Here is a 72,089-nt window from a genome sequence, read left to right on the forward strand (position 1 = left end):
AACAGAGATGATGGCAGACACTGGAGCAGGTTTTTCCTGCATAAAGCAAAAATACGCCGCTCACTTACCCCAGTCTGGACAGTATGTTCGGACGGTCGGATTCTCGGGAAAAACACAATTAATACCCACATCAGATCCAATCTCTATGACGTATAACAACAAGACCATAACAATACCTGTATTAATTTCGGACAGCACCCCGCGCAATCTCTTGGGACGAGATGCAATGTGTAAACTAGGCTGTAAAATCCTATGTACGCCTGATGGGATTCAAATTGAACAAGACTTACCATTATACTAACGAGGATCGGGTTGTGGGGGTAGATAGGAGGGTTGAGCCTGTCCCGAACCAAGCACAGGGGACAGGGGTGAGGGGAAAAAGGGAGGTCAAGGACGCTGAGTCGGAAGAGGTGGGGGGACAGGATATGTTCCAGAGGACAGCCGGAACGTTGAGGGACTCAGTGGGCTCACTCTGGGCCAGGTTGAGGGGTTTGCTTCCTTCCGGGGAACAAGATGGGGGCGACTATGACTATGACGAGGAAGACCCGGAGGCTGACCCGATGTATAGGGCGGCTTTAGGGAATGAGTGGTTTAAGTGGGTCCAGTACACGAGCGCGCAGAATCAGATAGAGGATTGTTATGTCTGCTCCAAGGCACGTCCGGATAGGCTGCTGGTGAAGGGCACGAAGTTCAGTTGGGCTCAGTGTGACAGGGACGCAGAGGCATGGGAGGGGCCCCATAATAGTCGCCCTTGGTGCGAGGCAGAGTGTTTGGGGTTTCTCGGCTCTAGTCGTTTTAAGGCGGCAGGAAACGTCACGGATTTCAAGGATGTCACTATGCGGGAACGTTGTAGGAAATTGGATGTACTTGTGCAGGGGGTAGCGACGGGGTTGCCAATACCCAGAGGTGTCAAATTATGGCTGACCAAGGATTTCGAGTGCTTGCAAAAGGAGGGGACCCGGGACGTAGGGGAGGTGGCAGAGGGGCGGTGCACTACTATTTGGAGCATCACGACTAACTGCACGAAAGAAGGAAAGTGTGGACACGGGGTCGTGTTAAAGGGAGTGGATACCAACCCACGGCCTGTAGCTTGCCCTTTTCATGTCCAGGATATAGCACTGGCGGACCAATACTGGCTCTGCGGCGGTAGGAGGTTGAGGAATACACTTCCTTTAGATTGGTCAGGTAGATGTGCCCGGGTTCAGGCGATCATGCCAATGGTGGTCCTACCATTATCAGTGACGGAAGGACCTTCTGAGTCTCCTATCTCTCAAACGAAGCGTAGCTACAAGGCAGACCCAAGGGTGTATCTGGACAGCATAGGACAGCCAAGGGGCATTCCAGCCTAGTTCATGGCTAAGAATGAGATTGCGGCAGGGTTTGAGTCTATTCTGCCATGGATATCGGTCAATAAGAACACCGGGTGGATCAACTATTTGTTTTACAATCAGCAGCGGTATCTCAACTACACCGAGGAGGCGTTGGATGCAATGGGGGACCAGATGCACGCGACCAGTACGGTGGCGTGGCAGAATAGACAGGCTCTGAACTGGTTAATGGCGGAGAAGGGTGGAGTCTGTTCCATGTTTGGACAGTACTGCTGCACATTCATTCCGACGAATGTGGGGCCAGGGGGAAAGTTCTCCGAGGCCATGGCTAAGCTGAAGGATTTGAGGGAGGAGTTGAGGGGGAATTCTGGCCGGAATGAAGAATGGTGGGGGAGTGGGGTGTTGGAAAGATTGGGACAGTGAGGAAGCATTGAGAAGTGTTCTGGGGATCGGTTCTGGGGACTGAAGGGACAAAGGGGGGGGCTAACGCAGTGGGCAAGATGGGCACCTCCCGTCGAAGATGGGGGGACACGTGGTGAGGTCGGGACCAGCGCCTCCCGTCCAGGCATGGGGACATGCTTCTACGGGACTGGAGGTGTGGCGTGGTGGTTGCTGTATTGGCAAAATGTGACTTTTGGCAATACGGTGAGGAGACTATGGCGTGGGCATGGAAGGGGGGCTGAGCGATGGACACTAGGATTCAATGTTATGGAAGAGACAATGTCATTTTTTTTGGGGGAGGGATGTTCTATGTTTAGTTCTGACGGTCAACTTCTCCTTTCCCTGATGAGAGTCGCGGTTTCCGGCCGGAACTGTGGCTCATTTGGTAAGCGGTGGAGGTTGGGGGGATTTGTCTGTCAGGTTAGGATTATAAATTGGGGTATTTTTTTTTTTTTTTATGTTTTGTTATTACTCTTGTTTTGAGCGGTTTTGTGTTTATTGTGAGAACGGTAGTCAGCCTTTGTTGGTCCGTTAGGGGTCCAGTGAATGAAGTAAGCGTTCTTGTTTATTTAGACATTTAAAATGTATTAGGTTTCTTGTTTAGATTAGGCATTTAAACTTTTATTATGTAAATATGGTTTCTCGTTTAGTTAGACGTTCACATTTTCTTGGTTATATGATTTGGGTGGGACTAGGGATAGCCCCAAATGGGGGAATGTTGGGGAAAATGTGTATATGAGGTGAACTAGTTTAATATGGGTCAACTAAGCAGTACTGAAAGACGGTCTGGCTGATGTTCTTAAAACAACTTGGAGATAGGCAGATGGACATTTCAGTACATCATATCGTGTGCTCTAATCTTGTGTACATCATATCTTGTTCTTTTCTCTCTTTCATACATACACATATACACACACACATTTAATCTTTTCTCTCTTTAATCTTTTCTCTCTTTTACACACATACATATACACACACACATTTAATCTTTTCTCTCTTTAATCTTTTCTCTCTTTTACACACATACATATACACACACACACATCTAATCTTTTCTCTCTTTAATCTTTTCTCTCTTTCATACATACACATATACACACACACATCTCACTAATCTTGCATCTCTCTTCGATGTTAAATCTATGTTCTTCTTAATGTCTTTATCTCTCTTCGATGTTCTTAATGTTTTTATCTCTCTTCGATGTTAAATCTATGTTCTTCTTAATGTCTTTATCTCTCTTCGATGTTCTTAATGTTTTTATCTCTCTTCGATGTTAAATCTACGTGTCATCTTAATGTACGTCATGTCATATCTGATATGATATGACACGTCATCATATCTGTCATGTGGGGGCAGGACTGAGAGGGGATTTATGGGACAAGCAGAGGGATTGAGAAGTTAGAGTGTTTTTCTTCAACTGTGGTGACCGTCTGATGATCCATAGCTTCTGCTGTTAAAACTTTCTTTCATTAAACAAATTGCCTGTTGAAATTGGAAATATCGTCTCCTGCTGTGTTAAACAACCATCAGCCACAACAATAGGGCTTCACCTGTCCCATTCTTTGTCTTTTTTTAGGGGCCGTGAGACTCAATGCGGGCACTAAAAGTGCATCTGATGCAGATGTAGAGCGCTATACTAAAAGGTGGCTTCAGCTCTCGGCAGATAGAGATGGAGGAAGGAGAGATCGGGCCTTGAGACAATTAGCAGTTCCTTCTTAGTAAGTTGTGGTCTGTCTTAACCACTCCACAGATTTCATGTTGGCAAACTAGTGTTTGCAAGTCAGGACATCTATACTTTGTGCATGACACAAATAATCTTTCCAATAATTGTTGATTTATCACAGTGAAGACTGTATTGAAAACTCCACCCTGGTGACACCAGTGTACCGCTCTGTAGAAACATCAAACTCTCAAGCATGAGGTACAGAAGCCAACCTAGACATAACCAAGAAGCAGATGGAGAAATGACACCACGTGCACCTTCATTCTCAAAATCGACTTGAGAGCGAAATAGTCCATTAGTCCAACTGCAGCCCTTCGCAGTAGGCAAGACTAGAGGAGGCGGTTACAGGTGTTGCACAATCTGGTTGCAAAGAAGAAAAGATAAGGTCCTACCGTTAGTGTTTGAGCCAGGATGACTTGGGAGGGGTCCGATGACCCTAGGGTGACCAGGTGTCCCCCTTTTGGTTGTACTGTCCCACCATTTGACCAAATGTCCCGCGTCCCTCATATTGAGAGGATGTCCCTCTTTTCGAAGCCAAAAAAAAACATGCGTCTAAAAGCCCCTCCCTACAGACAGTAAACGTAGCAACCCGCCTCTTGTCCACACACATTGCTCTGATTGGTTATAGTACTTTAGCGCGCTGCTTGCCTGCTTGTGACGTGACTGAGTCGTGACGCTACCTCATATAGCAGATCTGATTGGTTATAGTAATTTAGCGCACTGCTCTGCTCGTGAGAGTTGAACTTGTGACGCTACCTCATTTCGCAAATCTGATTGGTCAAAAAAAACACAACAACATTACAAGCGAACTAGTTCAAGATGGAAAGCAGTAAAAAGAAACGGACCTGCAGTTACAACCAAGACTGGCAAACGACACATGACTGGGTGAGGCAGATGGCAGGCAATCCGCAGCAGGCTTTCTGTGTTTTGTGTCATAGTTCGTTTTCAATTGCGCATGGAGGAGAATACGACTTGAAGCGCCACAGTGGACGTGAGTCTCACTTGAAAGTGGTTCACCAAAAAGAAACATCCAGATCTATGGATACGTTTCTTTTTAAACCAAGCAATGATAGCCAGACGGACAAGGTCACTGCAGCTGAGATAACAAGTGTCTATCACACAGTACAACACTCCCATTCATACAGGTCAGCCGACTGTGGTATGAAACTAGCTCCTGTCATTTTGCCAGACTCAGTTATTCTAATAAAAAATTTTACATTATCTATCTGTCCCACTTTGTCCCACTTTGTCCCACCAAAATCTTACTGTTGTCCCACTTTGTCCCACCAAAATCTTACTGTTGTCCCACTTTTGGACTTTTTGCATCTGGTCACCCTAGATGACCCCCTTCAAATTGTTTAGGGGGACACTGAGATATTTGATGCATTTTCTTTGTCCCTTTCCTCTCCCACCTTCCTCTTCCCTGGGAACAGTTCAATCTATACAAATAAAATGTGTTCATTCATTCAAATGGAGTGTTTATAATATATAAATAAAATAATATCATTTCGAAGATTTTCATGTTTTTTTCTTAAGGCACATCCCTGAACTAACTATCTGTCCCCTCCCCCTACTTTTCTCTATCTATCTTTCTATCTATCCAGGAGCGGGAAATCAAACCGGGAACCTCCGGATAAAGACGACTGCTCTACCGACCAAACCACTGTCGTATACACATGCAAACACACAGTAAATCCCCCAGCCATCCCTAAGTAAAGGATCTGAAAGACAAAATTGTTTCCTCTACACCATAGGTAGACAACATTTTGAACTGATCATATTCATGCTTACAGTCTTCTCCAGAGAGAGACAATTAAGAAGATGTATACCAGTCTCGTATCTGTGCATTGAGTAGAAATCTATCTGGCTTAGCACAATGAATGGAAGCGGACATGACTGTGTATAGCCTTCGGGAGAGGTGTTAGTTGGACAATGCCTAGGCTAACCAGTCATGCCTGCTTCCATTCATTGTACTAAGCTAGGCTAACATGCAGCCAGATAGCTTTCTACTCGACGCACAGAGAGGAGACTGGTATCTATCTTCTTGTCTCTCTCTGGAGAAGACTGCTAATTTCACAAAATGTTGGGAGTTTTAAGTGAAAGTATGGGTACCGTCTCAAAATTGTACTCAAGTAAAACACATGAGTAAAAGTCTCTACTAAAGTTTCTACTTTTAAATGTACTTAGTTAAAAGTACAAAAAAAAATTCTGACTGTCTATTCTTCTGATAGCAGTGTTTAATCAAAGATCCCCGCCTTCTATAGTCTTGCACAAGGACCAATCCGCACTACTCAAGTAAAGTACAAATGTACTTTTGACTAATTGCACTTCATTCTTTACACCCATGTTGCGTGTATGGACTATTTTATTTTGTTACATGTTTTGTTAATTATCTCTCAAGGCCTGTTTTATGGTACACATGTTGGGTATGGACTCTGGGAGAAGACTGTTATTGAGTTGTAACAATGATTATATATCTATAGTCTTGCACAAGGACCAATCCGCAAACCTAATACTACTCAAGTAAAGTACAAATGTACTTTTGACTAATTGCACTTCGTTCTTTACACCCCTGCACACACATGTTGGGTATGGACTCTGGGAGAAGACTGTTACAGGGGTACAATTGAGTTGTAACAATGATTATATATCTATAGTCTTGCACAAGGACCAATCCGCAAACCTAATACTACTCAAGTAAAGTACAAATGTAATGTAATTACATGTAACTAATTGCACTTCGTTCTTTACACCCATGTTGCGTGTATGGACTATTTTATTTTGTTACATGTAATTATCTCTCAAGGCCTGTTTTATGGTAATAAATGTTTACTAATGTTCACAGAGAGAGAGAGAGAGAGAGAGAGAGAGAGAGAGAGAGAGAGAGAGAGAGAGAGAGAGAGAGAGAGAATACATTATTCTATATGTATGTTGGTGTAGGTATATTTACATATTGAGCAATAATGGATATTCAAATGTTTATTTTAAATTTTTTTGAAGGTAGTAATTACCACCATAGGTAGAAAAAAATTGAAACTGATCATTCATGCTTATGTGCATTTGAGTAATCTATCTGTACATGATGTATTGTGATGTTGATTTTGATTAAACCTCATTTTGGGTGTAATGGCCCAGTAAAGTCAAATGTGATATTTCATTTGCTAATAAATGTTTAAATATCTATTCAAGTTGTCATTTTTAACTGGAAAAAGTAGCATTGTTACTTTACTTGATATTTGAGCTTCACTGCAGAATGATGTATATTGTGTACAATATGCACATACATTGAGAATATATTTCAGTGAGGTAGGAGACGGCATGTAAACTTCTGAATTTTTCAATGAGGGACATGCCAATACTGAATTGGTAAAGGGAAGATATGTGGCATTGTATTACTAATCAACCATTTCCTACTGTATTTCCGGTAATGTACGGTCATAGGCAGATAGTGGAGTAGCTCTGGCAGATGGGTACACAGTAAATTCCGCTGACTCAAACTGAGTACATTTCACTCAAACTGAGTAAAATTTCTTTACTCAGTTTGAGTCAAATCTACTCTGCGTAATTTACTGTGTAGTACCAGTATTGCATTGGCAGTGTCGGCTAGGCTTCGGGCAACCAAACCTGGCCCAGCGTGTGTCGGTCGCATCTGGGCTGCTTTAGGCAACCGGACGTTCACCGCTTCCGGCAACCCCGGACATGGCCCAGTGTACTCGGGCCGGAATCGGCCAGTCAGTCATTGCCGCCTACTCGGCCGATCCGGACGTTCACCGCTTCCGGCAACCCCGGACCTGGCCCAGTGTACTCGGGCCGGAATCGGCCAGTCAGTCATTGCCGCCTACTTGGCCGACTCTGGCAGCCGGACTTGGGCCGACTAATTTCTTCCGGCCTGCCGGATACAGGCCATTAATGGGCCGGAACTTTTTGGCCACCTGGGTAAGGTTAGTATAATCATTTGAGATGTGTAATTGACCTAATAACTCTTGAATAAATAACTAAATTAATGAATAAATCAAATGTAACCAGACAACTCTTATGTAGTTCCAATAATGAAGGTCACATGTAGTTATTAAAACTATCTTCCATTCAGTCTCATTTTCATATCAAAGAAAAAATTATAGACTTATAGAATTATAAGACTGCACACTTCTCTCTTGCACTTAAAAAAAACATGTTGTTGAGGGGAGCTCCAGTAGCTCACCACGTACCGCGAGTGCTATTTCAGCGCCGTGGACAACCGTGCTCGTCACGGATCTGGGGCTGAGCGTGTTCGAATCCCGGACGGCAGCCGTGCCTTTCCCAGAGTGTCTTCCGCCCCATCTGAACCCTTTCAGCCTGCTTCTGTCGGTCGAACTTGACCAAGTATGAATGCGATGAAAAAGCGATAAACGCTAAAAGAACCAGCTGACTGGTCAAAGTAAAAAAAAAAAAAAAAAAACATGTTGTGCCTTCATCAGGGTGTAAACTGTCAAGACAGCATAGATAAGATTCACAGACACCTTAACAGATGTGCAATCAACATTCAGCAGTTCTCCAATCAGGACCCGCAGACAGGGGCGGACCTAGCACATTTGGCGCCCTAGGCGAGATTCACCACTATGCCTTTTCATAGTTCTCTAACGTTAGTCTTTCTTTCCTCAACGCTCAATTCTATAAACACTTGACCGATACCCATCAATGCACAGCGCTCTAGCATGTTCTGACTGTGAACACCTAAAGCTGAGGCTCAGACCGACCGACCGTTTTAGATTTTTGGCTCATTTTCCCTTATGTTAGAATTTTTTGTATGTAAAAATAATGGTTGCAGATATAGAGGGGGGCGCCAAAACTGCACAGAGAAAAAAAAATGTAAAAACAAATTAAAAAAAAAAGTTTTAATTTTTTTTTTTTGGCGCCCCCCTCTGGGAGGCGCTCTAGGCGACCGCCTATATCGCCTGTAGGAAGGTCCGCCCCTGGCCGCAGAAGACATTCCACAATGTCAACAATGTGTCATATCTGAATGTTGTTTTTTGTTTTTACTGTTTTGCATTATTCATTAAGTTACTTACCTTGCCTTACCTATTGTAATGGTTTACTGTGGTCATGTACCCAATTCACACAATGTGTTAGTTGCTTTGGATAAGAGTGTGAGCTAAATGACTAAATATATAATAAATATAAATGTGGTTTATATGACGCATTGTCATCATTGACTGCACAGGTGTCTGTGAACCGTATCTGTCCTGACAGTCTGCATTTACATCCTGATGAAGGAAACATGTTGGTGGTGATACTAACATAGTCCAAGAAATATAACTGCAAGTGGGCTGTCTTCACATTATTATTTCTAGTCTTACAGATCCAGATCGGGAACCCCAGTCTCACTTTTACAGGCACAGCCTGTTGGTCTGAAAATATACACTCTCCATGGAAATTTTTGCCCTAAATATCTTAGCGTATTCTTTTTGTGTGTTGATAATGTGATTTTCTTTTTCTTTTTTTTAATTAAGGGATGCATTTATATATATTAAAATATTATTATTTTACATCTATCGTATTTACATTATAGAACAATAATGCATTTAATTAGTATATTTCCAAAGGTAAATTGTTTTCACAACAGTGCAAATGCTCAATGGTGGTCAGTATTGGGAAGTAATTGCGTGTCTGAACTTGATGCACAACAAAACAATCAATGTAAGCATCCCTTTGTCCCGCTATACAGGCCAAATACAATAGCAATCTATAGGAATGGCGTATGTTTTCCACCAAAAGTAGGCATGACTGTGAAATCCAAAGTATGCGGATGTGGCGGTTTGATGTATACTTTATGAAAGTATACTTTATATACTTTTTATGTATTCTGAATTTTCTTTCTTCTTACACGTACAGCAAAACACTTAAGTACAAAGCACATATGGGTAGAAATATACTTTTAACACACTAAATATAGTAATTTCAGTATGTAAAAAGACACTCACTGTACTGTAACATTTCAGTCTATCTCTCCTCACCTCTTCAAGTTTGGGCCCCGTTCCCCGTACCTGGCTAACTGAGTTAGCCGGATAATTTCCAGGATAGCCTGACTTAAGCCGGACCTTCCTGTTCCCCGACGCTCGATTGTCTAAATCACCATGACAACAGATCAAAAAGTTTGAGCCTGGTCGAGAGCAGGGTTAACTTCAGTTAGCCGGATGAACCATGGCCACGCCCCCGCAAATAAATGACAGCTCGCTTCCTGAAATGATTCTCACAGTCTAGAGATCCCATTTATACCATTCTGAATTATGTTTCTGTGCTTCGTTTTCCTAGAGGGGGCTTTTGAAATGAAGGAAACATGTTGGTGGTGATACTAACATAGTCCAAGAAATATAACTGCAAGTGGGCTGTCTTCACATTATTATTTCTAGTCTTACAGATCCAGATCCAGATCGGGAACCCTAGTCTCACAACGGCATTGAAGCCGTTGACGTCACATTAATGCATTTGAGAATAAAGAGATAAAACTTCATTCAAAAGAAAAATATTCTAAACACGGGTTTCTCGTCCATTAATGGATAAACAATGAATATATCCCGTCTGGCACAGTGGCGCAGCGGCTAGTGCACAATCCTGTCAACTGGGCGACCGGAGTTCGAAACCCCGCGTTGCCAATATAATTTTTTTGGAATATAATATTAATGATTATACGCAAAAGTAGCTTAGTTTTAAGTTAAAATATTATAAATCTACATGCATTGAGGATGTCATTCTTTATATAGCTCTCAACGTGCACCAAATTGAATTATTCCTACATTGCAAAAAGAAGAAAAAGACTAGAAGAAGTGGGATTCGAACCCGGGCCGTCTGCGTGAAAGTCAAAACCATAAACCGTCACACCACACTGCAGATAAGAAAAATATCCACCATACATCAATCAATGGGTAAGAGAGCCGTATCCTTATTCTGTATAACAGTTGAACTAATTATTTTCGCTAGCAAGATCTCATTTGATTATCCATTCCATAAACCTACCGCCAGCAGGCAAGTTTAAAGAAATATAATCTGATTGATTGGGGTAATGAGGGACTTAAAATTTGCCTATAGATTATGCATTTAACTTGTCGGCGAGGCTATTGAGCCGTACTGCAATCTGTTAATAAAGTTTTAAATCAATTAATCAATCAATGCCGTTAGAGAATCAGGATTTCTGCTCTCGATACTTGCTGGCTTTTCAACTGAAGCGGCCGCGCGCACTTATCCTGGGTCTCAAGTCTGGTTCGAGTTAACGAGACTGAATCCACCTTCGAGGAACAGGAAAATCCCGGCTTCAAACATCGGGTTAATTGAATCTGGATAATGGGACTCTTGATCGACTTAGTTGAACCAGGTACGGGGAATAGGGCCCAGAACCTCTTTTCATTGATGCCATCTTTGATATTTTTTTATACTGATGGTTACCATGTCCATCTTGCTGGCCTCCAGACGCTACCTCTGAACATTGTTACGAACACCGTAGCCCAAATAATCTTTTGACGTGCAAACCACTGGTGCAATTAGGGGGAACACCAAAGCATGTGTGCCAATTTCTTTGTTGTCCACATAAAATACTATATCCACAATGCTAATTAATTTACAGAAGATAGATAATAAAGCCACAGATCTCTGTCTCTCTTAACACGACAATACAAACCCATGTATGTTTCTCTCACATTCACAATGACTAATGTGTGCATGTAAACGCCTTCTCATATCTATGTTGGCGTGTTTCTGGCATGTATAGCTTGATCAATAAAGTACTTATATTCTATTCTATCTATTTCAGCACCGTAGAGGAGGTCTAATTGAGTTGTGCTTGACACATTGTAAAACGTCTTTTTCTTTTTATAACTGCAGTCTTTCTTTGATGCTAGTGATCATAGGGTGTGGTTGTATCATGTCTTCTTAATTAACCGTTGGAAGATCTCTTACAGTTCAAAGACATTCAGAATCGTTAAATACGCTGCTTGGTTGTTTGTCTGGCACTTACAATAGCTGTGTGTGTGCCAATGTGCCTGTCATTATGGAGATGCTTTTTTATTTTGTTGTATCTTTGAACACTTTCTGCACCAATCACGAGTATACTCGTTATTGCCCGCCAGCGGTTAACCGCCAATAACGAGTACACTCGTTATTTGGTTCGTTTTTCTTTTTTTCGACTTTAATATTCTATACACTCTCACGGACCTCTGTGTTATCATTGGAACTCATCCTGAGACCCCTAGAGTGCAATGTCGGCCAAATCCTGCTAGGTGGCAGTATCGCCTACCCTTTGAAAACTTATTTCACACTGTGTCTTACATTTTATATGGTCCGGGTGGAGAATATGTACCCAGGCAAGTGAAACGCTTCATCCAAGCACCTTGGAACGCGTCCAGCACACTTGATGCATATTTTGTGCCATTTCATGTCAGGGACCCGATGGACATCAATACTGGAAATCGCGATCAGACAATTGGAATATTCTTTTTGCAATACCTCCTATCAAAGGTAAGGACAATATGGCATCAATACTTTGATCATAGAATGATTTCACATCGATCGCAACGATCAACGTATGTAGTATTCAAAACATATGCTGTTGCTGACGATCAGAGCATCACAAAACGACCCCCCCCCCCCTGTGATGCCTTCATGATGAAACATAATACCTATTATATACCTTTGATTTGGAAATAATATTGTGTCCAGGCGAGCAACGTGAACAAGAGATTGATTTATGATGTGATGTCATCTGTGGCGAACCGCACGGGCTAGGGTGACCAGGTCCCAATAAACCAAATGTGGGACAAAGGGTATGTTTGTGAGGGACAATGTGGGACACCCTCCCCCCCTGCGTGCAGCCCCCCCGCCCTTTTGGTGGACTGTCCGTCCCCTCCTTCAAGGCTCATCCACCACTGTCATTAAAATGACCACAAGCCTAATATGTTTTGCCCTTATTCATTTCATTTTTATTTTCCTTTAGTCTCTAATGGGTGTCAAAATAATAATAATAATAAATAATACTCAAAATGAATTAATAAATTAAATGACCACCCAGACTTACAATCACTTATCAAACAGAGCAGGAACAGTAACAAAAGTCTCAACTCACTAGTCCAGGGATTCAGGGAATGAGCAGGGGGAGGAAGGATGAGGGGGGACTTGCAGTGATGATTGGAAAGCTCAACAGAGCAGGAACAGTAACAAAAGTCTCAACTCACAAGTCCAGGGATTCAGGGAATGAGCACTCTGACTGCAGGAAGTTGAGCATGTGATTATCAAAAATATGTGTGCGAAATATATGGCAATATCCATTCCCACCATATCTGGAAATAGAATAATATACACACCAATATAATTACCATGTGTATATTTGTAAATATATTGTGGATATATCCTTTGATAATATATTGTTATTGTAATAAATTGAATAATATATTGGCAATACTCCCACAATATTCCTAATATATTTGCAATATATTTAATTTCCCTTAGGGAATCTACACCCTCATACACACATGAATTTAACACACCTTTGGTTGTTTCCTCCCGTGGCTTAAACGCTGGCGTTTTGAGTTCTCTGAGACAACTCTCCACCGAAGCAGGGGCTAGCACGTCGGTTACGATGGCTGCTGCCTTGGTCCGACCACAGGCCATTGTCTTGGCTATGTCAGAGTCAGGGAAAATGGTAGGGGCTAGCTTGGTACCACAGTCTGCTGATCTGTATGACTGGGCATCAGGGACGTGCACAGGACTTTAGAAAGGCAGGTGCCGAAAAAGGAGAATAGGGCATCAATTATTAAATGCAATGCGAGCGCGCATAGCGCGCAAGCCCAATTTTTTTGGTTAATACAAGTCTATGGTACATTCAGTTTCACCGATAGATGTCACCAAAACTACATAGTGTCCCTTTAATAACACAATATGTGCTCCAGACCAACAGCTGCGGGCGCTGTGTTGAGAGAGCAAGAGAGAGAGCGAGAGCGAGAGCGAGAGAGAGAGAGAGACCGCATTAACTCACTTGTTAGTTGAAACGTGGTCCAGGTCAGGAGGGCTTGATGAAGTATTATGTCCACTGTCCCACAGTCACAGACTGTTGTCTTGATGTATATCCACTGTCCAGACTGCATCCAGCCAAATAGCTTATTGTTAGCAGTTAGCACAACACAAGTACTGATGAGCTGTGTCTACTGTCTGTCTTTGCCCATTTCCACGTCGAACAGCCTGCAAACTACCTGGCGTTCTATCGCCATGCTCTAAGACAAACTCTAACCTTAACCAACTTTGAAAGAGTGCCTAAGCTTAACCGTTGAAAGAACTTGCCGTCACGCTCTAAGACAAACTCTAACCTGAACCTACTTCGAAGAGTGGCTAGGCTAACCAGTGTAGAAACTGGCGTCGGCCAATCAGAGAGCGTCTGCCAGAAATGCGGCTACGGAAAGTATACAGGCGTCTGGCAGCGCGCGTAAATAATAGGTCCTTCCAGTTCCAGGAGAGGGGTAGGGGCATTTATCTCTCTTTCTTTACCTAATATTTAGATTCTATCATGACATCTTTCATTTGGAAGGGCAGGGCAGTCTATCTATATGTGCAACAGTAAAAATAAATTAAAAAAGGGGCATAAAAAGGGCACTTTCTAATGAAAAATGAAAAAGGCAGGTGCCCGAGCACCCCTTGACGTCTATGTGTGCACGTGCCTGCTGGGCATGTTGGACAGTGTGGTAAACAGTTGTTACCTCTGCAGCAGTTATTTTGTCTGCTTGTCCAACGTTTTTTGGTCGAAGAAATGCGAACATGGATTTTGACGTCTCTTTTTGTGTAACCCGTTTCTTGTGGGACTCAGCTTGTCTCAGTGGCGGCCGGTGGGTACTTCGCCACTAGGGGCGCTATACCAAACATTTTGCAAACATGTACAGTACAGTACCACGCAACAGACTCATGGCAAGACGTGAGCGATTCGACTCACGCTCACGGCAATGAATCGGCTCTTATGAACGAGTCGCTCAGCTGTTACTACAACAACACACAACCAGTCAAATAAAGTATAGTCTAGACTCTAATTCACAACTTGAAACACAATATATAAATAGAAAAGTCAGAAACAAAACCCGCCCCGTCTCCAAACACAGGCAGATCTCTCCCTCTCTCCTTCTCTCTCTCACACACAGCGCGACGTGGAATCGATTCGTTACACAATCAGACCTATTATATACCAAGAATAACTTCAGTATGAGTACAGGGCTGTACACATATTTTGCATATTGTTAAACGAGCCAAGGCTAGCTATTAAACTATCGATATGAATCGAAAATCTGGGACCCTGATGTAAACAAGACAAACGTCTTTCTCTGGTCTGCATCCCCTTAACAATTGTGTGTATTGAGCCGTACTGTATTGTACCCATTCTGCAATCTGTAAAATAAGTTCTCATTCATTCATTCATTCAAACATAGACGATATTGAACAAGCCATAATCCACGTATTTTCAATCCGAGAGAGCTGCAGTAGTTAAATCAATGAGCCATCGACATAGTAAGTGTGGTAACGTTATTATTGCATCCAAGATTGATACACGGCTGGCTAGGCAGTTGGTAGTCATAGTCTTGTGTTATAAAATAAATAAACAATCAGCAATGTCTCGCTTCATGAATGGCCAGCAGTAGCCTAACAGTACTGCTCCTAAAAAAAACTATTTACAAACGTTAACGTTAACCACAGAGAGAGAGAGAGAGAGAGAGAGAGAGAGAGAGAGAGAGAGAGAGAGAGAGAGAGAGAGAGAGAGACTCACTGTTTAGTTGAAACGTCCAGGGCAGGAGAGCTTGATAAACGTGTATAATCCACTGATGATGTATTCCAGACCACTGTCCACTGTAGTCTGTCTCCAGACTGCATCCGCCATATAGCTTGTTAGCCAAGTGTTAGCTCGTTAGCACAACACAAGTACATTCCTTTGTCCATTTCCGCTCGAACAGACTGCAAACTACCTGGCGTTCTATCGCCATGCTCTAAGACAAACTCTAACCTTAACCAACTTTGAAAGAGTGCCTAAGCTTAACAGTCTAAAGAACTTGCAGTCACGGCACGCTCGTCTAAGACAAACAGCTGCCTGCATCATTCTCACAACAACACAACTATCTCCACCGACCAACCTAGGAATAACCTAGAATTGGAACATTAGAAATTGGATTCGGCCAATCAGAGATCGTCTCTGTGAAATTCTGCTACGGAAAAAAATACTGGCGTCGGCCAATCAGAGAGCGTCTCCGCGAAATGCGGCTACAGATATTCTTGACGCTACTGGCTAGACCACTTCAAATCGCGCCCGGATTCCAACATAATAGTCATATTTCAACGCACAACGCGTTAAGCACTGATTGGCTGTGACGGATACAGCGATCAAACTGTGACGCGCACTCAGAGCGCTATCGCGTATAGCCCGGGCCGAGAAATACGAAAAAAAATAAAAAATAAAAAAAACTTGATGTCACTTCCTGCTCTGGAAAACGAGTGTTTTTTAATTGCGATAATAACGTTATATTGTGCATTGGAAATACAAACATACTTAAAATGAGTAAATATTATTCATTTTAAACATGTTTATATTATTTATAGGGCTATAAAACAAAAAACAAAAAGATACTTTTTCTTGTTCTACTCTCATATAAACAGGCAGGGCCTGAAGGGGGGGGCGGCGCCCTTGCGCCCCTAGTGGCAGAGCCGCCACTGGCTTGTCTATGTCGTTTTATATCAAATTCCCCCCTGTGCCCAATAGAGAACTATTGAAAAGTTCACAATAAACCCTCTCTGCATCCCCCTCGACATTTCTCACCCATGGGTATTCTGTTTTCCATTCGCTACGGTAACTACACCTCCTCTTTTTGTTTGGTGTGTCCTGCATTTTTTAAAGTACGAGTGTATTCTAGCTGTCAGTGTCTTCTTCTTCTTAATGGCGGGTCGCACGAGCTATCAGTGTCACTGTCACTCAGCTTTTTGCTATCCCGGAGATTTCAAATAGGGGCGTGCCCCCCGCTTAAACGTGCGTGCGGTGCTACTATGTCAATAAACAGACAGAGAGCCCACCCGGCCAGCGGCCGCTTCTTCACATTTGCTGGGGGGGGGGGGGGGGGGTCGTTCGCACAGATGACAACCAATAAGAGGGACATGGTCTCAATTTGCGTGACGCGTGAAAAGAGACAGTTTTGTTGTGCAATCACGCACAATGCGTGACATCTGGTCACCCTAGCACGGGCTAAAGAGGCTAACCATAAAATGTGTTGCAGTAGCTTTACTGATATACAATTGACATATTCAAATCTTAATAACATGTTTGGTCAGTCCCAGCGCCATGGGCGGGCATTAGGGGGCCGGGCCCGCCCACTGAGTCAGCTGTGCCCACCCTGGTAATTTTTTTTTCTTTTTTTTTTTTTTTTTCAGTTGGCATTTGAGAAGGACTTAACAAAAAAGTTCAGGAATGAATGGAGGGGCAGTGTTTTAAGAAGATTTCACTCTGTCCCCACTTTTTTATGCACCTTATTTTTGTCAGTTCAGTTCAGTTTGTCAGTGAATTCAGAAGTGTTGAATAAATGGAGACTTTTCAAAGATATAGAATAGAATAGAATAGAAATGTATTATCCTGAGGGAAATTTGACACTGAAAATCACTCAACATTAAACATTTAGACAGAACAAGTCACAAATAATAATAACAAAACAAATGGCCTAAGAATAGAATAAAATGAAATAGAATAAAAATAGAATAAAAGATACAGTAAATAAATACAGTCAAAATATACTGAAGTCTACAGTAGGTGTAATATTGCACAGTGCTGTTTAAAAAGTAAAGTCCAGGAAGATGGTAACTGTCACTCTGTGCTCAGTGATGCAGTGAGGCACAGTGATGCATTGTAAAGTCTGATGGCTGTCGGAATGAAGGACTTCCTGTGCCGTTCAGTGCTGCATTTAGGTAGTGTGAGCCTATAACATGCTCCTCCTGTCAGCCAAGTCTGTGTATAGTGGGTGGGAGGGGTTTTCCCTGATGGCCTGGAGCTTAGCAAGGCTCCTCCTCTCCGCCACCCTCGCTAGAGTCCAGCTCCACCCCAACCACGCTACTGGCCTTCTTGACCATCTTATCCAGCCTGTTTGTGTCCCCTTGAAGGATTTGGGGTGCTTTTCCAATGTATGTGATGTATAGACTGGGGGAGATGATCACAGCTAAAACGGTGAAATCGAAATGTGCATGGAAGATGGTGATAGAAGAAGCGGTTCAGAGGCAGTAGCCAGCAGAATGTTTAGCAGCCAGCCGAATGTTTTGCATTCCTTGCAAGAACAAATTGATAAGAGCGAGTGTACTGTAGGCCCAGAGCAGGAGGGAGAGAGGTTCATCTTAATGAAAGTTTAATGGTGTTAAAGGTTATGCAGTTGTCATGACAGCACGTCGCATGACAACCAGAAGGCGGGCCGTCGTTGCTACGGCGAAGATCTATAAGTCGAACGGTGTTTCCGGGTGTAGGGCAGACTAAAAATCTGACTGAGTCTAAGAGGGAAGAGACCAAGATACTCTCTCCTCTCATCACAGAGAGGGGGGGGGGGGGGGGGGGGGGAGGATGCCACATCATCATTAGCTTCGGCTACCATGAGGATGGTCTCGGCTAACGAACAGGCCTGACCACTATTGGACTGAATAACAGCAAAAGGACGATAGACTGAACACACCGAAAGATCATTAGAATAGACTCTTCAAGGACAATACAATCTGTTAACATCTGAGCTGAGGTTTCTGTTTATCAAATAAAACCACGCTTTTCCTTGTAAGGTATTTCATGTTGTCGAAGTGTCGAATTCTTACGGAGGTGGAGAATTATTATGGTTTGCGGAGTGTACTAACGGGGAGAGATAAGGATCTTATCAGCCAGTGTCAGAGACGTCAGGACCATTAAAATGACACAACGCAGAGGAATTGGATGGAGAGAATAACAGACGAAGACGTGATACTGGCCAGTTTGATCAGGATCTAACACCCTGCTCTCAGTCTGCTGCCCCAGCAGGTCTGTTATATATATCCGTTCAGTCTGTTTTTGTATAAGTGAAAGTTCTTAAGATAGAGAGAAATTAGATTTTTCAATTGCCTCTCTGCTGTTTAGTTCAGCACCGTGGGCAGCGCCAAGCAAGCCACAGCGCCACTGTCCCAGCTGAAACGTATAAAAGGGAACCTGTGTTGAAAAACCATTGTGCCCCCCCGAGAACATTTTATGCCCCGGCCCCACTAATTTGTTTCTGCAGCCTGGTCTGTGTTTGGTGGTTATCCAGTTTTTGTGTTTTTTTCATCTAGTACTGTATATGTCCAATTCGGTTGCTGTTGGAGAAAACAGAGCAGACACAACAAGCAGACTGTGGCGCTCCACACCATGGCACAGCTGGTCCAATTGGTTGTGCAGAAATTAAATGGTCTGTTCTTCCCGGCGCTTCGGTGTCCTGTGTGTTCCTGTCCTAAGTGTCACGTTGTATATTGTACTTTAATTGAAATAATCTATAAAAAATTTTGTACATGGTTACACTAAAAAGCAAGCATTTTGCATGTTTATCACATAAATATACACTCATATATTAAGGACAAATCTCAAGAGTGTGCATTTTTGGACCAACTAATGGGCTTCCTTTCTAACTATTCAGAGCAAAGGGACTTAGGAGCAAACAGGTCAGATCCAGACGCCCCAGAGAACAGTCTGCAAGGTCCTGAGCCCCTGGTCCCTGACAGAAGGTGAGCGCAGTCCATCGAGGTGCAGGAGCGCCTTCTTTCCCTGATCCAGGAACCACCTCCTAGACCACATCTGCCAGAGGCTTCAGAAGGAAAGGTACTACTTTGGCCTCGGTCTAGTACCAACTCTAAATAGTTAAAATTGTAAAAAAAATAAAGTAAGCTAAACCTGCCCCTAACCCCAGAGGTCACTCCAGATAGTGGAATCAGCAGTCACGCCCACCTCATCTCATAGTGAAGTTCACGGATGACACCGCAGTGGTGGGGCTCATCACAAAAGGGAATGAGTCTGCGTACAGGGAGGAGGTAGATGGACTGGGACTGTGGTGCAAGGAGAACAATCTCATCCTAAACGTAAAAAAAATGAAAGAGATGGTTATAGACTTCCACAAGACCAGCACGCCCACCCCCCCCCCCCCCCCCTCTCTACATCGATGGCACAGCTGTAGAGGTGGCTTCCAGTGTCAAATACCTCAGGGTGCACATCTCCAACACCCTCACATGGCGCGACAACAACCGGAGCCTTGTCAAAAAAGCTCATCAACGCCTGTACTTCCTCAGGAAACTGAAAGGGGCGGGGCTTGTCACCAACATCATCAGCTCCTTCTATAGATGTGTGGTGGAGAGTGTACTGACCTCTTGCATCACAGGGGCAGAGAAGCAGGCGCTACAGAGGGTTGTAAGGTCTGCACAGAGGACCATCGGATGCAGCTTACCAGACATATCTGACACCGACAACAACCGATGCACGGACAGAGCAATCGGCATCATGCGTGACCCCACCCACCCTGCCCACGGACTGTTTACCCCCCTCCCTACAGGCAGGAGGCTGCGCAGCATCTGGGCAAGAACCACCAGGCTGAAGAAAAGCTTCTTCCTGGTTGCTGTGCGACTACTGAACAGTTCATCGCAGCTCATCACTGACATGCCTCTGCACACTGCACCGTAGCACTTTATGGCACCTATCTCTTTTAATCAGTGAATCATATTAGTATTATTGAATTAAATACGTTTTTACTGAATTCGACTAGGTTTTTATTGAATTGATTGGTTTTCTATTGAATCAATTTGTTGTTTTTATCAAATGATTCGTTTTGACTGGATTTTTATTTAATCAGTTTGTATGTCTGTCATGAGGATCAGTATTTATTTTAGTATTTATTCTAGTTTTTCTAGTATCAAAATGCTATAACCGAGACCTGAGTGCTGTATCTTGTGCTTCCATGTCAATGGAAAAATGACAATAAACACACAATAGACTTTGACTCCTCATAGCATTCAACCCATTCCCCACCCACCACCTAATGACCCAGGTAGGTGCATGCTGGGTCCAAGTAATGATACACAGTGTTCCCTCTGAAATGGATCCCTATCAGGATTTGTAGTTTGTAGTAATTCCATTTAACCGTATGTGTGGTAGTGAGAGGGTTTTTTTTTTTATTTATCTCTATTGTTTAGTAGCAATTGTGACATATTGTCATTAGAATGCTCAGTTCTCACATTTCTAATCACAAGTGTGATCATACACCTCAAAGGGTTATATTTGAAACCCAATGGCCAATTGTAAATCATTTTAAATGGTCCAGTGGTCTGTGTGTTCTACTTGAATTCAAAGTTCTTTGACCACAAGCTTGGTATTGTAAATAATGTATTCATATTGACAGGCTATTAAAGTGACTTCAATCCGACAGCCAGGCCCTGCTTGGGTTCTATTGCCTCACTGTAGTTGGATGTTTGCCTGATCAGTTCTGTGCCTATGAGGGTCCATCTGCTGTGCAAAAATACTGGCGTCCATCATGCAATTGGAGCTCAGCAACAAGATGGTAATAATCAGTAATAATAATGATTGCCGCGCTCCTTCCTCTGCTAAGGGGGGTGCACCCAGTATCTATTCCTCTTCCTCTGATGTCTTTCAAAGCAGGAGGAAGAGAGTGATTACAGGCACTATGCAAACAGAAATAGATAACGCCATCAGTCAGAAGATGATGTACGGTAATAAATGTATGTGTGAAATTCTGTAACAGAACTATGTGTAGGCTATATTGTGATTAGATAATTTTTTGTATCTATTTTGTTTTAGATCTGTAATCAGTAGGCTATGCAATTTCCGACCTAAATCAAGATAAAATATTTAGGCTTACTATAAAAACATACATGCTATTAACACAATCGCGGCCACTGGGATGAGTCTAATTAATCTCAAGAGGACCAGGAAATGTAAACAGACGTGGGGCTGTTTGTAGAGCTAAATCTATACTTTATAGTATTGCTATCTGTCCATTCGCATTGTCAATTGGGACCATAAACCGTCCCTTCAAAATGGCTTAAAGAAATTTTTTTTCATCAATACATTCTCATTTTATAGCGCCGTGAATATAAGCGTTATACCGGATTTGGTCTAGTATATTTCCTGGAAGCCGAGATAAAGAGCTAATAGCTAATAACGTTAAATCCAATGGCATTTCGGTTATAGATACGCTCCAGTTAAAACTCAAACTGCATATGATCGGCACGATCCTCACGCATGTATGCATGAAAGGGGGGGGGGGGGGGGGGCGGGAGATGTCGTTTCTGATTATGGATTACCAATAACCGTGTTAGCCTCATTAGCCTTATAGGCCGAACGCCTGGTTGAGTATCATAACAATTCCCGATTGGGCTGTACTTTACGTGAAAAAGATCTTACCGTGGTCCGGTGGGATCCCCCTGAGCATTTCCCCGTTATCGATCGTCATCGGGTAGATCGATATGTCCATTGGCTGATGATAAATCCCCTTATTGCATGGTGAAATCTGCGATGCAAAACGTAATCCAAGGTACAGGCTACACATATAGAATCCAGCTACTGGAAACTCCAAAAAAAAATCCAAAAAAAGATTGCTCCCTTCAGCCACAGTGCACACTGCATTATCGCGATAGCGCCCCTAAGAGGATCTGGCCGGTATTGCACCTTCTCGAATTCAAAGAGTAGTAGGGTAAAGCTGCAGTGCCGCTCAGCGACCTTGAATAGGTTATTAAAATGGAATAAAAGCAATAACAACTTGCCACAGAGATATCCGTGCTTCTGTCCACAACGGGTGGAATCGAAACACGGAGATATCCGTTGTTCGCCCCCAATGTGTTAAGTGACGTTTAAGGACTCTACCACAGAGTTGTTTACACACACCTGCAACTGTCACCAAGCCTTTTACCTGTCATTTGACTGTTTGCTTCATGTATTACATACGTTGTACTTTTATTTGGTTGTTTGTTTGATGTGTTTTAATTATTACCCTTACCTGTACCTTTGTGATGTATATTGTCTGTCTCTTTTCCATTTTAATTTATTATGTTAATTAAATATATTCAATTCCATATTCATTTATTTTGTCCCCTTACTCTTCCTTCAAGGGGCCTTTTTGTCCTCTCGCCAGGCCATTGTTGTAAATAAGAATGTGTCTTTAATTTACCTGCTTGTTCGACGGGCCTCATATGGGCCGTCACGCCCGTGCGTGGGACGCGTGCACTTTGCTCTCGTCTGTCGGCTACGGGCTGCGTTTCTCCCGATCATTCAATACATTGTCCTTCAGATGAGGCGCTAAACCGAGGTCCTGATTGAATCTCGGTTGTTAAAGAACGCAGGGTGTCTATTGCAAAGAGTAGGGGGTTCCCCGACATTCCTGGCCAAATTCCCAATCAGGTCTCTGACATCAAGGCCACCTGATCATCCCTTACCCTTAATTGGCTGATATCAATCCTTGTCTCCTGAGCCATTCAGCCATTGTGTAGTGTGATGTGTGCCTGGTGCCAGTGTATGGCAGCCATTGAGCCTGCATAGCCCAAGGTTGGGTGCTACCAGTGGTGGTGAAGAAGGCAATTTCCACCCTACATTGTGGGGAGCGCTTTGAGTGTCTAGAAAAGCTCTATATAAATGTAATGATCATTCATTCATTCATTGTTGGAAAGTTGAATTTGCCGCCTTTTGATCGTCACTGCACTCAACCTATTGCGTGCTTTGGGTCTCGAGTTACAAGACGAAATATCCGGCGTTCTGACGAGTGACCACGTTCAGTTGTAAACGGTCCTGAACTGACCAGTCACCGCTGATGGTGAAAATGATTGACCACCGTTGTAGCATCTGCTCCGAAAGCGATCCCAGATGAGCGCTGATTGCAACGAGAAGGGGGCAGAAGAAGACCAACAAGTTCTTTGATTTGACTCGCATGTCTGAATGAATGGAAGTAGATGGCCATGTTGGATAATCATGCTGAATTATTGTGGTACACACATTACAAAAACCTTTGTAAACCTTTATACACTTTGGACTGTATGACTATAAGACTTCAGGCTATGGAACTGTTATGTTTTCCAGCTCCTATAGATGGGAGGCCGAGTCTGTCTAAAGTGAACTTGATTGATCCATGTTGGCAGACTACACAATTCTTTGTGTGTGATATCTAGTTATTATGTTGAGTCAAAATACGTTTGTTGGCCAGCCGTCTGGTGGTCATCGGTGTTCTTAATCTTACATTTAAATTAAATGTTTGCTCATGCATATCTTTGGACACCTCTAGCTGATAAACCAATCAGGATACAGAAACGGGAAACGGGACCCCAAAATTGTCAACAAGTTAACAACAGAGAATGGATCTGACTGGAACGCTAGTTGATTATACATTGCAACATGAGACAGTAAATACTATTGTAATAAAACGTTCAAAACTATGTTCAATTTGTGTATTGTTTTGTTACTATAAGATTGTATTTCGCACTGTATTAAGCCATTCCGACGTCACGTCACAGATGAGCTTTAGATGGTTAACGTGATATTAACGTTCTCTATCCGACCGAAATACTATTGTAATAAAACGTTCAAAACTATGTTCAACTGTTTCTTACTATAAGATTGTATTTCGCACTGTATTAAGCCATGCCGACATGATGGATAACGTGATATTAACGTTAGATATAACCGACCACAATTTGATTCGAAATGTATTACATACCTCACTTTGTTGGTCTCTCACGAAAGTCTTTCTCTGGTCTGCATCTCTTAACAATTGTGTGTATTGAGCCGTAATGTATTGTACCCATTCTGCAATATGTTAACAGTTTTCAATCAATGTCAGACGTCCTCTCTATAAAAAAACGATTGAATTGCTCAGAATTTAAAATTATGTCCCCAATAGGACATAATAATATTATTATTCCCCAGTATGACACAATAAACACAGAATGAATGCCCCCCCCCCCCCCCCCCCGACCCAACCCAGAGTCCAGGTGACATTGAATAATTTCCTTGCTATAACACTGACGAAGGAATATGTAATTCCGAAACATGTTTGTTTCAGGCTGCCATTAAATACTTGAACCTGAGACTGCTGGTCTAGCTTCACTGCTTCTTTTTTATTCAATATATACATACAATGTACAATGCAGAGTAGAAAAGTAACTGAGTTACAATACAATATACTATACAGTACAATGCAGAAATGGGATGAGGTACAATTTAGGTACAATTTACAGTAAGGTGTAATGAGGTATGGGTTGTAGTGCAAATTCTTTGCCAATAAATATAAAGTGTGTTTAGGTGTTCTAAAGTGGGTGCTGCAGTGAGTTGTTTGTTTAAAGTGAGTGTGTGCGTGTGGATGTGTGGTGAGTGCATTTGATGGTTGTTACATAGTGTTATTGTCATTTGTATGTGTGTAATGTGTAACTAGTACAGTGAGAAGGCATTTGGCGATTTCTTTAAACAACGTCTCCTAACAGATGAGGTGGACTTCCATGCTCCTGTAAAAAAGATGAAACTCAAAACCTTCAAGGACACAGCAACATCAAGTGTTACCAAGGTGAGAGGCAAGGAGATGGCCCTGAAAGCAGACCGAGACCTCTTCGCCAGGCTTATAGTGGTGGGAACAGTCAGGAAGATTGACATCGGGGAAATGTTAGTCTACAGTCTGGGACCCTTCCCTGCAGCCATAGCGAACATGGATGGCTCTATGGTGAAAACTGATAAAGCCAAGTTAATGCACTTTCTCGAGGGATCAGTAAATCCACCCGCCACAGTTGAAGTCCCTGATGGCTCAACCTGGGTGTGTGATGCAATGGCTCTGATACAGGCAATGAAACCTCAGGATACATTTGGAAGATTTGCAAACAGCGTACTATTGAACCTCATCAACCCAGCCAAAGCAAGTAAATCCAAAGTGGTGCATTTTGTCCCCGACACGTACAAAACACTGAGCATAAAGAACGCAGAGAGAAACCGACGAGCAGCAAGAGGATGTCAGCTGACTACAATATATTCAGCTGACCAGAAAACACCAAAACAATGGTCCAAGTTCTTAGCTTGTGGCGAAAACAAAGAAAACCTACAGCAATTTCTATTTGAGACATGGTCAAAATCCAGCAAAGAGGTAATGCAAGACATCACGTTGATAGTTGGACATGGGTCTGAGTGCCATGTCATCAGAGTCAACAGCAGTGGCACAGGGGTGGAGGTGTTACCACTACAAACACTGTTCTCAATACAGGAGGAGGCAGACACCCGACTATTGCTTCACTGTGCTCATGCCTCTCAATACAGTTCCCATGTGGTGATCAGCAGTCCAGAGATTTCTTCGAGATTGACTGGATGTCACTTCCTCCAGCCCCAGTCGCAATCCTGGAACTTGTATACTGCTCCTGCAAAAAAACACAATGCATGAAGGGGCGATGCACATGCAAATCAAACAACCTACCATGTACAGACATGTGTCTGTGTTTGGACTGTCAGAACACTGTATCCTAAGTTTTCACTGGAGTTTTTTTCTTCTTTTTTTCATATATTTTATTTCTTTTTTGGAAGATAGGCACAGGTACAGGCATACAATGCACATTGTTGGTTCCAGCTATCTATTGTTTGATAGTTTGCACCATTTAATCTAGCTGTAGAAAGCTCCATTGTTACAACATCAGCTAATAACTGTTTCCAGTGATTAAAGGGCAGAGAATGTGGAGCTTGCCATCAAAGCGCCAATTTCTTTTCTCAGCAGTACTTCCTGCCAGCCAAAATCGTCTCTGAACAATACTTAAAGCTAAAGAATCATCATCATTAAGGAGCAGTAATTTGGGACAACAGGGAATATGTTTTTGTAATACATGTTACTGTTAAAATAAATAACATGTTATTTTCACACTTGTTATTGTGTTATAAATGTTGATTGATTGATTGATTGAAAACGTTATTAACAGATTGCAGAATGGGTACAGTACAGTACAGCTCAATACACACAATTGTTAAGGGGATGCAGACCAGAGAAAGACGTTTGTCTTGTTTACATCAGGGCCCCCCATTTGTAATTCATAGTGACAACAGCATCTAAAACAATATATTTATATGTATATTTATATATTGGAAGAGTATATTTATGAGACAGTATATTTTGTACATATGTAACGGTTGTGACAACGTCAAATTTCTAACGTCACAGGCAATAACACAGACAGCTATACCATAGTGTAACACACAGCAAGAATGTGAAACAAGTTACTATTATTAGTATTGGGTTAGAGTGAAGTGTATCTTCTTTAATTCATGTATCTCTAAGTTCATTGATCGTATAGTGTTCTATTTCACCCTTCCCTCTGCATGGTTTTAGGTATTTTCAGATGTTCGGTTTCAAGTAAGAGGAGACTGACGATATGGTCAAAATTAACGGGCGGCGGTGTTTATTAATAAAACAGCTTTAGGAATTAAAACAGTACATCGTCTCTTTCATTTGGCTGTTGTCGTCTCTCTGTGCTGTTCGCTGTCTTAGGTTGTCCATGGCCAACACCGAGTCCTCTCTTGTGGTTCGCTGGTCTGGTTGTCAAGACAACCTGGTCTCCTCAGTCTCAGCGCTCAAGCAAGGAGCGCTTGATTTCATCTCTCTCCGTGGCAGGATCTCCTGCTGCGAAGCGATCTTCTGTCATTGGGTGTCAGTGGCTCTGAGTCTCCGGCTCGGCTCTCAAGCTCCGGGTGGTGATCCTCTCTCCGTCGGTGGAGGTTCAGCGCTCAAGTTGCGATGCGATCTCTGTCATCGTCTGTCCCCATGTCTCTGGGTCTTCAGGTCCTTTCTGGTGTGTCAGCGCTTCTCCTGATGCGAAGCGATTTCGTCTGTCATCGGGTCTCAGTCCCTCTGTGTCACGGCTTGGCTCTGCAGGGATCCTTCTCCGTCTCCTCGGAGTGTCACCGGGTGTGTGTCACCGGGTGTGTGTCTGTTTCTGTCCGTCGCCATTCGCCCTTTTTATCAGGGGGAGAGAGAGAGGGGGAGGGGGAGACAGAGAGCGAGAGGGAGGGGGGAGACCCTGCCTATTCCTGTCACATTCCAGCAGAACTTGTCTGAGGGTGTCCTGTGTCCACATGTTACACAATTTCCTGGGTCTTCTGACAACGGTTTTCACAGTTTGAATCTGCTGACACTTTAATCATTACTTAATGAGAGGGTAGTTTTCACTGAGTAATACAACATCATGCTTATGACTAAAAGGTTTACATAGTCTAGATAAGAACCAGACTACTTTTCCAGACAGTGCCCAGATAACAAACCCTATATATCCGTTCTTTAATAGAACACCTTATTTTCCTGATGAACATTTGACCAATACAGTATAGTTTTACCTTCTAGCTTTAAGAGTTTCTTTTCTTTATTGTGACTAAGTTATTCTAATAGTTTCTAAGAGTTTATGCCTACATGTAACCTTATTAGTTTTTTCTATATCCTGGATGCATTTTGAACATTTGGCCTTACTTGAGTGCTGCTGACTCGTCTATCTGAGAGGCTCTTTTTACCACTCCGTTTTTACTCGGTCCCCTAACCATCTGCCATGTCGTAACCTGAAATCCCTTACTTAGGGTAAATATGACCTTTTGATCTCACTGTTATTTTCAGTTTGTTTTAGTTCCTTCCTTCTGTCTGTTATTACCAAATAGGTTCGACCGGTGGGGGCAAATGGGTCATTCTTGAGTAAGCTTTTGTTCCTCTTTTAGCTAGAGTCCTTCCTGCCTTATCTTAATATAGCCTGGAGGGCCCAGTAATTATCTTAAGGTCAGCCATCTGTTGGGGTGATGGGAGAGTCGACTTGGCTCTACCCTCTTTCTACCAACATGGTGTTTTTCCGGCTCTTTCTTATAACTCAATATTTTGGTACATTTATAGTTTGCTTTATTCATGTTTTCATTTAGAAATATACGACAATCCACCCTTAGGGGGTTTAATAACCTCCTATACAACATTAATATTCTAAATTGAACATGTTTAAAATCATTCTCATAATTTTTGCTAATATTTTCTAAAATTTTCAAAAAAATCCAAAATTTCCCCAAATCGAACTACAAAACCCTTTCCATCTGTACAGTTACAAAATCATCATTTCACCTACCTTTTCCTCCTTTCACAGTTTATACACATTATCAGTTATTATTATGACATCCAGTCTAGGTCCGTCTCTCTATGCAAAGAGATGATCGTACCATTCTCAGCTTCTTTTTGTTTAAGACTATATTTATCCATGTACTTAGCTTAAATGTCTATTTTGTGTAATGGACTCTGCAAGAAAAGATTAATACATCACACCACTAAAATATTAACACTCTAAACATTTGAGGGAAATTCAAACAAGCAACATAAATCATTTTTACTTCTTAAAAAGACCACTGAGGCCTCAATTATTCTTCGCTTTCATCCCTGTTTAAAACCTCCTAAGGCCTTTACTGCTAACTCGTTTTTGACCGTTTTGTTTCTTCTTGTTGTATTTTGTGCTAATCACCGCCTTTTTCTTCGTTGTATGCAGGTCTCTGGTACTGCTCCGATTTTCCACAGAAGGAATCGATTTTCCCTCTGTCCTTTTTGCATTTTGGATTATTATTTACAAAACACACAATAGATTGGAAACATTTATTTTCACAGATACATCTTTACTGTTCTAATTGGCCAGGCAGTGTTCATGTAGAGTGCAGACATGTGAATTTGATGATTGACTTATGGAAGACTCTGCACCGGCTTGTTGAAAGCTGGCGGAGTGTGTGTGATGTGTGTTTAAAGGGACTGTGGTTTGTTGACCATGCACGTAGGATCTGTTGGTGATTGGCCTCGTCTAGAGCTGACTGTCCGGACCGAGGAGCTGTCGGGAAACGAGGTATTTGGAAGTGAAATAATAGTTATTCCACTGTCAAGGGTGGAGGTAGTTGTGTTGATCTTGAGATATTGAATCTAGTAAAACAGTACAGCACAAAAAGAAATGAGACAAAGATGATTTGATTGAATGTTAACGTAAGAAGCTGTGAAATACATAGATAATGAATTGGAGAAAAATGTATTGTCAAAATGCAGAACAGTAAAGATGTATCTGTGAAAATAAATGTTTCCAATCTATTGTGTGTTTTGTAAATAATAATCCAAAATGCAAAAAGGACAGAGGGAAAATCGATTCCTTCTGTGGAAAATCGGAGCAGTACCAGAGACCTGCATACAACGAAGAAAAAGGCGGTGATTAGCACAAAATACAACAAGAAGAAACAAAACGGTCAAAAACGAGTTAGCAGTAAAGGCCTTAGGAGGTTTTAAACAGGGATGAAAGCGAAGAATAATTGAGGCCTCAGTGGTCTTTTTAAGAAGTAAAAATGATTTATGTTGCTTGTTTGAATTTCCCTCAAATGTTTAGAGTGTTAATATTTTAGTGGTGTGATGTATTAATCTTTTCTTGCAGAGTCCATTACAATATAGTCAACCAAAAACAAAGAAAATTAAAAATAAACAAAAAACTGTGAGTGCCTACATGCTACACACCCATCCAACAGAATTAAACTATCATCCAGAGGCATAAATACCCCCGCAAAACTAAGACAGCAAAATTAGAAATCCAAAAAGAAATAAAATAAGTAATGAAATAATAATATTGTTGTTTTTTTTTTTTTTTTTTTTTTATTCAACCTTGACCACCCTTTGATCAAGTATTGTAATCACTACTATAAATAGTCCTTTGTTTCTAACTCTGTCTAATATTATGTGTTCCATTGTTCCTGTCTAAAACCAACTATTTAACTCTTCTCTGACACCTTCTGGTTCAGAGTTCACATGACCACAAGAGCCATTGCGGTGACCATCTTTCTCTCTCTCTCCAATCTGTGCAGCCGGGCCAGGCTGCACAGGTGGGAGATACCAAAAATCGTCCACCATACCATTCTCCCTTACGTTTTCCTCACTGCCACAGCAAGAGTTGATCAGACACACTGTAGCAAAAAGGAAAACCCATGATTTGTCTATTAATTAACTGTTAGTACGATTGGCTCATGCATCTGTCAGTAATTTCATCTCTCCCTGTTAGTTGCACATCCATCTTAGTCGCTTCCACTCATAATCTAATGTACCAACGCTTCTATATATATTTTTTTTCTATTTTTATTCCAATCAGTCCTTCTTCCCATTTTAACTTATTAATAACTCTATTTTCCCGAGCACTATTAGCTCCGCTTGTGCATTTCCGCTTTGCTCTTAATTAACCTATGACCTATGCAGACACCTCCTCTGAAAATGTCCCAACTCTCCACATCCCCAGCAACCCTGTTTGGACTCTTGCTTCTTACTGGACGTTCGCTGAGGCCTCCACCCTTTGTCACATGACCGAGCGAAATGGCCAACCTCCCCACAACCCCAGCACACAGCCGACGCCGGCCATCCCAGGGGTTCCAGTTCACCACGACTCCCACAGTCTCTCGGCTGGCCCCCCACAGTCCTCGCCAGGTCCACCCCTCTCCTGTCCTCTGGTCGCATGTCCTGTTGCCTGGAGGAGAGAGGGGCATACCTGTCCTTTTCTGCTGCCTCTCCTCGGGCCTTCTCTTGTTGGGAGGGGCCTGGAAACTCACCCCTCCTGCGGTCCTGTTCACCCTGTTGCGGCCCAGTTCCCTGTCCGGGCAACGGAGCACAGGGCACTCTTTGATCACAGCGGCCTAGGTCAGACGCCCGAAGCATGATCTCAACAGCTGTCGCTTCTAGTAGCACAGTCTTTCTCGCCAGTTCTCGTCCCAGTCTCTGAGTCTCGTGTGCGGCTTGACCGATCTCCAGCTGTGTCTTCATCAGATCTCGATGAACTGCCTCGTGTTGTTCGAACGCCGTCACAAACGCTCTCTGTTGTCTATAGTATGCCGCCTCTTCCCCCATCTCAGCACGGGCGGCTTGCCGTCCCACCGTTGGGCTCCGCCTCTCATCTTGGCTTTGGTGCTGAGGGCAGGATGGATGTGGGAAACGGGTCTGTAGAAACTGTTCGTGTATTCCATACCTGCTGTCGGTCTCAGTTCCAGCCATCCGGCCAGAGTGGACTTCGTGGGACTGCTGTAACCTCAGTCTCTTTTTCTGCCCCTTGGTTAAACCGCAGTCGCCTGCAATGGACACTCCAGCTTGAATCGGTTCTGGTTGGAGTAACACCGTTGTCACTGGTTCACTCCCCTGTGTTGGAATCAAAGTCATCATTCCAAGTCCTTCTGTCGTACTGGTCACATGAGAGAAGTCCATATTCAAATCAATCAGATCATCACTGGTATAGTCTATCTGGGAAATGTCTGCAGAGGCTCTCGGCCTACTCCCCCCAATGGCCCGATCACTAAGGCCCTCTTCCATATTGTCTTTGTTGTTATTCTATTGTTATTGCATCTAACGCTTCAGTTGTTCCTATCAAATGTTCCACTAAAGTGAACTTCCTATGTTACTGTCATTCATTCCACTTTCAACACTCTCTTGTAATCACCGTTTGAAAAAACAAATTTCTCCGTCTTACACTATTTTCTACTTACTTGAGTTAAAACACTCACACTGTCAACATTTTACTGTGCAGACAAGGATTGATAATTGGCTTATCATTCATACTTATACCAAGGCGCATGGCCGTTTTCCCTAGATGGTTTTGGAAGTCGTTTAGAGCACCTGTCCGGCCGAGCATCTGTATTGAAAGAAAGCAGAAACATCCAGACTTAACACAGTGGCATTTCCCTTATTATTTCCACTCTTATGCATTGGAAATGTCGGGCAACACTATACTAATATTTTAAAGAGACACAGTGTGATTTGCTTGAAAAAATAACGATACAGCTTATCTTGTTTTTTGTCCGTTCCTTCAACAGGAACACTGGAGGTTTTCCAATCCCCTGTGTGCTCCACCTGATTTCCTGGGAAATATAATCATTAATCCCCTTCCTATCCATTGTCTAATACTCCTTACACACAACCATTACCCCCCACAACACTTAATAAAAATTAATCAGTGTTGCTACTGCTACCAACCACCTAATCAGGGAAAACAATAAACTTTTAGCAACTTAGATCACTAAAACCCTGACCGACACATAGTACAGCTGGCCACGTTAATAATTTCATGGACACCCGCACTATGCCACCGCAATATTCACCCAGTTCTCTGAACACACAACGAACCGTCAACTCACAGCCCAAAGCGTCCTCCCCTCAGTTTCGAACCTGAACGGAAACACCCCAAGCTTTTACCACACCAAGAATATCACTACTTCACATACACAATAACAACGTAGTTCAAACAAACCTACAACCAAATGCCCACAACACACGCCGCAATCTAGGGATGGCGAAATACAAGGAGAGACAGGGAAGGGAAAAGAAAAAAAGGAGGGAGGGATACAGGGATCCAGGGACTAAGGGGAGGAAAGGGGGGGGGGGGGGGGGGTCACACAATGCAACATTAACTACTACCAAAACCGTCTAAATCAACCTTAACTTTAATCAGACCAAAAGAATAACCATGAATATTCTATTTATCCTTATGTAATCCTATTTTAGCAAGTAACATTATTCTAATATAACCAATACTCCACGCCCATGATGAATTGAAAATGGGGGACCCTGATGTAAACAAGACGAAAGTCTTTCTCCGGTCTGCATCCCCTTAACAATTGTGTGTATTGAGCTGCACTGTACTGCACTCACTCTACAGTCTGTTAACAAAATCCTTCAATCAATCAATCAATCAGGCAATCTATACTAAACAAAAACTCCCTTTGTGCACCTGTCCCCTCACAAAGTTAAGCCGGGAGACAGGGATAGAGCGGAGGGGGGCGGGGGGGGGGGGGGGGGGAGGGAGGGAGGGAGGGAAGGAGGGAGAGAGGGAGGGAGGGAGGGAGGGAGGGAAGGAGTGTGAACGAGGGAGGAAGAGACAGAGGAAAAAGGGGGGGGGGGGGGGGGGTTTTCATGCAACCAAAGTCACAAACAAACTCACACATCTATCCCATACTATCCCACCAGCGCCATTACCCCTGGCCCATAACAAATACAGACCTATAATCAAACCAGTAAACACACCCATCATCAACAACAGAAAAAACCTAATATAAAGAATTTACAAATCCCCACAGATTGCCGCGCTTCAAAACCTATAATAATCACAACTGATCTCTATTGTTTACTGCACCCCGTCCCACCTGTAAAGGTGAAACTATAAAAGAGGCAACAGCGCCCTCCACTGGAACGTACGCTCATCATCACCAACGCACCACAGCACTCACCACTTCCTGTAGGAGGTGCCACGCCTCCCCCGCAAGTGCGTTATTACGTAAACCACCCCAAGACGGGAACTCGACGTTCCACCTCAACCATAAAACTACAATTCCCAGAACCCTCTACACCGGAAGTCACTGTCCATCGCCTCTCTAAGATCCCGCACTAGCAAAGAGTAGCAACACGCGAGATTCCCCGAGAGTCCAACCATGCTACATAGTTAGCACAGGTAGCTTAGCATCTTAGCTTCGTTAGCTCAGCGCCGCCAGCTCCTATTAGCTTAGCTTAGCATCCAACACCACTCCTCCTAAACGGCCCAGTCCTGTTGACTCGAGCGGCACAACACATCGCAACTTTTACACAACCCCTGCTTTCCCCCATAACATAACTTTAATCCTATTAAGCCCCCGTTCACAGAACATATATTATTATCTTTATCTTAGTACGCTCGCCCGCTTGGCCCCGGCCGGCTCCGTATATTAAATCTAACGCTCCTGATCTAGCCCCGTTATTCCAAATCTAACGCACCCCAAGCTCCGACGCTCCCTATGACGTCACCAGCTCTAAAATCCCCGTTTTCTTTGATCTTTACTACATTACTCTTAAACTTCCACACCACCGTTATGAAAAATTTCAACGCACACTACACATCTCCTAGGTTCCATCACACATGACATTCATTCAATTCACTCGACAACGCAACACAGCGTCCACACGCTAGTCCCGTCGCGCCAGCTAATGCTGGCAGGACAGGGGTGTGGTTTCTCCGTTGCAGCCTTGGCCACCAGCTGGTTCATAATAATACAAAAAATACCTTGACATTTACTCAGAGCTCCTAACATCCATCCATTCAAACACATATACTTAACAAATTAATGTCTCATTCATAAGCACACCATTCATTTATGCACACATTCCTTCCAAACGCATTTCCTTGCTTCATTTCACACAATATTCTTCCTATTGTTCTAATCCCCTGTGCAGTTACCCCACGCATTTCTCCCACAAGTGCATTATCTCCAAAGGTTACTTTCCCCCCCCCCCATCATTCCTCTTCTCAGCCTCTCAATCTTCATATTCAGCGCCGTTTGGGGAGCTTTTACCTGTCTCACCCCCAAATCGACCAAATACCTTCTCAAAAATCCGTACCAAAGGCGAATTTTTTAAGCAGATTCCGTCGGGTCACACTACAACAGATCTGTATGAAAACGTCTTTCTAAACTCGTCTGTTATACGTGCCGATTCTAAGAGTGAAGTCCGCGAATGATGGCGCGGAAAAAAAGCAACCAATTATCTCCCTGTTCTCTATTTCTCTTCGCGGAACCAGGCTATCCCTGAACTTCACCACGGCTATCTTTTTCTCAGTACTCTACACTACACTCCGTTCTCTGTTCTCTTCGTGGAACCAGGTACCCTGTACTACACCACGGTTTCCTCATTAAACTCTTTAAGATCTGACTACTCCTCCTTACCCTTCTTACGAACCACTACGTCACGCACAGTCCCACTTCCCGCTATCTGTGACTAATCTCCGTTCCACTGCTCCTACGCCGGTCCCCTCAAATAATTTACCTAATCCCTAGCCTATCCCCTAAACTGATATAACTAAATACAGACATCTATTTCCTCTCCTCACTTTGCCTTGTACCAATTATAGGCATCCTAACTGGACATAAGTGCAGCGCCGGTGTGTGGCTGAGACCAGAGCCAGGTTGTGAAACCTGGACCCCGGTACCCCTCCAACACCAACATTATCCTGGTCCATTTACAACTCATTTCTACCTAATGCAATAGCAACCCCAAAATGCGAGACTGCTTCGACCATTTACCAATTTTAAACACATTAGTACTACTTACCTATTCCCACTGGCCTCGGTCGCAACGGTGACGATCCTCAGTCCTCAGTCGTAGAGAGCATCGATGAGGGGGAGAGAACCTCTCCGTGTCCTTGAGAAGTGGCTGCTGTCGAATGCAGGACGGGTCATGGCACCAATTGAAGTGTATCTTCTTTAATTCATGTATCTCTAAGTTCATTGATCGTATAGTGTTCTATTTCACCCTTCCCTCTGCATGGTTTTAGGTATTTTCAGATGTTCGGTTTCAAGTAAGAGGAGACTGACGATATGGTCAAAATTAACGGGCGGCGGTGTTTATTAATAAAACAGCTTTAGGAATTAAAACAGTACATCGTCTCTTTCATTTGGCTGTTGTCGTCTCTCTGTGCTGTTCGCTGTCTTAGGTTGTCCATGGCCAACACCGAGTCCTCTCTTGTGGTTCGCTGGTCTGGTTGTCAAGACAACCTGGTCTCCTCAGTCTCAGCGCTCAAGCAAGGAGCGCTTGATTTCATCTCTCTCCGTGGCAGGATCTCCTGCTGCGAAGCGATCTTCTGTCATTGGGTGTCAGTGGCTCTGAGTCTCCGGCTCGGCTCTCAAGCTCCGGGTGGTGATCCTCTCTCCGTCGGTGGAGGTTCAGCGCTCAAGTTGCGATGCGATCTCTGTCATCGTCTGTCCCCATGTCTCTGGGTCTTCAGGTCCTTTCTGGTGTGTCAGCGCTTCTCCTGATGCGAAGCGATTTCGTCTGTCATCGGGTCTCAGTCCCTCTGTGTCACGGCTTGGCTCTGCAGGGATCCTTCTCCGTCTCCTCGGAGTGTCACCGGGTGTGTGTCACCGGGTGTGTGTCTGTTTCTGTCCGTCGCCATTCGCCCTTTTTATCAGGGGGAGAGAGAGAGGGGGAGGGGGAGACAGAGAGCGAGAGGGAGGGGGGAGACCCTGCCTATTCCTGTCACATTCCAGCAGAACTTGTCTGAGGGTGTCCTGTGTCCACATGTTACACAATTTCCTGGGTCTTCTGACAACGGTTTTCACAGTTTGAATCTGCTGACACTTTAATCATTACTTAATGAGAGGGTAGTTTTCACTGAGTAATACAACATCATGCTTATGACTAAAAGGTTTACATAGTCTAGATAAGAACCAGACTACTTTTCCAGACAGTGCCCAGATAACAAACCCTATATATCCGTTCTTTAATAGAACACCTTATTTTCCTGATGAACATTTGACCAATACAGTATAGTTTTACCTTCTAGCTTTAAGAGTTTCTTTTCTTTATTGTGACTAAGTTATTCTAATAGTTTCTAAGAGTTTATGCCTACATGTAACCTTATTAGTTTTTTCTATATCCTGGATGCATTTTGAACATTTGGCCTTACTTGAGTGCTGCTGACTCGTCTATCTGAGAGGCTCTTTTTACCACTCCGTTTTTACTCGGTCCCCTAACCATCTGCCATGTCGTAACCTGAAATCCCTTACTTAGGGTAAATATGACCTTTTGATCTCACTGTTATTTTCAGTTTGTTTTAGTTCCTTCCTTCTGTCTGTTATTACCAAATAGGTTCGACCGGTGGGGGCAAATGGGTCATTCTTGAGTAAGCTTTTGTTCCTCTTTTAGCTAGAGTCCTTCCTGCCTTATCTTAATATAGCCTGGAGGGCCCAGTAATTATCTTAAGGTCAGCCATCTGTTGGGGTGATGGGAGAGTCGACTTGGCTCTACCCTCTTTCTACCAACATGGTGTTTTTCCGGCTCTTTCTTATAACTCAATATTTTGGTACATTTATAGTTTGCTTTATTCATGTTTTCATTTAGAAATATACGACAAGAGTTGTTTGAGTTACACTAACGTAATGTTAGATTGCTATCTGAGAAAGTTAAAATGCTATTGTAACGTTAGTCTTTGTGAGCTGGCTACAACATTTTCCAATGTGTAATCGGACATCAAAACGGACTGCATATAAACTGCTGATGACTCATAACTTCCTATCACGTTTGAATAATGCTGTAAAGTTAAGTAAAAATGCATTTCAATAGTAATAGTAATGAATTGAGAGCTTACCGAATGCAGAGCTATCCAGTGTTGTCAACAGACGAGTAGCAATATTTACTTCCTGGTTCCAGGGCTTGAAGAATGTCATTGGGAGAAATCAAGTCACCTGACGTTGTAACGCGTTTTGATTGGTTCCGCAGCAACGCCCCTTTTCACAAACGTAGGTAGTTTTTATCTTATCAACACATTAATTTTCATAAAGATATGACCCAAAAACCGTTGCCAACAAACGGAAATGTGTTATTATAGTATATTATGTAGTTCATATTACAATAACATATACTCTGTAAAACCAGATCAATCATTTCATTAACGGAAGCCTCTAGAGACCTTCGGCCTCCCATCTACTACCTCTCAGCTGTAACCCAAAAGCAGGCATCTGGCAACAAGTCAACACAAAAGTAAGGAGCAAATATTTTATTTCAGTGTGTTTAAACCTCTGTTTCTCTATTACATTAACACCCAAAGTGATTTTGCATGTGATTCATGCATGTTCTATAAGTATAAAGTATAATAAATCGCAAATGACTTTGGGTATGCAATCGACAGGCGTTTTATGCTAAATGTGCCGGACTTAAGGGGTTAAATACAATACAAAATGTATAAATTAAATTATTCACTTACCCATAACTGAAGTAGCTAGATCATATAACACCTCCAAAGTAAATCTAGGACACCACACCCAACAGGCTGCGTGTGGCTGCAGTATAGAGTATACAAGTCAGTAGCCGCTTAGTTGTCATCTAAGCAGCCGCTTAGTTGTCATCTAAGCGGCACGGTGGTGTAGTGGTTAACACTGTCACCTCACAGCAAGAAGGTCCAGGGTTCGATTCCCGCTTGGGGACCAGGTTTCCATGATGCCACGTACTCAGGTGGGTTATCACCCAGGCCTTTCTGTGTGGAGTTTGCATGTTCTCCCCGTGCTCGCAAAGGTTTTTATCTATATATATATTTCAACAATACATTTCATTGGAAGAGACAATACAGTGTACACTGGGAGATAGATTCAGATTCAGAGTTTTTATTTGCCACATGGAAGCAATACAATCATACAGTTTTCATACAAAATCATAAATACAGTTCTACATGGGCAAAAGGAGCAGGAAGAAGAATACATCTTATGGTTATACCTGCCCCCTATTCTTAAACTAAACAAGTATCAGTTTCATTTGTTCATTTCAAACCATACAACCTATACAATACAAGACAACCACAAAACAGCACTACAACCACCACAAAACAATAGACAACAGCAACAACAGACACCACCCATGGTCCAAAAAGTGGGATGGAAGCAGCCAAGCCTGTGAACTTCCATTCCCCACACCCCGACCATCAACCGCTACACACACAACATGCAACACAGCTCCGCTTCCCACATTCCCCCGACATCTCAATAAGACACACATGAGTCTGACCAGTCAATACATATTTTATATACATACTCCTTTTAATGTCAAACATCATGTTCACCCTCCTCCTTATACTTTTCCAATATTCCTTTTTTTAACTTTCTTTTAAACTGGTATATGTTTTTATTCAATTTAATGTGATGTGCTATTAATGCAGACACAAAATAACAGCGTTTCAATTACGCTTGGACCTCTTTAGCGTAATCACATCTGACAGCAAACAACTGTGTTGCTGTCCAAATACTTATGATGCTTATAGAATATTTTATATATTATATAAATTATGTCATTTTAACATGTTTCATCCAAGATCATAATATTTTTCTGTTGGGCGTATTCATTATTGTCCTTGCATCGAGGACCACAGTGGAAGTGTTGTATAATGTTTTTATATTCCTTTGGTTGACCTACATCTTTGGACATCTATCTTTTTTGATCCAGGTCAACAAAGAAATACAAAAAAATTTTATACTTATATTTTTACATTTGTGTATAATAATGCACACTGTTAATCAATGCTTTATCTACTGCCTAATGCGTAATGCCTTATCTAAATTTGTAAGGCCCGTATTGGTAAGCTACCTCCTTATTATTATTGGAATGGCATTTTGGAACCTATGGAACCCGTTCTAGTGACTGGCTGGTCCTTAACACTTTAATCGCCAGGGTTAAATTCATAATTTACCATCCCTCGCCAGCCCTATTTAACATGGAGAAGTTCCCCTTCTTTGCAGGGCTATAACTTTTTAAATTATATTGGTAAATTGCCATTATTATGGCCCATTCAATGTCCTATATGTATTGTTCAGGGTGTAGCAACGTTAAACTTTTTCATTCACATATTCATACTAAAATATGGTCTAAAGTATAAGTATGTTTTTATCGTTTTCTGCAGCTTTCTTCAGAACGTGATTTATAGCCCTAAATGCATTATATTGATCATCAAATACAGTTTGGTAGGAATCTGTGCGAGATAAAAAATGTCAAATGGACGTGCTTCTAGAAGTTTCTACGTATCATCTGATGATGACCGGATGGGCGGGGGATCGTTTATAATTCCGTGGGCAGCGTTAGATGATTCATCCAGAGTGGGTCATATGTTCATCAGAGCAGTTAGTAAAGAACACATTAGAATATAACGCTGAATCTTACCGTGGCTTCCTCGCGCCGCTGGCAGATGAGCGTGGAACAGAATTTTTTCTATTATGGGATGTAGAAATGCCCGATCCATTTCCAGGTTGTATAATAGTATATACGTCCAAATCATGTTGTTTTTTCGAGTTATTTGCACCGATCGATGTTCACTGTATCAAGACGGAGTCTCTCTAACGATAGCGAGTGGCCGGACCACATATGGATGAGCACTACCGGTTCAAAGGTTAATTTCCGGTTGGCGATCTGCCGATCGGCCACCAGATGGCGCTCTTGAACCGCTAGAGAGTTGAGAGGAAATCAGCAGTGTGTCTCAGGGCTCCAGAAAGGAAATATGATTTCGATGACAGATTTTTTAAATATTGACATCAAAGACGAGTTACGGCGTCTTCGGCAGAATGAGCATGGCTAGGAAAGACGAGTTCCGGCGTTTTCGGCGATTAAAGTGTTAACACAATGGCGCTCGACCACGGAGATCTCCGTGTTTCGATTCCACCCGTTGTGGACAGAAGCACGGATATATCCGTGGCAAGTTGTTTTGGCTTTTATTCCATTTTAATAACATATTCAAGGTCGCCCAGCGGCACTGCAGATGTACCCTACTCTTTGAATTCGAGAAAGTGCAATACCGGCCAGATCCTCTCAGGGGCGCTATCGCGATAATAGTGTTCCCTGTGGCAGAAGTTTTTTTTTTTTTTTTGGATCTCTAATGTAGTTTTCTACTCATCTGATGCGATAGCTATTGTCTGTTGCACGGGATACGTTTTGAATTGCGGATTTCACTATGCAATAAGGGGATTTATCATCAGCCAATGGATATATCGATCTACCAGATGGCGATCGATAACGGGGAAATGCTCGAGGGGATCCAACCGGCTCATGGTAAGATCTTTTTCACGTAAATCACAGCCCGATCGAGCCTTGTTATGATACGATACGATCGGCCTATGTGGCTACTTAGACGAACACGGTTATTGGTAATCAATAATAAGAAACGACGTCCCCCGCCCCCCCCCCCCCCTTTCATGCATACATGCTTGAGGATCGTGCCGATCATATGCAGTTTGAGTTTTAACTGTAGCATCTGTATAACGGAAATGCCATTGGATATAACGTTAGTAACTATTAGCCCTTTATCTCGCCTCCCAGGAAATATACTAGACCAAATGCCGTATAACGCTTATATTCATGGCGCTATATAAAATGAGAACGTATTGATGAAAAAATTATTTCTTTAATCCATTTTGAAGGGACGGTTTATGGTCCCAATTGACAATGAGAATGGACAGATAGCAATACTATAACGTATAGATTTAGCTCTACTAACAGCCTGTTTACATTTGCCGCTCCTCTAGAGATTTATTAGACGCATCCCAATGGCCCCGAATGTGTTAAGGTTCGTTGAGTTTGCTCGGAAATCTGCATTTTTCTATGATGCCCCTAGCTCATGGAATGAACTCCAACAGTCCTTAATTAAAGCTTGAGATTCTCCCCTCTGTTGCAGAATATAAGACCTTGATCTCCAACCTTTGTTGTACGTGTTTTAATTGATTTGTTATTGTTAGGTTGTCTTATTGTTCTGATTTTATATGCTATGTGATTTTATATGCTTTTTTGTGCCATATTTCTGTCTGTACACTCAAACTGACTGTAAATGAGGGAAACCTCAGTTGCCTTTCAAATTTAAATACGTTTGAAATTAAATTAAATAAAAGTGTATGTGGATGGCATTTCAAATGAGAATCAATTTGTTTAAAGCTATTTTCAGTTGTACAGTATATTGGCGGGATACATGTAACCCCATGGCTTTATGCTGTCCCCAATTGGATTGGTATACCACTTAACGTTTTGAGGGCATAGAGAGCTGCTTAAATAGAATGCAACCTGGTCAGCTGGAGGTAACAAGAGCTTGTGTCAGCTAACACAACAAACAATAATGTCCGCTGAAGGGGTAAAGCAGTGGTAGCTCTCCTACTTGACATTTACTTGCAAACATGGACAGTTCCATTCACAATATAAGTTGTCTCTGAATGACACGCTGATGTCTGTGCTGAAATAGAGCAGGGGATCCGGCGTATGCGGATCACAATACGACAACGGGGGACTGTATTAACACATTCAGCGCCGACTACGAGTAAGGTCGGGTTAACTCGCCATCGCTTGAGCGCCAATCACGAGTATAGTCGGGTTTTAATCGCTATTTGTTTTATTAGCGATATCCATTCATTTTCATCCATCCAACCTGATGTTATCATTGGGAATGGGTCTGAGCTAGCAAAAGGGCAAATACCGCCGCATATCGTCTCCCGGATGGTATTGCTGGATGGTATTGGATTGGATTGGCTGGGGATGTGCATAAAACAAAAACTCCGGTCCAGGTTTTCCTTCTCGGGCATGCAGTATCGTTATAACAGATGGACTGGGGACACTCAGAGCAGCGTGGATTATGTGTTTTGGATATATAACGTTGGATCAATAAACGCGATCAATATTTGGAATGGCGATCAGGAATTGGATTAATCTTTTTGCAGAACATCAGATGTGAGGGAAGGAATCTATGTTACCAGTCTTGGGTTAATCAGATGTTCCTTTCACCGCCATCGGAGCGTGTGTGTGTGTGTGTGTGTGTGTGTGTGTTTGTGTGCGTGCCGTTGACGCTGAGCAAGGCACGGATAAGCGATTTTTCAGCCCGCTTTTGTATCATGCATAAGGACACATATACTATCGATAATCTAGCGTTTATTTGAAAATGATTCATAAATCAGCCGAAAAATTACAACGTGTTTTGTGTATTCCACTAAAGGGCTATTATCGCGTCTTTCTCTGGAATTACTAGATATCACCAAAACTATACTCGTAATAATAATAATAATAATAATAATAATTCATTTAATTTATATAGCGCTTCTCAATAACCCGAAGTCGCTGACAATAGTAATAAACAAAGAAACAAAAGCAAAGAAACAAAAACAAAGAAACAACAAAGAAACAAAAACAAAAGGAACATGAGACCATGGGGGGAACAGGGAAGACAGCATGATAGCACAGCATGATCGGATTCAAAACGGTATAAACAGAAATGTACCGATGAAAAAACAATCCGTTTCGTACATGTTGACTGCAAGCAAGTCATTGATAAGCGACGGGTGTATTAGACCCATAGCCATAATTTAGGATATATTTGAAGCACTCGCAAGTATCTCCATCCTCCCATTGATTAAAGCATTGGCGTACTAGACCTAATTTCCCGGAAGGGCCGTGGCACTCAATGTGTTAAATATGGCTGCCCCCATTATTGATGTCATTCAGTCCTCCTAATCCACACCATAATGTAAAGAGTCTTAGACATCCTCTTTTGCTGTTAGGAAGCATTAGTGCTAACATTAGCTACCAAACGTTAGAGCTAATGTGAGATACCAAACTTGACAGCTAATGCTACAGTAGCTAGTGTTAAAGACATGCTGCCAGGAATAAAATGAATGCCACAATGGTGTGACTCCGTAAAAAACTCTTTCAAATAGCTTTGTTGGGCTTTGTCATCACAGTACAATCCCAGCCAACCAGTACAGTACGACACCAACTACACCCACCACAGGTATTCTGGCCAAACACCACACACTCCAGAAGGTCCTGCAGCACCAGAGCAACACCTGAAGTTGGTGCAGTAATCAGCCCCTCGGCAGAGACACAGCAGTTGTCAGTCATTAGAGGACTGTCCAGGCTGCACCGAAAATACTTTCCCAGAGGGGAGAAGCAAAGAGAGAAGAAGGCACATATTATTCTCTGTGTGCGTATTGCTTTTCTGCATTCGCCTATTGTGGATATTCTCCTATAGGACTATTGGTATTTCTGTAGAGGTTTATAAGTGAAGAATTATTTTGAGATGAGAAAACTGTGAAACGCATGCCTGGTTCACCTATACTTCATATAGTATATCCATTTATTGATACTTTACAGGTTGTGTTACAGCAACAACTCACAAAGCAGGCAGCTCCTTGGATCTCATATTATTCTCCCGTGACTCCAGCATAATTAACACCACGGTAACTCCCCTCCATGTATCAGACACTTCTTTATATCCTTCTCACTAACTCTTATGCATAACCACAAACCACCCATTCCAAACCAATCTGTCTCATTCAGACGCAATCTATGCTCCCTATCCCCATCCACCCTCTCCTCTGACATCAAGAGTGAAGGGCCTCTCTTCTGTACTGATTCTCCTGGAGCTGTCGGCAGCCTTAGACACAGTCAACCACCAGATCCTCCTCACATCCCTCGCAGGAATGGGAGTGGTAGGCTCTGTGCTGGCATGGCTGTCATCCTACCTCGACAACCGCTCCTACCAAGTATCATGGCGAGGGGCGACAGTGGATCAGGAGGTAGAGCAGTCGTCTGGTAAACCGGAGGTTCCCAGTTCGATTCCCTCTCCTCCCGGGCAGTGTGTCGAAGTGTCCTTGAGCAAGACACTTAACCCCTAGTTGCGCCGGATGTGCAGGTTGCCACCTTGCATGGTTGCCTCCGTCACCGGTGTGTGAATGTGTGAGTGAACGGGTAAAATGTGAGGAACAAATTGTAAAACGCTTTGGATAAAAACGATATATAAATGCAGCCATTTACCATTTGACCCCTCCTCTTCTTCCTCCACACCAAATCTCTGGGTAACATTATCACATCTCATGCATTCTCGTATCACTGCTATGCCGATGATACTCAACTCTTCTTCTCATTTCCTCCCTCAGATATCCATGTCTCTGAGCAGATCTCAGCCTGCCTGTCCGACATCTCCGCCTGGATGACGACCAATCACCTCAAACTGAACCTAAGCAAAACAGCGCTGCTTCATCTGCCGGCCGAATCCTCCCCGCTGACCGATCTTCACAGTGGAGAATGTAGAAGTGGCTTTATCCCGACCACCAAGAACCTAGATGTAGGATCCACCCCTTCCTGACGAAAGAAGCTACTCAACTACGTGTGCAATCAACAGTCATATCTCGCCTCGAGACTGCAATGCACTGCTTTCTGGTCTACCGACCATCGCCAGCAGCAGCCCGCTTGATCTCCAACCTACCAAAGTCAGCCCTTATTACCCCACTTCTTAGAGAGCTGCACTGGCTCCCCATCGCTGCATGGATACGCTTCGTCTCTTCAAGGTTCTCGACCTGGCATATCGTGCAGCTAATGGCTCCCACCTACCTCCGGTCAATGGGCTCTAACTACACACCCTCAAGACCCTTCCACTCTACATCTATCCGAGCTCCAGGAGGGTCATCAAAGAGAAGCCGCCTATTCTCGGTCCTTCCTCCACAATGGTGGAACGAACTTCCCACCACAGTTAGGACAAGTAAACTCGACTAAAAACACACTTCTTCAATCAATATCTGAAATGAAAGAAGGAAATTAAAAATGTAAAAGGTAACCTGTCTTCTACTATTATGCACTGTCTTCTACTATTATGCATTATTATGCACCACTAATACATTTTCCTTGCCCACTATACTAATATGTCTTTACTACGCACACTGCAGCACCCAAGTTTCAACACTGTTTGATGAACATTATTACTCAGCTGAAAGAGTTGTCCTGGTGACTTGTACATAACTTGTAAGTCACTTTGGATAAAAGCTTTCAGCTAAATGACTAAATGTACTGTAAATGTAAAAACATTCACAACATCCCATTAAGACATTAATTTGGATATGAAATGCGCTCTATCCTAGGGCCAATTTAATGTCTTAATGGGATGTTGTGAATGTTTTTACATTTACATTTAGTCATTTAGCTGACGCTTTTATCCAGTGTCAGCTAAATGACTAAATGTAAATGTCAAAACATTCACAACATCCCATTAAGACATTAAATTGGCCCTAGGATAGAGCACATTTCATATCCAAATTAGTTTTACCTTTTGTATTTTATTAATTAAAATGCATCTTAAATATGAATCTTTATCCTTGCAGTTAATGTACAATAATTTGTTTTTGCAATATCATGCAGGCATTATGGAGGTTGTCTTTTTGCCCCTTTAAAACTCTTGACCAATTAGCATATTGCAGTTGGCCTAATTAAAGTACACTTAAATGATATATAATAGTTATAGCAGCCAACCACATGTGTTGCTGCTATCTGCAAATCCAGGGGTGCAGTCGTAATATCAGAAGTGCCTGTACTCTGTTCAAATGACGCCACGTGAACGCGCGCTCCCGCGAGTGTGCACACACGCGCGCATGTGCATACTGTACATGTTCCCTCGCATGCGCACAGAACAGATGATTATTATGCACAAATAGGAAACATGTTTGTATAGGAAATTACTAGTTAGTTTAGTTTTTGTAAATATTGCCTTGAAATAGAGAAGCTGAAAAAGGGAGCAGGATGTAGCCTTCAATATATAAAGAAATTATATTGTCAACAGATATGGTTGAAAAACAAACAATGTTTTAAATGTAATTGTAGATACAATATTGTAGTTACAATTTCTTTAATTGAATTAACTTAAACTAAAAAAGTAAATACAAACTAAATTAACAATGTAACTTACAGTTTACAGAAGGACAGTTTCCTTCTGAAGCACAAGAAATGTCTCATCCTTCCAGTCTGGACCATTTGTCACACTGAGAGGTTCCACAGCTCAAGCAAACCCCCACCAATTGGTACAGGGCTTGTATTTTGGTTTTGCACTTATCGTTCTTTGTTATGCTATTGCTATGCTATTGTTATGCAAAGACTAGGTGATAGCTGAGTACCGGTACTTGGCGCACGGACAACAAGTGGACTGAAAGTTGTGAACGCATTTTTGTGTGAGTGCGCGTGCATGCTCAGAAAAGTGCTGGGACGGCGTGGTACCGCGTGGCATGACCACTGCACCCCTGTGCAAATCAGAATGACTTCTTGCAAAGATAAAGCTGGACACTAAAGATCTGGCAATATAGCAGACAGAAACGACAGGTTATGTATATAACCTAGTTATATGAGTACTGGCTAAGCGTCCCGCTCTTAAGCCATACCGAGATATACCTCATCTCATGTACCTATGGTACTCCATCAACGAATAAACCAAAAATACACCCCTCACCTGCCAGGCCCCGCCCCTTAGTGGCGTGCTACATACGACTGGGCATGGCCACCACTCACTCTTCCTCGGAAAAAATCGTTTCCAAAGAAAAGTTTCCCCAAGGGAACTCAGGGCACGCTAAGAGCGGGACGCTTAGCCAGTACTCATATAACTAGGTTATATACATAACCTGTCATTATATAGCGTACTTGCATCACGTCCCGCTCTTAAGCCATACCGAGATATGGGGTAGAGCGGACGCAAGGCCTGACAGATGCACCCCCTGAGGCTCCGCAAGCCCACATCAAGGGGGAAGGGGAGTCCCGTCACCCCATCCTTCCTAATGAAGAGGGGGCGCAGTCAACTCCACCCGAGTGCGAACAAGAGGGAACTAGAACCCCTTGAACACACAGCACAGGCGGAACCACGTGTGACACAACACACTGTGGCCCATACCCACACACCCCTGCTACCCCACCAAAGGACGGGAAGCAGGAGAGGCCACAGACCTCAGAACCGCCTGGGAGACAGAACCCCCGGTCATGTCCATGAGGTAAAACCTTAAGAAGGGACCCGGGGAGGACCATGAAGCTGCAGCACAGATGTCCTCCACCGAGGCCCCACCCAGCAGAGCGGCAGAGGCTGCCACCCCACGAGTGGAGTGCACCCTGACGCCCCCAGGGGGAGCCAGCCCGGCCAACGTGTAGCAAAGGGCAACGCCCTCGCACAACCAACAGGACAGGCGCTGTTTCGATAGTGCCTTACCAGCACGAGAACCACCGTAACAGACAAACCCTGAACGGTAGCCCCGAGGCCCTGAGTACGGCTGAGGCAAATCCCCAAAGCCCGGACCGGACATGACAGGTGAAGGCCCGCCTCCAACTCACTAGCGTGAGGAGGTGGATGAAACGCCTGAACCACAATATCCCTGGAGCGGAAGGAACTCCGGATATTTATAGGCACGAAGGCAGGATTAGGCCACAGAGTGGCACCACAATCGGAACGAAAGACAGGCACTCTGGTCGTACCGAGAGAGCACAAAGCTCACCCACGCGTTTAGCGGAGGTGACGACCAGCAAGAACGCGGTCTTTGAACGACAGCTGTTCCAACGGCGCTTGCTCAAGAGGCTCAAACGGGGCCAAGGACAACTCGAAGCCGACAGTCTATCAAGGATAGACTGGAGGTAAACAGGGACAATATCCAGGGGGCAGGACATCGGTCCCTGCCCCCCCGCCTTACACCACTCTTGGAACATACGCCATCTGCCCGTGTAAAGCGCGACAGTGGAGGGAGCATGCGCATTCCGGATGGTATCAACCACAGAAGGGTCCATCCTCTCCAGACTTACCCTCTCACCAGCCAAACCATCAGACGTTGGCACAACACCGGGTGCTGAACAGCGACCCGTGTGCTTGAGTGAGGGCCTTCGCCGACCAGGGAATAGGCCATGGCGGAGCTACCAGTAGCTGGATCAGGACCGGGAACCACACAGCTGCGCCCCGGTCCGGCGCAATCAGGATCAAGGACCTGCGCTCCTCAACGTACCCGCCCCAACAACTGACCTAACAAATGTATGGGGAAAGAATCCCAGGCGGCACGGCATCGGTCCCAGACCTGCCTGGCTATGTCCGGACGTAATCCCCACCCATCAGGATGAGGACCGCCCCGCGACATTACACCTGTACCCACATTCACCCTGCCGGGGATGTGGGGAGCCCTCAGGCCGCGCAGATGGAGGACGCCCATAGCCAGCCGCCCGCCGCCCGGTGCAGACGGGGGGAGCGTACTCCTCCCTGTCTGTCGATATACGACACTGACATCGTATCGAGCGTGTCGCAACACGCTCTGAGAGGGATGCCCATAGCACTCCACCCATTGACTGGGAAGAGGAGTACTCCACTTCCAGTCTACAGCCACCCCAGGCTGGTAGGAACCCTGCCTGGCATGAGACCTGACGATCCACCTTGACCGCCAAGGACCAGAATGTCGGCAGGGCAGAATACACTTCGTAACCCCTGACGACGCAGAGGCCCCAGTGCGGCCTCCACGCACTTGGTGAAGATGCGGGGAGCCAGAGAAAAGCCGAATGGCAGCCCCTGGTACCCATACGCTAACCCTGTAAGGAAGCGTAGGCAAGCCCTAGGACGGAAGATCGGGAATGCGAACACGCATCCTACAGGTCTATGGAGGAGAACCAGACTCCCACCTGACAGTGTTCAACAGGTAGGAGACGATCCAAAAAATACCGAACCTTCCCATGGTCCAACACGGGTCTGACACCCCCCCCCCCCCCCCCCCTCCCGATTTCTCAGGCACCAGAGATTCCAGAGAACACCGGGAGGAAAACGCCACGACGATGGCTTGCTTCGTCCACAGAGATCAGATCTCGTCCACCAGAGCTGTCACTGCTGGTGACCCTGACAATAGGGTCTGTACCAAACCCGAAAACGGGTGGGGTTGTGTTTTAAATACAAGTCCCCGCCTCAGCGTTCTCTCCATCCACCTCGACATATGGTACTGCCGTAGCCATATGTGATGACACTCCCAACGCACCCGCCGCCATGTGGCGCAGGTCCGCAAGGAACTGTAGATAAGCGGCCCGGTCCCACTCGCTGTGCGTAGCCAACCCTGGACCCGTGCGAGCAGAGCGTTCCGTGGGGTCGGGTCGGAACCTGACACTACCCACGAGGCAATCGCACCCAAGGGGGGACCCCGACAGAAAGAGCCGGTTTGATACGGGGGAAGCTGACATCAATCTAGGTGACAAAAGCCCCCCCACTGAACACCCCTCCAGAACATGCTGAGGAGTTGTTCTGCAGCCAGACATGCAAGGCGTGAGGACCCCATGGGTTCCTACACACCGTAGCCCTGCAGTGATATTACTACCACCTAAATCACGCGCACCTCTTCTTTTCAGACCACTGCCGATCTTGCGGGAGTGGGAGGCACCAACATGATACCTGGCCTGGCGAAATCGAGGCCGGGGAAGCCCGCACTGTGTGCCTCAAAAGGTTTCGAGCCCCCCTGCTGACAACACCTATAGTTGACAGGCGTAACACCAGGCTCAACCAACACAGCTTATGGTGTGGGAGCCGCTTGACAGCACAACATTCTCACGGACAGACCCAGGCTCAGCCATCAACTGGGTGTCAGCCCCTGTCCCCATGAGAAGCGAAAAGTGGGGCCGCCCGCGCTTCAACGAAGGCACGCGGCCCGCAGCCAAAGGAAACAATCAGAGCCCCCTTTTTCCGCTGGTGTTGGGGGAGGGAGTGATCGGAGAGCGGGCTGCTCACGGCAGGACGGCGACGGCTTGTATATTCCAAGCCGAGCCCATCCAACATGGCCGATCCATCGGCCGCCAAGGCTGTCGGCCTTGTGGACACCTGATTCAACGCCCAGGATACCTCTGGCAGGGGAAAACATGGCCGCCTGTCGAGGGCCTCGTCATCGCCGCTGACGAGGCTGTGCTCTCTCTTTTTCTGGCTGCGAGGTGTGAGGCGGTGTGGGGCCTAGGACAAATACCGCCCGCGCTCCAGCGGAAGACCAAAATCCTCTGCGGAGAGGGGAGCCCTAAGCGGTTATAGCTTGCGGCTGGGTCAAAGCTAATAACGTCAACAACCTCGCGCGATGTGTCGACGTCGGCTGGCCCTCAAGGCCCCGCCACCAGACACCATTTGTTGATAGAAAAAACAGCAATTCGAACACAGTTCTAATCGCTGCCAATTCCATACCGTGGCGGTACAGGCTTTAGCAGCCCACCATCCACTCGCCGGGCCAACCCACCTCATGGCGTCGGCCGGGCGGGACACTGTTTCAACATGTCAAAAGCAAAGGACTGATGCTAACACGGAGCACCAGTGGTGGGTGTAAACAGCAACCTCCACTGTGGTGTGCACCATGAAGGGGTTAATGAATAAATGAACTAACACCACGAACATACTGTAGAATGGGCAAGCCCATGTACACAACGTTAAGGGGAGGCGGACCAGAGAGAACCAGTCCCGCATTCATTCATAATATTCACAACAGCACACCAGCCCTAGACCTCAGCCCATTTACCCATGAAGGTAAACAAAGCCCCCCCCGCACTACTCCCCTAGTAGACACCGATTGACCGTCAGCATGAATGGTTGAAAGGATGGAAGATTGTAGCATAGACAAACATTCCCGTAGCAGAGAGACAGAACAAAAACAGTAGCCCCACTATAGCATAGCGTTCGACGCTAATGTGGACAGAAAACAGTCAGCTGAGCCACAATACTGGCCGCCGCTAAATTCCGTCCTGCAGCAGTATAGCTCTACTGCCACCCGCTGGGCCGACTCGCTCTCAAGCATCGGCTCCCGGGTGGGGCAGCGTCCAGCCCCGCCGAGGCACAGGATCGATGCTACCTGGCTAGGCTACCTAGCCACGGCACACCCGCCCTGCACCCTGTTGTCAACCCATTTACCCGTAAAGAGAATATAGGACTCAGCAAAAACCGCCACATTAGCTACCGACTGACCTTCATCAATGAACCGGTTTAAGAGGAGGGAAAAGCAGCAACATCCCACGGCAAGGAACATTAAAACAGTGCCCAGCATGTCAGCAGTAGTGTTAGCATTTAGCATTAGCATTAGCATTTAGCGTTAGCATTAGTGTTTCAGCAGCACGCTCCAGGATCGCTCGGAACCCGTCCACTTCAGTGGAACGTTCACCAAACCATCCCGCCCCTGGCGCCGACACACAAGATGGTTGTGTAACAAAACAACCCAGCATTACTAACACTAGCATCAATGCCTGATGACACAGGGCTCACCTGTGTGCGAGCCGGCTCGATAGCCAACCTCGCACGCTGTTTCCTCGATCTGCTGCCACAAGACGAGGGAACATCAGAATAGACCCGACGTGTCGTTGGAATATACCCCGAAGATGCAAATCTCCGTAAGCACCCAATATTATCTAAACTTTTTCAAATCAACTAGTTGCATAGGGCGACTTGCATCCGCTATGATGGAAACGAAATTAGAGGAAGAGTGAGTGGTGGCCATGCCCAGTCCTATGTAGCACGCCACTAAGGGGCGGGGCCTGGCAGGTGAGGGGTGTATTTTTGGTTTATTCGTTGATGGAGTACAATAGGTACATGAGATGAGGTATATCTCGGTATGGCTTAAGAGCGGGACGCAATGCAAGTACGCTATATAACTAGAAGGGCACTCAGAGAAATGCAGACACCTGTGCCCTGCAAGTGTTGCTGTCTCCCCTTTGTGTAACCAGGGGTTAACGTGCAATTTGGCATTTGGGGGAACCCTAAAGTCCGGTGTAGCCGTGCAGTGCAGGGAAAATTACTCACCTCTAAACAACTCCCAAATGTACTTGTACTCAGATTCAGATCGCGAGATTTCTTCACAGATAAAAATGTGTGCAAAACAGGACAAAACAGTGATACAGGGAGACAAGACAATAAAGTGCAATAGCTGATGACATGTCAGTGCAAATAAAGTATAACATTTCAACCCTAGCAGCTCCCCATAGTGGGGGGGGTGGAGCAGGGGGACACCTGACTCATTAGCTAGGGCCACTAGGCAAGCTGATGAGGGGGAGAAACTGCCGTGGGGGAGCATGGTGAAGAGGTTGTGACCCGGTTGGGCGGGGTCTGCCATGATCTTCCTCAAGGCCCTGGTGGAATATAGGGACTCAAGGGAGGGAAGGGCGTAGCCGATCACCCTCTCCGCCGAGCGTATAACCTGCTGCAGCTTGGTCTTGTCCTTGACCGTGGCAGCAGGAAACCAGGTGATTATGGAGAGGGTGAGGATGGACTCAATGATGGAGGTGTAGAACTGAGCCATCATGGTCCTCAGCAGCCTGAACTTCCTCAGCTGACGCTGGAAGAACATACTCTTCCAGGCCTTCTTGTTAAGAGCGTTGGTGTTCAGCTCCCATCTCAGGTCCCTGGAGAGTGTCATGCCGAGGAATCGAGAGGCCACCGGGGTGCCTCCCAGAATGATCGGGGTGGGGGGGCTGCCTTCCGCCTGAAGTCCACCACCAGCTCCACTGTTTTCTGGGCATTTAGGTCAAGGATGTTGCAGCTGCACCAGCTCTGCAGCCTCTCGATCTCCCTCCTGTAGGCAGACTCACCCACCCTGGAGATGAGACCCACCAGGGTGGTATTGTCCGCAAACTTGACCGAGTACTGTGAGCTCTGGTGGACTGGTTGCTCTTACCGGACCGCAAATTACATCACGTCATAAATCATTCTCTAGACTGTATGACATAATGTACTTTTTCCCTCCAAATGTATCTGTTGTGTCCTACTGTGTTTAAAGAATGCAGTTACTTATTTGCACCACTTGGTGTCACCTGCCTAGAAAGGTATGAAGAAGAAGCATGAATACAGGAAGTGAGGCTTGCATGCCATGATGTGTGATGCTATGCAGGAACTAAACAAAGAATAGTCAATTGAAATGGATCCACTCTCTCCAGTGTCTTATTCATTGCCATCCACCTCTACAAATTGGCGACGAGATAACCCACCTGCTACAGTTTGATTACAGAAGACTATTTTTGACAATTTATTTGTGAAGATGGCTGTAAATGTGCCTTATCCTGCTCCATTTTTGCAATGCCCTGGGAAGCCTACAATTCCTTTCAAGACATGGATGCTAATGTTTGACAACTATCTACTGGTCATAAATGCAACAGGGAATACGTGGCCTACTGCAAGGAAAAGAGCTGTTCTTCACTGCCTTGGAACAGAAGGACAGAGGACTTTTCACTCATTGCCAAACACAGGTGATACCTATGATGCTGCTGTTACTGCATTAAGTGCACACTTCACACCAATGACTAATGTGGTAGTGGAACGTCACACATTCAGAAAAATGGTACAAAGCCCACATGAGACTGTTGCCCAATATGTGGTTGCTCTCAGAGAGCTTGCATCTTCATGTGACTTTGGTGATAAGAATGATGAGATGCTGCATGATCAGCTTATCCAATATGTTACAAATGCCCATATTAGGGAGAAGCTACAACTGGAGCCTAATCTCACTCTAGACAAGGCTATCACACTTGCTACACAGATTGAGTCTGCAGCTGAACAAGCTAAATGCATGGTTGGAGATAAACCTAGCTTTCAAGTACAGGCAGTGCAAAAGAAACAATTTCGATCACGGCCTCAGCATAAACCATTCACACCTGCACCTACTGCTGCAACTGGGAAGTCCTCCCATACATGTTTCAGATGTGGATCTGACAGTCACCTAGCAAATGCTCCCTCATGTCCTGCTGCCAAGGTTACTTGCAAAACTTGTAACAAGAAGGGACATTTTGCCAGAGTGTGTCGCTCTGCTCCTACACATCAAGTAAGAGAAGTGGAGATTCCTGAATTGACTGTCCTGTGCATTCAAGAGGCTGCCGGTAAATCTGATAAAATAAAATGCAATGTCAAGATCCAGCCTTCAGGCTCACCAGTCTATGCCATGGACCTGGTTGTTGACTCTGCGTCCCCAGTGTCCATACTGCCCAGAAGTGTGTTTAAAGAACATTTTGGTGAGTCACACCTAACACCACCTTCTATTCAACTAATCACATATACCAAGTCACCCATACCTGTGCTGGGATGTCTTTCAGCATTGGTGACTAGAGATGATGTCACCCTTGAATCACCCTTTTGGCAGGAGTATGCTTGGAAAATAAATATGAGGTACTTTAGAACACCATCGAGTATGTCCAAATACGCACAAAATGATCCCGGCTGCTGGAGGGAGTGTGGGGAGAATGCTGACCATACACATATTTTCTTTACATGTAAAAAAATTCAAATCTACTGGTCAGATATTCTAGACATAATGGAACAGATGTTTGAGGAAGTGGGTATAGAAAAACATGATATACTCTTAGGAACACGCCCCAAAAACCTACAAAAAGAAGAACTATAACTTTTTTTTATTTTGAGAGCTGCAGCACCACGCAATTACAAGCTGCAGGACCACGCAATTACAAGAGCTTGGAAAAAACTTGAACCCCCGAAAGTAAACAAATGGTTAGAAACTGTAGAGGACGGGGCGGTTAGGTGGTCGAGCGGAGATTGCGTTCGTCACCAGCCCCGGAGCTGTGAGCTTGGTTCGCCTGTTCGAATCCAGCTCACAGCTCCGGGGTTGTCACCAGCTTGGCTGGCCGTCTGCACTGATACAATTGGCTGTATCAGAGGGTGGGAGAAGCTGGCGGGGTGGGTCCGGGTCGTTGTAAACAGCGACTCCTACAGTTCGGTCGGGGCGCCTGCTAAGCGCGGATTGGACGTGAGGGGGATAGTGTGGTCCTCCCACACGCTACGCCCTCTCAATGAGAATCCGCGCTGCCAGGTGAAAAGAAGCGGTGATTGGCTGGACGTGTGTCGGAGGAAGCACGTGGTAGCCTTCACTCTCCCAAATGATCTGACTGTGGGGGGTAAAGCGCAGCGACCAGGAAGGGACTGGGAATTGGCATACGACTAACATTGGGATGGGAGAAAAATCGGAGGAAAATGGAGGGGGAAAAAGACCAAAAAGAAAAAAAAAAAAACTGTAGAGGACATATATAGTATGGAAAAGGTAACCTACAAAATCAATAAGAATGAAAATATGCTGGGAAAAAGATGGGGTCTCTTTAAACTATGGAGGGGTACTAGTTGACAGACAGATCAGTCTTTAAGGAAGATTTTAAGTAACATGAAACAGTGATGATCTACTGATCAATTGTTGGGGAACACCCCTTAGGCCTACAGCTATACCTACAATGAAAATTCAAGCCTTTTTACTTATTATTATTATTATTATTATTATTATTATTATTATTATTATTATTATTATTATTATTATTATTATTATTATTACATTATTATTATTATTATTATTATTATTATTATTATTATTATTATTATTATTATTATTATTATTATTATTATTATTATTATTATTATTATTATTATTATTTTATTTAAATTTTTAGTTTTTTGGTTGGTTTCTTTTTTCTATTAATTTCTTATTTGTTTGCTGTTATTATTGTTGTTGTTGTTTGTTGTTTTTCTTGTGTGTGTGTGTTGTGGCAACCCCAAGCCACCCCTGGGCTTGGTGATTGATGGGCGCTATGTGGCGACCCAATGGCTGGGCGCTGCCCATGTTTGGGCGTCCGCTTCCGGACGCACCTGTCACTAAAGACCCATCAGAGTGATTACGTGATTAGCGAATCACGGCGCGGTGCGCCTGTTGGGGAGGGGGGACTTAATGGAGCCGAGGAGCCTCCTCTCAGTCCCCCGTAGCAGCGCAAGGCAAAAGGCCACAGAGCGGAGACGCCGCCCGGCCGACAGATTACCGCCAGCAAACCGTTATTATTTGAATAGAAAATAAAGAGCATGATTTTGGGAACTGCAACCTGTCTGTGTGTTGTTTATTCTGCCACCCCTACACCTGGAATTGCCACAGTGGTGGAGAATGCGGGCATAGTCTACTGGCAATCAGGGGTGCGGAATAAACAACAATAGACTTTATCGAAGTAGAATAAAAAATAAAATAAAAAAATATATATATATATATTTTTTTTTTATCCACTTTTTCTCCCATTTTTCTATATTTTCTCCCATCCCAATTTCGTATCATCCAATTCAACCCTCCCCTGTCACGAACGCTGTTTCTTGCCTCCCACAAGCCGGCTGCAATGTGGACTAAGTCATACATAGCACAAGTCCCCTCCGGTACTTGAGGTAACAGCAGTCGCATCTTTTCACCTGCGCAGCTCGATCTCTCAGTGTCGAGGAGTAACACGTGGGAGGCTCACGCTGCCCCCGACACTTCCTGATTCTACTGCGCAGGCGCACCAACCGACTTGTAGGAGTCGCTTGTTCACAACGTTCGATCCCCACCCTTCAGTTTTCCCTCCCCGTAATACGGCCAATGTGTATTACTGCGGACGACCAGCTAAACTGAAAACAATGTGGAGAGCTGGATTCGAACACGCGAATCCTAGCGTCTCCACACTGGTGGCGAGTGCCTTGCCCACTACACCACCTAGCCGCCCAGAAAAAAAATATATTTAATAACGAAAAAAAAAAGCATGGACGCGCTGGTGCAGCAGCTCGTACAGGCGAGCATGGAACAACAGACCCGGCACGAAGAGGCCCTGCAAGAACAGAGGAAACAGACGGGGATGATCCACGCGGAGCTCCAGCGGATGGCCTCTCACCAGCGGGAGGAAGGGGCCGCCGGGACGCGGCCTAACCCCGGGCGCTTCATCCCCAAGCTGACGGAGCAGGAGGATATAGAAGCATATCTCCTAGCGTTTGAGCGCACCGCCGGCCGGGAGGGCTGGCCAGAAGACGACTGGGGGGGACTGCTGGCCCCCTTCCTGTCGGGTAATGCGCAAAAGGCCTACCAGGACCTGCCACCGGAGCAAGCCGAGAACTACACTCGACTAAAGCAGGACATTTTGTCCCGTTACGGCCATAGTCTGCAGTCCCGTGCGCAGCGGTTCCATGACTGGGTGTATGACGCACAGGCCTCCCCGCGCTCCCAGATGCACGACCTGGTCCGCATAAGCCGAGCCTGGCTAATGACTGACCCCGGAGGGCCCACGGTCTTGGAACGGATTGTTATGGACCGCTTTGTCAGAGCCCTCCCCTATGACACGAAGAAGCAGGCGAGTCAAGCGGACCCCCGCTCCGTGGAGCAGCTGGTGAATATTGTGGAGGCCCACCAGGTAACGCGGGAGTTACTCAAAGGGGGGCGAGGGGAAAAGCCAGAGCGGCCGAGAACAAGGAGGGGTCCCGACGAGCCCAGCCCAAGGGGCCGGGTAGGGCACGCAGGTGATCCCGAACTACCCCGAAGAAGACCGCTGTTCGACCAGGACCAAAGACGCTGCTATGACTGCGGCGAGCCCGGGCATCTCTCGTGGAACTGCCCAGGCCGGGATGTGTCCATGCCATCGGCGGCAGCTTCAGACCCCCGCGGTAAGACGTGCAATTATGGCGCAGCCTGTTGGGCCCATAAGGAAACATCGGCGACACTTTTACCCGTGCGCGTCAACGACAAAGATGCCGTAGCGCTCCTGGACTCGGGTAGTGTCATAACGCTGGTTCAGCCCCATTTGGCACACTGCGACGCAGAGGCTCCGCAAGTGTCAGTGTCCTGTGTGCACGGGGACACAAAGTTGTATCCTACAGCGCAGATCACCCTGACAACCACCAAGGGGTCTGCTCGATGACAGCCGGCGTCATACCTAACCTGCCGGTAGCGCTGCTGATTGGTCGAGACTGCCCCCTGTATCGCCAGCTGTGCTCAGCCGTCATCTCCCCGCGCACCCCACCCTCTACGGGTAAACCGAGGAAGAGGAAAGGGTTACGTCAGCCGAAGGTGTGTGCTCTGAACGTAACGGGGAGTGAGACTGAGACGGCATCAGATGTAGGTGACGACGCGCCGGAACCCCTGAATATACCGGGGAGTGAGACAGAGACGGCATCAGGTGTGGGTGACGACGCGCCAGCGCCCCAAGCGGGCCCCGAGACGGATAGCAGTGACGAGGACCCATTTGCGGAGTTCCCCCAGGCGGACGAGGTGGGGAGGGACCTGGCGGGTCAGTTCGGAACGGCCCAGTTGGAAGACCCAAACCTAACGCAGGCCCGGGCGAATATCAAAACCATAGATGGAAATCCAGTGGAGGGGGTGAGTAACCTGTCATATCCTCACTTTGCAATAAAAAGACAATTGCTGTACCAAGTCGTAAAAAAGAATGATGAGGTTAGAGATCTATTGCTGGTGCCGAAATTCTTTATTCCCACTGTACTCCAGCTAGCGCATTCACATATCCTCGGAGCGCACCTGGGCGTGGACAAAACCATGGAGCGCATAAGGGCGCGTTTCCATTGGCCGGGCATGAAGAGAGCGGTAGAGGACTACTGCAGGAGCTGCCCAGAGTGTCAACGCGCAGCACCAAAGGTACAATATAAAAATCCTCTGATCCCGCTGCCCATCATTGAGACCCCATTCTCAAGAATTGCCCTCGACGTGGTGGGCCCTCTAGTCAAATCGTCCCGAGGCCACCAGTATATACTGGTAATCATAGATTATGCTACCCGTTACCCCGAAGCCATCCCGTTACGCATGGTGACGGCCAAAATTGTGGCACGGGAGCTCTTTCATTTGTTTAGTCGGGTGGGAATTGCCGACTCTATTCTCACTGATCAGGGCTCGTGCTTTATGTTGCGGGTCATGAAGGAAATGTGCAAACTAATGAAAGTGGAACAGCTGCGAACCTCCATATACCATCCACAGACGGATGGGCTGTGCGAGCGCTTCAACAAGACCCTGAAAAGCATGCTAAGGAAGGTGATGGAGAAGGATGGGAAGAATTGGGATCAGTTGTTGCCCTTTCTGATGTTCTCTGTGCGTGAGGTCCCACAGGCTTCCACTGGCTTCTCGCCATTTGAGCTGCTCTACACCCGCAAGCCGCGGGGTCTCCTGGACATCGCAAAGGAGATTTGGGAGGAACAGCCGTCGCCCCACCGGTCTCTCATAGAGCATGTGCAGGTAATGAGAGACAGGATGAAGGCGCTCTGGCCAGTGGTGAGAGAACATATGCAACAGGCCCAAGACGCACAGAAGCGCATTTATGACCGGGGCGCACAGCCACGGGAGTTTAATGTGGGGGACCGGGTCCTAGTACTGGTACCGACAGCAGAGTGCAAATTACTAGCCAAATGGCAGGGACCCTACGACATAATCGAGAAAGTGGGTCCCGTCAACTACAAGGTCCACCAGCCCGACCGTAGGAAGCATCGACAGTTATACCATGTTAACCTGTTGAAGAAATGGCATGCCCGGGATGTGTTGCTCTCGCCCCCCCCCCTCTCTCCCCTTTTGCGCAGCAGGTGGCAGAGGCGGCCGATGTTCCCATCGGGGAACAGTTGTCCCCGACCCAACGGCAGGAGCTTCGGGAGCTGGTCCAACAGAACCGGGACGTGTTTTCGGCCACGCCGGGCCGCACCACATTGGCCCAGCACCACATCATTACCAGCCCGGGAGACAAGGTAAAGCTGAAGCCCTATCGTATCCCAGAGGCAAAAAGAGATGCCGTCAGAAGAGAAGTGCGGGTCATGCTGGAGATGGGAGTGATTGAGGAGTCTCATAGCGGGTGGTCCAGTCCTATTGTTTTAGTGCCGAAACCCGACTCAACAACCAGGTTCTGCAATGATTTCAGGAAGCTTAATGACATTTCAAAGTTTGACGCCTATCCCATGCCTAGAGTGGATGAGCTCATTGATAGACTGGGCCTGGCCAGGTTTATCACGACACTAGATCTAACGAAGGGTTATTGGCAAGTCCCTCTGGCCCCCGCCTCGAGGGAGAAGACGGCTTTCTCCACCCCAGACGGGCTGTTTCATTATAAAGTTCTCCCGTTTGGCCTGCATGGGGCGCCATCTACCTTTCAGAGGCTGATGGACAGAGTACTACGGCCCCATCGGGAGTATGCAGCCGCATATCTCGATGACATTATCATTCACTCATCAGATTGGGACACCCACCTCCAAAAGGTGAGAGCGGTGTTGGGTGCCCTCCGGGAGGCGGGTCTCACCGCCAACCCAAAGAAGTGCAGGCTGGGACTAGAAGAGGCAGAGTACCTGGGGTTCACAATAGGCCGGGGCAATGTAAAACCGCAGAAGAGGAAAATTGATGCGATAAGGGAGTGGCCTCGCCCTTTAACCAAGAAGCAGGTCAGGACATTTAATGGGCTAGCGAGCTATTATAGGAGGTTTATCCCTAACTTTGCTGCTCGCGCTGCTCCCCTCACAGATCTGACCCAGGCGCGGCGGCCGTTCACGGTGAAGTGGACACCAGAGGCGGAGGCGGCGTTCGAGGACCTCAAGACTGCCCTCTGTTCGGGACCGGTGCTGATCTCCCCGAACTTCGACAAGGAGATGACGGTACAGACAGATGCATCAGAGGTGGGACTGGGAGCGGTCCTCTCCCAGCAACTGGAGGGTGAGGAACATCCAATTTTATATGTGAGCAGGAAGCTGCTGCCACACGAGCGCAACTATTCTGCGGTGGAGCGCGAAGGTCTGGCAATTAAGTGGGCACTGGAGACGCTCCGTTATTATCTGCTGGGGAGGCGCTTCACGCTGGTGACGGATCACGCCCCCCTCGTCTGGATGGCCAAGACAAAGGGGACCAATGCCAGGGTGACTCGATGGTTTCTGGAGTTGCAATCATTTAACTTTTCTGTCATTCACAGGTCAGGGGTGGCGCATGGCAACGCAGACGCCCTCTCCAGGAAGGATGCCTGTTGGGCGTCGGACGCTCTTCCCCGACGGTCGGAGCTGGAGGGGGGGTACTGTGGCAACCCCAAGCCACCCCTGGGCTTGGTGATTGATGGGCGCTATGTGGCGACCCAATGGCTGGGCGCTGCCCATGTTTGGGCGTCCGCTTCCGGACGCACCTGTCACTAAAGACCCATCAGAGTGATTACGTGATTAGCGAATCACGGCGCGGTGCGCCTGTTGGGGAGGGGGGACTTAATGGAGCCGAGGAGCCTCCTCTCAGTCCCCCGTAGCAGCGCAAGGCAAAAGGCCACAGAGCGGAGACGCCGCCCGGCCGACAGATTACCGCCAGCAAACCGTTATTATTTGAATAGAAAATAAAGAGCATGATTTTGGGAACTGCAACCTGTCTGTATGTTGTTTATTCTGCCACCCCTACACCTGGAATTGCCACAGTGTGTGGGGACGGGTAGGGATGGATGTTGGATGTGTGCCGGTCCGGGATCTATGCTGGTGCTCGCCCCTTTGTTTGTGTTTTTGTCTCTTGTTTTTTGTATGGGTGATGGGTACAAAGATTTGGAATATGCGTATGTACATTTGTGTGTGTATGTACGTATGTAAGTATGGACAGGTGCAGTTGTGTATGTGTATGTGGGCCTGCTGCGCGTGCGCGCGGGTATCGTTCGCCAAGCAGTCGCACCCCCTGGCGTCAAGTTCAAACTCCGCCTATGCCCTTATGTAAAAAAGCCGAAAGTCTTTTTCTGGTCTTCATCCTCCTGTACTGTATTGTACCCATTCTGCAACATTTTAATAACGTTTTTCATTCATTCATTCTGACGGAAAACATAATAATTTTGATTGACAGTCGAGTCTGCCAATTACGTCACACCGCTTGCACCCGCCATGCTGTTCTTAGCACCAATCGGCAAGCATGAATACAGGAAGTGAAGCTTGCATGCCATGATGTGTGATGCTATGCAGGAACTAAACAAAGAATAGTCAATTGAAATGGATCCACTCTCTCCAGTGTCTTATTCATTGCCATCCACCTCTACAGTATCCAACAGTAAACTTCCTAACCATGTCACAACAGCAGTCATAGTGTATATTTTCAGCAATACTTTGTTTACCAATAGGTTAAAGTGTTATTAATGAGATTTTAGTTTTTGAAATGTGATATTTTAACAGAGGTCGGCCATTTTGAATCATGAGCGGCCATTTTGCTGTAGTCATTATGATGAAGGAAAGACAGGGCTTTCAACAAGCATTGACATTTCTAAAAACTACATCTCCTAGGGTGCTCCAGCCTTCTGGAAGCAAATGAGTTCCTGATTATAATTTTTTATTTCTATTATTTCTCTGGATTATATACCACATAACTGAACGTTATTGGCATAGTTTGGAGCGCAGTCCGGATGGCAGAATTCAGTACTGTATCTACAAAACCTTCTGTTTAATCATCTTTCCTTTATTCATTTCCATAGATTTTTTGTACATGTGATCTCAAGAAGGTACTGATGGTGTTATTGACTGTCAAATATGCAAATACAAATCATAATTCATATTCTCTTTTGTTTCATCACAATTGAACCAAGCCTAGTAATAGACACACTATTTCTGACACTGGGAATACATTCACTGAGGTCCATAGATGTCCCTAGATACCAAGAACATGCAAATGGACCTTGTAAAAGTGGAGCAATCTTCCATTTACTTAGGTATGTATTTTAGGCGGATTTTCAGAAAATAGGGCTCCGGGCTTAAGAGGTTAAAGGACAGGCTATGCTGTGCTGCTCTGGCTCTGGGCTGTGTTGCTGCTCTCTACAATATATTAACAGATGATACATGGGCAATCATACTATCATGGCTGCTTTCCAACCACTAGCATTAGTATAAAAGTGGAATTTGGCAAGTGATACTAAAGAGCATCATCAGCTTAAACTCACATTGATGACTGCTACCATTGACCTAACCTGACAGAGACCATGGATACCACAACCTGCCCTGAACCAGGCCAAATTAGTCCATTACTGTAAACTAAAGTACCACATTATGTTAAACTACCCAGTTCCATAGCATGCACTTAAACTGCCTCGTTTTCTCACAAAGCCTTCGAATAATGCAACGATTATCATAATTAAATGTATTAATTAAATGTATTCTTCCTTTTTAGCGGCACGGTGGTGTAGTGGTTAACACTGTCGCCTCACAGCAAGAAGGTCCAGGGTTCGATTCCCGCTTGGGGACCAAGTTTCCATGATGCCAGTTACCCAGGTGGGGTATCTCCCAGGCCTTTCTGTGTGGAGTTTGCATGTTCTCCCCGTGCTCGCAAGGGTCCCCCCCCGATAAGATAAACCCAATGGAAAAACATGCACAACAATAGATTGCTAACGCTGTGGCGTCCTTGACGAAGACGGACAGGAGCACATGGATTGGTCTCCTGGCGCGGCTCACGTTGACGCCTGTCTGCTCCCGGCTGCCCTTGGGGGGGAAGGACGATGGGATGGGTTAATCGCAGATACGAATCGCATGCATGCATCGCATGCGTGCCGATTGATGACCTCTGAGCAGGTCCTAAATTATTATTATTTATTATTCTTCCAGTTTAGTCATTTGCTGAGCAGTCTTGACTCTTTACCCTTGAAAATAATACATCATCTTCATCTTCTGTTGTCCATCCTTGAGAGTAAAGTTATCACACGATAGCCTTGATGAGGTAGCTACTTTCTAGGAGTGGAACGGTTCACAAAAATCAAGGTTTAGTTCACATCATGGTTTTGAGAAAAAATTTCATTTTCAATTCAAATAATACTTGGTCAAATAAACATAAGATTTAGCCTTCAATCCATTAGCTGAAGGCATAATGTAGCAGCACGGTGGTGTAGTGGTTAACACTGTCGCCTAACAGCAAGAAGGTCCAGGGTTCGATTCCCACTTGGGGACCAGGTTTCCATGATGCCAGGTACCCAGGTGGGGTATCTCACAGGCATGTTCTCTCCGTGCTCGCAAGGGTTTCCCCCCCGATAAGATAAACCCAATGGAAAAACTTGCACAACAACAGATCGCTAACGCTGTGGCGTCCTTGACGAAGACGGGCAGGAGCACTTGGATTGGTCCCCAGGCGCGGCCCTCGCCGACGCCTGTCTGCTCCCGGCTGCCCTTGGGGGGAAGGACGACGGGATGGGTTAAGCGCAGAGATGGATCGCATCCTAAAAAGACAATGCATGCGTGTGTGTTCCGGTGTGTGTGTGTGCTAACCGTGTGTGCTAACCGCTAAAACATTGAGGATAATTGCATGCCAATTAAAGACCTCTGAACAGGTCCTGCATTATGTATTATTATTATTATAAAGAACACATATTGTATTTGTCTATTATCAATTATCTATTCAGTTTTTTCCTCAGTTGTGGTCAGTCTGGTAACTTTGCTCTGGAGGTCAATCCCTCTGTGTAGCCTATAGTGGATGTGTTTGATAACTTTGACAGTTCTGCCTCGTGTGTTGTTCTGAGTTTGGAAACAACCCGTTGCTGAAGTGACTATGAGAGGAAATATTAATGTTGTGGCTCGATGTTATCCACTGAAATATCAAACTACCCGCACCTGCGTCGGCCTGCATGTTGTTCGCCAGGCGATGCAAACTGGCACATGACATTGCATGTATTGACGCTCACATACACCTCATGGTTCACAGTACTCAGTCTCAGTTTCATCCATCTCTATCGTAGACTAAACTAAATCTGTAATGTGCCCAAACAGCAGTGATATAGTTTGTGTTGCACACTTATAGCCATTTCCCAAACAAGGTTGTTGTTGACCTCTAAGGTGCTGAAACACAGTTCCGGACCATTCCTGCCAACTTTAACCCCTGTGTGTAACATCAGCTATGTAGGCTACACATACTGTGACAATGTATCAGCCTCTACACATAATGCCTGCCATGAATGGAGCAAGTTGCTCCTCTGCCTGCACATAAGATAAGATGATCCTTTATTAATCCCCTTGGGGTAATTCTATAGATACACTTAAAGTACAAATACAATATAATATAAAAAAAGTACAAACACAAGATAGTCCAGTGACGAGAGTCCAGTGATATGAGTTTCTAGTGCAAATGTCCTTCAACTTTGGAACTTTGCTGTCTGACAGCAGTGCGCACTCAAGCCCTTAACCACTGGAACATCTCAGTTATATAAGGTGCCATGCCATAAGTCAGACGGCCCATTATTCCGACACCTCAATAGGGTGAAGGATTTCCCATTGAACCGAAAGCCCATTGACCGACAATCCGTTATCCCAGAAAACAAAACCCATAGTTCCGAACTGCCATTTCCCAGAATAGTTAAACAGGAAGCCAATTGGTCCGACAGTCCGCTATCCCTACAATACACAATACACAGTTTTGCCCTTAATATTTAATGTGTTTTGCTTTAAATGCAAACAAGCTGTCACTCCCCCCAACTCCGTGCTCCGGAACTGCGTGTGAACACCGGCACGTCTGGTTCATGAAATTCAGATCACACTGTCAAACTGGGCGGATTCAGATCAAATAGGTAAGATCCAGCAATTGCATGCATGCGTTACATGCCTAAAATGTTGTCAGGAACATATTTCAGATAACCTTTTGGTGGAAAACAAGAAGGTTTACGAGCAAGCTGTCATTTTGTACACACGTTTTTCACATGCACACACAAGCCAGGGGCCGTGCATTGTCTATGATTTCTGACAGTTTGTGTGTTAGTAGGCCCATCAGAGACCCACATGTGATGTATGTGCACAAGCACTGAAAATGTGAGACTTTCATAATATGTGACCTTTAAGGGTAGAATCTGCAATGTCATCAAACAACGACCTCTAGGCAAAAGATGACAACATGGTACTGCGCTTTGTTTACAGTTTTTGTTTTTGTCTGATGTGTGGATTGGATTTCAGTGTATCAGGGAGGGGTTTATACTGCTTGCCCCACCTCAGGCTCTACCAAGAGAGGTCCGGAGAAATTCACAGTATAATAAGTTACCTAACTCCAACTCACACGTCAGACCAAAACAAAAAAGTAAACCAAGCATAATACCATACTCTTGAGATTATACCTTTAATAAATGGTTGCTATTCTACTGCATTATGGTGTCAGATTTATGGGATAAACGAGGGAGTTGCCGAAGTTGTAACATGCTCACTGCCGATCGGTTACAATTTTGTAGCAACACTGTCAAGTGAGACAAAACATATTATAATAAGGCTGTTTGTAACCCGTCAACCAAATGTTTAATTTGCAACACAATGTTTGAAATGGAAATCTCAGTACAAATCTTCTTTTTAAATAAGCAGCTAACAGACAAAAAAGCACATGGAGGTTGGATATCCAAGAATGCCAGTGGGAGAAAACAAAACACATTTAATTAAGTATTCGGAACCCTTGTCGTTGTTCAGCGTATAGGTCACGTTACCTTCACTACGGTCAACCAATCAGAAACAGAATCACAAGTCAATTCCCTCATAAACGGTTCACTTTAAACAGTGCCCGGTTCTCCTATCATGGTTTAATGGGTAACTAATTGGTAGTGGCAACAACAAGCTAGTTGATATTTATCAGAAACAAAAGACCAAATAAGTCATCAAGCCAAATGTCACATGGAGACGTAACCTTTTAAGGGGGCTAAGTGGAAAGATGGAGAGTCATTTAGTGGAGGGGAAGTTGTCCTGGGTTCTAATGAGAACCGCTGTGCTGCTGTGTGTGTGTGTGTGTGTGTGTGTGTGTGTGTGTGTGTGTGTGTGTGTGTGTGTGTGTGTGTGTGTGTGTGTGTGTGTGTGTGTGTGTGTGTGTGTGTGTGTGTGTGTGTGTGTGTGTGTGAGAGAGAGAGAGATAAAGAGAGATACATAAATGTACTTTAGGTTAATCATTTGACTGGCATCTGGCATCTCTATAGCACACCAACAATAACTTTGTTATACTCCAAAAAGCAAGCACAAACACACATGTTTGTGTGTACACACATTTATACACACGTGTGTGTACACAGACACATTGTGCCCAGGGGAGTCGTTTTGGTATGGCAAGGTATGGCACTCGCCATACCTTGGCAAATTAATATATATAAAATAAATTTGAATGTTGATTTAGAATTCGAATTCAATGAAGCTTTGAACTATTCCGTACAGTCCTAGCATGTTTTGATATAGTCAATTATCTCACTTTTACTAGGTGACTTTTACTAGGCGACTAACTCAAATATGAAATAAAAAGGAAAATGGACATACAGAAGTTTTTTAGTCAAAGGGCAGCAGAGACAAGTGATACAGGGACACAGGTATAGTCTTACAATGGCTTAGTGATTATAACAGTGCAGTTCAGCATTCAGTAACGCATACTTTTTGTGAACGTGTTTTTGATACTACATTCTGTTGAACACACACCTCAAAACCGTACCTAAGGAAAATTGGCTCAATTGCTTTTTGGGGGGTTTTGGTGATCAAATATTGAATATTGAACTATAATAATCAGTGCAGGAGCTCACTTATCCTTGAAAGACAGTTTTATCACTGACTTAACCCTTGTGCCTTGTTAAGTAACTGACAGAGTTGTCACGTTAGTGCACGAAAATATTGCATCACGTTCAAGGTCATAAAAAACTTAATTTGTAATATTTCGTTCCAATTCTTTTTTTCATGAATACCACTATGAACCTAACTCAACATATCTATCAAAGATTCCAAATATTTCCGTTTGTAGGGTTAGGGTTAGGGTTAGGGTTAGGGTTGGGGTTAGGGTTAGGGTTAGGGTTAGGGTTAGGGTTAGGGTTAGGGTTAGGGTTGGTGTTAGGGTTAGGGTTAGGGTTAGGGTTAGGGTTGGGGTTGGGGTTAGGGTTAGGTTAGGCGACTGTTGAGCAAGTGTTGGGGTGGGCACGGGCACAGGGATGAGATTTGACCTTCTCCTAATCTTTCTGTCTGGGTAACCCTAACCCTAACCCCCTAATGGCAAGAAATAAACCACTATGGACGGTTTGAAAGCTATTGTTAACTTTTGTGTTAGGGGGTTTCAAAATCTAATCTTTTCAAATTCTGTGAATATATGGAAAATAAGCAAACGGACACAATTTCATGACATAATAATCAACACAGCCATCGTTGTACACAGAAACACAAAAAAATATAGGCAAAAAACACAAAATAGTCGCTAAGGGGGCAGAAGAGTTAAAAGGCCCATACATCTCCATAGATGTTCAGGGGGGAGGGAATAAGTGCTTACCCTACAGACCCCAAGAAGTGCTGTATATTCTGTATTGTTTAATATAAATGCATTTTTTATTCCAATCCCGATTTGTATTTGAGATTCCCAAATCCCATTGGACGTGACTTCTTCGTATCCCTCAATGAGTGTAATACCAGCATTCAACTGTATGCGCCACAGCGGTTTCTATCATCATCATCATCACCACCCACGCTATGCATAAAATATATAGGTCCGCGGAGAGGCACGCTGAGGAGGCCATGCAAACTGCAATGGAATATGGAATATGGGGCATCTCTCTCTCTTTACCTAATATTTGTATTCTATCCTGACATTTTCAGTTGGAAGGGCAGTCTATATGCGTAATGGTAAAAAAATAATAATTAAAAAAGTATTATTTATTTTTGTAAAGGGGCACTTTTTTATGAGGCTCAAAAGGGCAGATGCTCAAGCACCCCTTGGGCTCTATGTGTGCATGTGCCTGACCACCACCACCCCACCACCACTACCACTACTACCACCACCACTACCACCACCACCACCACTATTTCTACCACCACCACAACCACTACTACCACCACATCCACCACCGCCACCACTACTACACAACCACCACTTATATCACCACCACCACATCCACCACCGCCACCACTACTACACAACCACCACTACCACCACCACCACTAGTACACAACCACCACTACTACCACCACAACCACATCCACTACTACCACCACCACCAGTACCACCACCACCACTACACAACCACCACCACCACCATGACCACATCCACTACCATAGTTGAGGTCTGGCACCCTGCCATTGGCTGTGGAAGTGGGTAGATTCCAAGGTAAACCTGAGGAGGAGCGGAAGTGTGTTTTATGTGATCTGGGAGTGGTGGAAGATGAATATAATTTAGTTTTTTATTGCCCTCTGTACACAGATTTGAGGAGGGCTTTATTTGAGAAAATTCAAATTGTAAATCCGGCAGTCTGAGAGTTGTATGTTGAGTTGTTTTTTTGTGGAGGACATCTTCAGTTTTGCAGGATTTTTGGAGAAAGCATGGCACTTGAGAGACAAAACACACTATATCCTATATAATTGTATATGAATTCCTCTTGTTTCTTTGTTTACATACATTGCTTACAGCTTGTGTTATATTACGTGATATATATATATATTTTTTTTGTGGCCATCTTGGTCTATAGCCTATGTCATAATTTGTCAAGTAATTTGTCAAGTATACTATTATATACTTATTGTTTATGTGTCTTGTAAGCCCATATGGGCTGGGCATACACCTGTATGTAAGACACGAAAATAAAAAACATCAAATCAAATAAAATCAAAACCACCACCACCACCACTACACAACCACCACCACTGTACCACCACCACTACACAACCACTACCACATCAACTACCACCACCACTTTCATTACGACCACATCCACTACCAGCACCACCACCATCTCCACCACCATCACCACCACTACACAGTAGCAGTAGTAGGCTAATACTGAAACCTGTACTGATGAAACAGGTACTGATAAAAACCTTTGTACTGTCTTTTACTATTATGAACTTTGCTACTAAATAGTCTTCCTTGCCGCCTATATTACTACCTACTATGAAAACTCTAAACTACTATGCACTCAAGACTGTAGCACCCACAAAGACTGTTACTGTAGCTGAAAGAGTTGTACCCTTCCTGCTGACTTGTTATAGGCTACAGAACGTACGGTTATGTATATAACCATAGTTATATGATGAGTATAGTGACGCTCAGCGTCATAGCAATACTCTTCATATCCAGTATTGAACTGAAATAAATTCTCACATGTACCTTTACATACCACCATCTGCCTGGCCACACCTCCATCTGCTGCCTACATAAGCGGGGGTGTGGCCATACCATCAGCTCCTTCCCAATCTTTCACCACAAGGCAAGATCACGGGGTCCTCAGTGAGTCCTGACGCTGAGTGTCACTATACTCATATAACTATGGTTATATACATAACCGTACGTTATATTTCGTATAGCTCTGCTCAGCGTCATATTGCAACACAGGAGCTGAGAAGAGCTTAAGCTCGACAAATGTACCCGCTGAGGCCCCCCACAACCATCAGAACCGGGGAGGACCCGAGCCCCCCCGAACCTCCCTAGCGGAGGACGGGAGGGAGTCGGATCTGACTGCGCGAAGAGGAGACTTCAGCAACTTAACGCACAGGGTGAGCAGACCGTGGGGCGTACCCACGACCAGGGCCGTAGCTGTAGATTTTGGGCCCCACGAAAGAATGTAGTAGTGGGCCCCCAATTAATGCGAGCACGCGTTAGCACGCGAGATAATTTATTTTGCCATTTATTTATTGATGAAAACGCATAATATGGTTTTCACCTATACATTCGGATAAGCAGTTCAGCACCTGCACTGTTGGTGGGTGAGCCTAGTAAAGGATGTCGCATTGCGTTCATCTTCAATGAATGGACCAATGCAATAGTCTACCAAAGAACCTTGAGTCGCACTAGGCTGGGGACAACCCTGGGTCAAGTGATAGTAAACTGGACTGGACGAACAACATCGAGGCCCTACAGGAAGGGACAGAGCAGACTGTTCTTCCTGAGAAGGCTCAGGTATTTTAATGTCTGCAGCAAACTGCTGCAGATGTTCTACCAGTCTGTGGTTTCTGGTGCCCTCTTCTTCGCTGTGGTATGCTGGGGGGGCAACACCAATACACACAAAATAAACAAACTGGTCAAAAAAGCAAGCTCTGTGGTGGGAGCGGACCTGGACAGTCTGAATCACATTTTTGTCTCTTTTTTTTTCTACCTTAAACAGATCTTTTTCAAGTTCCAAGTTTTAATACTCTTATCAAGTCAACAAATGCTTGCTTTATGCAGCCATTTAACACAAAAGGATGACCCTCATGCATTGCACATTTGCATCAAATTCAAAACAGAGTGATGCACAAAATAATATTACAAAGAAAATAATAATTTAAAACAATGAATAAAGTGTGCATGAAATAATAGGGGAAAGAAAACGTTAGGAACTTGTTACATTCACCCACACAAGGGCTGAGTAATCACCTCCCCCCCTCTCTCTCTCACACACTCTCCCAGCTTTTTTTTTCTCTTGCCCCTTCCTCATCTCTCTCACCCCCCCTCTCTCTATATATCTCACACACACACACACACACACACACACACACACACACACACACACACACACACACACACACACACACACACACACACACACACACACACACACACACACACACACACACACACACACACACACACACACACACACACACACACACACTTCAGAAACAAACATAGTATCAATGAGA

This window comes from Notolepis coatsorum (genome assembly GCF_963971535.1).
Source record: "Notolepis coatsorum genome assembly, chromosome: 12".
Classification (NCBI taxonomy): Eukaryota; Metazoa; Chordata; class Actinopteri; order Aulopiformes; family Paralepididae; genus Notolepis; species Notolepis coatsorum.